The 72,089-nt window shown below is 42.9% G+C and overlaps 3 protein-coding genes across 3 annotated transcripts; all 3 read right to left on the minus strand.

Annotated features, from left to right (window-relative positions):
• Positions 1-1,828: 1,828 nt before the first annotated feature.
• HSD17B3 (hydroxysteroid 17-beta dehydrogenase 3) lies at positions 1,829-24,908 on the minus strand (the record flags this gene model as incomplete). The annotated part of the gene is made up of 11 exons (XM_084278933.1): positions 1,829-1,939; positions 2,610-2,759; positions 3,059-3,124; positions 4,688-4,769; positions 5,833-5,867; positions 7,782-7,817; positions 8,978-9,045; positions 9,771-9,878; positions 15,912-15,987; positions 22,612-22,658; positions 24,755-24,908. The coding sequence occupies 11 exons, from the start codon at positions 24,906-24,908 to the stop codon at positions 1,829-1,831; spliced, it is 933 nt and encodes a 310-aa protein (XP_084135059.1).
• An 8,213-nt stretch (positions 24,909-33,121) lies between these two features.
• On the minus strand, positions 33,122-56,508 carry SLC35D2 (solute carrier family 35 member D2; the record flags this gene model as incomplete). The annotated part of the gene is made up of 12 exons (XM_084278608.1): positions 33,122-33,259; positions 33,853-33,935; positions 36,173-36,251; positions 36,992-37,059; positions 39,932-40,024; positions 41,413-41,515; positions 42,406-42,474; positions 44,401-44,472; positions 46,326-46,393; positions 52,519-52,605; positions 53,995-54,028; positions 56,366-56,508. The coding sequence occupies 12 exons, from the start codon at positions 56,506-56,508 to the stop codon at positions 33,157-33,159; spliced, it is 1,002 nt and encodes a 333-aa protein (XP_084134734.1). The 3' UTR covers positions 33,122-33,156.
• A 3,187-nt stretch (positions 56,509-59,695) lies between these two features.
• ZNF367 (zinc finger protein 367) lies at positions 59,696-63,889 on the minus strand (the record flags this gene model as incomplete). The annotated part of the gene is made up of 5 exons (XM_084278275.1): positions 59,696-59,939; positions 60,539-60,677; positions 61,058-61,177; positions 62,901-63,051; positions 63,545-63,889. 5 exons carry the CDS (start codon positions 63,887-63,889, stop codon positions 59,696-59,698), a joined length of 999 nt encoding a protein of 332 aa, XP_084134401.1.
• Positions 63,890-72,089: the final 8,200 nt, after the last annotated feature.

Raw genomic sequence — 72,089 nt, forward strand, 5'->3', positions numbered from 1 at the left:
TGAGTCACCATCCCTGGATGTGTTCAAAAAAAGGGTAGATGAAGTACTTAGGGATATGGTTTAGCATAGGATGGGAATGGTTGGACTCTATGATCTTCAAAGGTCTCTTCCAACCTTGTTATTCTGTGATTCTGTGATTCTGTGATCAGCAAACTTGCCAACAGTGTATTTAACTCCTGCAACCAGGTTGAATGTAAACATGGTGTCCTGGTTTCGGTCAGGATGGAGTTAACTTCTTTTGTAGCAGCGGATGGAATGCTGTGTTTGAGAGTTAAAATGGGAGCAGTGCTGATAACACCCTGATATTTCTAGTTGTATCAAGCAGTCAAGGACTTTCTCAGCTCTTCATATTTCCCTATTCATGAGAAAGGAGGGGACGAAGCCAGGACAGGTGACCCAAACTGGCCAAAGGGGGTATTCCATGCCAATTATGTCCTGCTCAGTATAAAGGTGGGCTGATGGGAGGAGGAGCGGGCGGCTCCAGGACACACAGATTTTGGGGGACAGTCGGGCTCTGGGACGGCTCTGGGTGGCACAGCCTGAGTTGTGGGTTCGGTGAGAAACAGTTTCATAGATTTTTTTCTCTAAAGTCCTGTTAGCATTGTTATATTTTAGTAAACTATCCTTATCTCAACCCACGGGCTTTTGGTTTCTTGGTTTTGGGTTGTTATTTGCCCCTTCCTTTTCCCTTCCCTTGCCTCACCCCTCCCCACCTTCTTCCCCTGCTCTTTTCCTTTAAGGAGCAGGCAGCTGCCTGGATCTCGGCTCTCAGCAGGGGTAAAACCACGACACATGTTGAACAGAACTGGCCTTAGAACTGAGTCCTGATGAACACCACTGGTGACTGGCCAACAGACAGATGTAGCCCATTCAATGACAGCTCCTGGAGCACTGATCTTCAGACAGTTCTTCACCCAGCACACCGTGTACCTGCTCATCTCACAGTTGGACAACTTGTAGGGAAGGATGTTGTGAGGGAAAGTATCAAAAGTCTTACTAAAATCCCAGGAAAACTACATCCACCACCTTCCCTTCATCCACTATGAAAATGACTTTATCATAGAAGCATATCAGATTAGTTAGGCAGTACTTTCCCTTTGTGAAACCATGCTGACTGTGCTTGATGATTGCATGGTCCTTGAAGCACCTTGCAATAGTACACAGTATGGTCTTCATAGGTATCTACAATCAAAAGATTTACCTTCTGGGTTCATCCAGGAATGTAGAATTGCTGCTTAGTATTTTCCTACCCTCCTGTCTCCTCCAGCCCATATCAGATATTGCAGAGAAGGAAGTCATTCACAGGCTCTGGACAGAAGTGCATTTTTAATTGTTGCAGTCTTACAAAGGTCTAGTGTGTACTTTGCACCCTGAAAGATTTTCGGGGTGGTTTTTTGTTGTTATTGTTTTAAATTTCCTTGAATTTTCAGAAGAAACCAAAGACAAAAAACACTCATTGAAAGCATCACAATAGACTGTGAACAAGTTTGGAAATAAAACAAGCTATTGTTTTATTCATGAACATTAAAGAAGCGTATGTATTTGTGGCATCCAAGCTTATGTTAAAATAGCAACATAAATTTCTTTAAAACCTACTGAAGTCCTACAGAAGTCACTGGAACAGCTCTAGCAAATTTTGTGGTGTTTGGAAAGGGACAGGAAGAAATTTGCTTAGTAGATCAAAGCACTTATCACTCCATAGGTGATTTGGTTGAAGCTGTGGCTCAGTCCGATTTGACTCTTTCCACATTCACACACAGAGAGACGTAGCATAATGCATCCTGCTGGGGTTTCCCACTGTACATCTTCCAAAACATGAATTACTCCGTCAGGGGTTCCTCCACCTCTTCTTCAGATAACCAGTAAATTCCCCAAGGACTGCTTCTTGCACTCTGTCACTGTGGAATACCCACAAGGGGACGAACTGCAGGACACATGCCTTCAGAACAAGGAAGCAAAAACAGTGTAAAGACAAAGGGTTACAGGACCCTCTTGAAAGGAATTGACTGAGTGCTCAGAAAGGTCGTAGGGAACAGTAAATGCAAAACCTTTTACTTTGTACTTTCTGAGGGTGTCCTCTTAGGGGGAAATGTTCATTCCTCTCACTTCTCAACAAATTTCTTCTTGTCCCTATTCTATCATTAAATATGCATCATTAACAGCTGCTATGCATAAATATTTATTCTATTTTGTTAGCTTGGTATCCTAAGGAAATTAGGATTGTTTATGTGATAGCACAGTCTGGTTTTATTTCCCTTCCCCACTAACAACTTCTGAATCTGCTGACCAATTTATGTAACGGAGTAGGCGTCTCAGAAATACTCCTAATAGGGTCTAGAAACAGGAAGCTGGAGAAAAGATAAAGACTAACCAGATATCAAACTGAGTTCAGTTCGAGACACAAAAGTGGAGAAAGCCACACTGTGCTTTATTAGTGTCTCCATCCTTTCATCATTTACTGGTCCTGTGTTAGCCTTAATAACCTATTCACTATTTCTCACTTGATGTCCTATATTAAGGTTCCCGAAACCAGTCAAAAGAATCTGCCGAGCCCAGAGACACTTGGCTCAGCCGTTGTGACCCATTTACACATTATCAAATCCAATTACCAGCATTTCGTGGGCTAAACATCCAAAAATCTCATCTCCAAAGGTGACATAATCCAGTGATTCACTAACAAAATCTTCTGCCGTCTTCATAATCATGTTGGGTTTCTGGAACTTTGTCATGGGAGTAGAAACACCATAAGGAGTAAGGACCTGAAATAAGAAATCACAACAGTGTAATGTCATCTAACATTTACTTAAGGCTAATCTTATCTCTGCAGAGTCCTTCAACATCTGAAAAATTTTATTTGCAATGGATTAAGGCATGATGTGGAGTAAGTAGTAGTACTATGGTCAAAAAAGGAAAAAAGCCTATAGCTGTGTACAGCGAAGCTTTGACAGGGTCACCCGGCACTCCACCAAGGGCAGCTACAGTCTATGCACTTAGGCATCTCAGACAGCCTTGAAGAGCTTGTTAAACAGAAGGCAAACACGGCAAGACATAGCATCACCTGTATGATAATTCCCTTTGCCTTATATTCTGCTTGTAGTGCTTTGGAGAAAGTAGTTATAAAAGCCTAGAATAAAATAGAATAACGTTAGCATAGGAAACAAAGTGCTTTGACATAGAGTCACAAATACGTGTGAACAGATCCTTAACAAAACGGCCAAACATCCTACAACCCCAGGCACAGTCCACTTCTGTGGAAAAACACAGAAACAAACCTCTCAAGACAAGTTTTCTGCTGGTGCACATGAGCAACAGCAACACTGACTGTTTGCACACACCAGAAAAGATGGGGCCTGGCATTGTACGGCTGCAGAAGGGGCTGAAAGCTTTGTCCCCTTTATGGAAGCGCAGAGGTGTAAATGCCCGAGTCTCATCTCTCCTAGCTGTTGTTTCAACTGGCTCCCATCTCTGGCTGCCACCTGCTCTCCCAGTTCAAGGTTTATGTTGCTGTTTCTCTAGCAACAAGAAAGGCAGTGAAACACAACTCATGTCTTCAGTGTACCCCTTTCGGCGGAGCCTACGAATATGATTTTCAAAGTTCTGCATTTGAGAATTTGGGGGATGTAGCTTCAGCCTTTAGGGTTTATCTCTCTCAGTTTTTCTCCATGCCACGAAGAGTACACATATACTAACTTCGCTGTGTAAAAAATGAATTTAAGACTGAGTTTAGGAGTTAGCTATTTGAGAAATATGCAGAAACTTGACAGCATTGGGTCACTCCCCTGTAATTTGAAATATAAAGGTCCTAGTAAGGACAAAAGTGAGTGTTTCAAAGCCATAATTTGTCAGGTCTTACAATTTAAACACCAATAGTATCATGATTTGACATGAAACATTGATATGCTGATGAGTAAAATAGTTTCCCTCTAGAGCATTAAAAAAAAAAAGTCCATTTAACAAGAACCAAAGGTAAAGAATAGCCAAGAATTTAAAAAAAAAAAAAAATCAAAAGAGTACAACCAATCTACCGTATCACTTTGAAATAATGCCTGATGAAAATTTTTAAGGCATTAAAATAGTCTAGTTTGAATGCATTTCAGGTTTTGAGTCACGAGAAACTTTTGTCAAAAAGAGAAAAAGGAAGTGGGAAACTAGAATTTCTGACCAAGGATAACTAGCTTTTTCTTACTGAACTGGACTTTAGCTGTGTTCAAGCCAATACGGTTAGAATTTTTTAATTTGGAGCAGATCTGAGCTGAGCAAGTTGCTTCGGGAGTTTCAATAAAATTCATTCACTCTTCATTTTTATGAGCTCTGGAATTTAATTCAGAACAAAATTTCAGAGTGAAATCTATGAAGTCAGGCACCTCTCTATCCACTTATGATGAATTTTAGTCTTGGTTCCATAAGCAAAATCTGCAGTTTTGAGTAACCTAGCTAAGCCAGCCTGGTAAGAATCATCACTCCCCAGAAGTACATAACAGATTATGATCACTGTCAAATCAAAGGCAAAAATGTTCCGATGATCAGACATACTTTCAGCTCACCGATCCCTCTTGGCTATCGCTTCATTATTTCAGTGGATCAACACTGATTTATGTCCGGAAAGCCTGGCCCCTATATTGCTGATACAAACGCTTTGGTAAACACTTGCTGGGGATTTCCTTATAAAGCAATGCGAATGACTTACCTTGGAAGCTGAGTACATCGTGTATAATGGACAAGGAAAGGTACCCAGACCAGAAGACAGATTCAGAATAAGACCTTTCTGTCTGAAATTTAATTTAAACAGTTACATTCAGTTTACATTTGACAGTATTATAGTAAAAGCCTTCACAAGTTGAAAACAACTTTTTTTTTTCCCCTCAGAAGGCATAGCTCTCCTATTATGCTGCAGAATACGCTTACAAAAGACCCGATTTTTATGGTTTAGTTAGGTGCAATTAAGTCTAAAGCAGCTAGGAATAGTGTCATAAGTGAAGTTTAAATGCCTGGTGAAATCAGAACCATGGGAACATTGTACACGCTATTGTACATCTAACAGAGCAAAATCTGCCATCAGAGGAAAGATTTTATGTTCCTAAGTAATTGGTAGGTTCCCTTTGCTCATTAGCCAGCACATTCTTTTTCCTGCTTCAAGCATCTGTTGTTTTAGCTTCCCTATTCACAACTTCCAGTACAAATCACTAAAAACAATTCATTCAGCAACCAGGAAAAAAACCCCAACAAATCAAAACAATTAAACAGCAAGAGCTTTATTTTGTTGTTGTTGCCAAAGTAAAAGGCACGCACTGTCCTCTAAAATGCAGCAGTTAACAATGTTTTCAGATGGGGTTCATCTGGAGACCTTAACTTCTTATTTAAGTAACCCCATGTCCAAAATGCGCATTCTATTAGAAGGAGAGAAGGGAACCTTAATTGCGTAGCTGGATGAATCTCTCTCTGATGTGGTACAGGTATTCCTGGAGCTTGAGCACTGTTATTCCTAGTAGTACAGCTAGTACTCTTAGAAGAATATGACAATATATTTAAATGCTCTTTCTTGCCTAATTGTACCTACCAAAAGCCATTTTATTTCTCCAACACCTGCATGTTTTTGCTGGACACAGACCTATATTTTATATTTTCTGTCTTGTTCTACAGTTGGCTGATAATTTGTGGCAGAGTAGGAGTTCCTGTTATCCATCCACACAGCACTAACAGCAATGGAAGAAAACCTTACTGACTGACATATTGTAAAGTGCAGAAGTTAGTCATGCCAAAGCATAGCTACCACTGAATAAACCGGATGTGGCAGCTAATACTTACTGAAAGTTCTAGAAAAAATAGTTTTACCTTGACTCCATTTGTCTCAAAATTATTTTCGTCATCTGTAAGACAAACACGTTAAAAATTATTTCCATTCTCCCACTTCCTCATTGCATTTTTCAGCTGATCTTATTTTATTCACAAGATTTGCACTCGCTCAAACCCCAGCCATATATATACAGTTCAAACGTCTAAAGGTGGCACATTCAAAGTTTTGGAGAACATTTTGAAATGCTAATGGCCTGTAAGTCATCTGGATTGTTAAAAAATTCCAAAGGTTAGTCTTCTGAGTAGTGAAAGTCTTGTGTATATCCAAAGCTTTTTAACAGTATCTGGATGTCATTGTTCTTCGATGCCGAATTATAACTGTAAAGAGAAAGTAAACTTTATAGTGGGTTTGGATTATTGCTTCTAGCTCTACCTGAATCAGAAATAGCAGAAAATCAAGAAAACTTTTTTCCTGCTAGTGAGAATGCTTTGGGATAATTTCTGATACTAATTATTTAATCACCTTTTCTTGTTTTTACAGTAGAATTAATCAAACTTGTGGCTTTTCAAGTGCAATTAAATAATTTTTTAGGTAAGAAATCTCATTCTCTATGTTGTATTTGAAGAGTATTATTATTAGTAAGCCTAAGTCCCTGGGGAAGTTATACTCGTACTACTGATCCTTTGGAAACACACCCATAATGTATAAATCTTCTCAGGATAGTAGAGTGATTCAAACTGTAAAGGGTGGTAGTGAAAGGCAGTGCAAAATAATGATGTGGCTCAATTCAGTCCCTGTCAATCCCCCCTCCCTCCTTCCTTTATTTTCACTAGTGTCATTGAGTACAACCAGACAGTAGGAGCAGGATGGGGTTCAGAAGCTTTGGTTTTCAGAAAGGATGACAACGCAGGTGGGTCACATCAGCTCGGGTGGAGGGGAATTTCCAAGTAAAGTGGAAAACGTGGGGAAAGGTCCTGCTCTTGCAGTGCTGAAAAGCCCACTGACATCTGCGGGAGTCAGGAATACTTGGAGCTCAGGCATCCCACTGCAAGAACTGGTGAGCAGGATCCTAGCAGCAATCGGGGACAGTGGGGGCGGTGGCGGGGAAGAAGCCCCAGGCAGATTTAAGGATTATTTGGATCTAACCCTGATGGAGCATGATTTCTTCGTCATTTTTTGGAGAAAGGTGGATGTTCATGAAAGACTGAAAAGGACGAGGTTGCAGCTGTGGGGAGAAGGAATCTCCAGGCCCTTTTGAAGCAGAAGATGATTCTGAGGTATGTGTAAGGTAATAAATGGTAAAGGGAGAAGCCTTTTTTATCCAGACTAAGAGAGTACAAAGTGTTTGCCTGGGGGCTTGGGGTTTGTTTTTTCTGTGAGACATTTATATGTAGCATTCAGATATGACAGATATTTCTCTTCTTTAGATGTATAGAGTAAAACCTAGGAGGAGAATGTTCAGCAAGGTACTTCACAGAAGAGTTTGTTTTAATTGACTGATATTGTATGATTTGTTATTTGAAGTCATTGAGCAGCAGTACAAATTTGGGATTTAAAGTTTTCTAGCCAAAGAAAGATGAGTATCTGTTGATAATTTTCATGTCTTATTTAGAAAGATATTAGCTAAGTTTGAGATGAACTACAAACATCTTGTTCTGCTTTAGCTAATGTTAGCATGCTGCTTGCAAACTGCAGAGTAATACACACCTTAATCAGAGGTGGAAAGCATGAAATGCTAACTGTTCTTGTTAGAGAAGTAGCCAGCCAAAATTATCACCAAGAGGTAATGATACAGAACTGGGAGTCAACTCCTTAAGTTTCTGTCCTGCATCAACACAAAAATACTTTTTTCACAGAATTGGTCCAAAAATGCACATACAGAACAAAAACTCAAACTGCAGATCTTCTTGTCCTAAAGATTTTGATTCTACATTTTTTCCCAATGGCCCAGTTACAGATTTAACATAGATGCAAGTGTGTCACATACCTTTGTAACAGACATAATGTTGCAGTTGATGAGGTTCTGAAGGAAGCAAAAAAACCCAGTAAATTTATACTTCTGAGAGTTTGTAGGCTGTCTAGGTAACAGAGCTAGCAATACAACTGAAAAGATTTCCAGCCCGCAGTTGCTTTTAGAGCAGCTTTGCTCCCCTCCAATTGTTCCTGACTGTGCCTGCAATGTGGGAGACTCAAAAGCAGGTGAGACCTGATTGATTTTTACTTTAAACATGGTGTTCAAATCTGCTTTGCAGCCCTTTGACTCTGTGCCCTCTGTTTTGCCCAGCCATGTCTTTTACGTGGCGAGACGCGGAAAGCTTCTGTCCAGGCAGTGATGGCACCAGCAAACCAAGCTGGATGCAAACAGACAACAAATGACAGAGTGGCTCTCAGTCATGGAGTTAAGACTGCACAGCAAAAGCACTGCCATGTAGAGATATCCTCCCAAGACCCACAAGCCCAAGTCGTAGCAGCAGTGGAGGTGGCAGAGTAGGGCTGCAGCTCGGCGGGAAGCAGCCTGCTTGGGGATCTCTGGTTTGTGGTGGATGATGATTGATAGACTGAATGAGTCCTCAGACAGGTGCTAGCAACAAATATGCTTAGAAACTCTGAGTCTTTGTTTTATCTTTTTCATGGCTAATACTATAAAGGTTAATAACAATAAGGCAATTAAAAACTTGATCACATCCTTTATCCTGTCAGACTATTCTACATGTGTAAATTAAAGTCTCCCACCTCGCCCCAAAGGAAGCTATTGTTTAAACATTAATTCATTTACCTATTTATTTATTGTTTAATTGTTTGTTTATTTTCCCACTTACTTAGGCAATTGTGTTCCAAAGAAAGTTAGTTTTAAAACCCTAACAAGAGCCCAGCACTTCAGCTGTGACTATGGCCAGAGGGGCTGCTGATGTCAGCCACAACCAGGCCAGCTGTGCTTGCCCCTCTGCTGCTGAGGGCTTGCTGCAATCTAACTGAAATCCACCATTCTTTTTCTCTTGCAAACTCTTCTTAGCATTAAAAACAAATTAAAAAAAAATGCTCCTTCAAGGCCGGTTCTTTTCCCACTCAATTGAACAGTTAAATACGTGCTGATTGTAGCAGGGACAGAATCTGTCCCTTGTTAAGTGGAATTACAGTTCCTCATTGTTATATTGGAAGCAGAAACCCACAGAGTAATCCTACCTCATCTATGTCTGGTCCATTAAGGAAACGGCACGGAAGAGGATTATGAAGCATTCCAACATTGTTAACTAATGAAAGGAAACATAAAGATAAGAACCAAATCTAGACAAAATGCATAGTTCAGCTAGTTAAACAAATGGCTTCTTCTCAAGACTCAGAAGCTTTTGAGCTATAGTTAAAGAGTAAAGCTGTTCAGCATCCTGTTCTCACTGAAGCCATCGGTACTGATCAGTACTGACTTCAGGGAACCAAAAAAGAGTCTGTTGCTACAGTTTGGGGGCCTGTTTGTTTGTTTGTGTTCTGTTGTTGTTTCATTTGTTTCGCTATTAAAAGGATTTTTTTTTTTTTACAAAAGAAAAGAAACAAAAGTTCCACAAAAAACATGTTTTCATTGTTGCTGTGCGGATCATACCAATTAATGTTAGCCACAGGCTCACTTCAGAATGAATATAAGAATTGCACACGGCTGTCAAAGAACCAAGAGCAAAAACATATTTCCTGAGGCCAGAGAAGAAGTCACCCTGCAAGAAGAAGTCAGCTGCAAGATCCTTATAGAGCAGCAGAAGAGGTTTTGCAGCAAAGAAGCCACTGTACAGAGAAACAGGAAGCTTTAAGAGAATCTTAATTCACTTTTAAAACCTCTTCCTGATAACTAATGCATTAGGCAGCTGTACACTGGGTTTGAAGTGTTGGCTAAGCTAACAAGTTCTTGTAACACATCATTTATACATTTATCTGTTTAATACACTGCAGTCATTAAGTACTCTTTAATTAACAGACCTTAGTGACTCACCCAGAACACCAATATCCAAGCCTTTCAGACTATTTTCAATGTTCTCGTATACTGAATTTTTGGTGAAATCAGCCTGTATAACCTTCACCTTTCGACCAGTAGTCTGCTCTGTAATTAAGAGAAAAAGAAAAAAAGAAGAAAAAAAGCAAAGAATAGAACCCACACACACTTTGCATCTACTTGGAGTGAGGGAGACCTGTAATTAAGTAATGAGAGAAACAATCCAATGTCTCATTTAGTAATGTCTGCTGTATGCTAAGCAATTTCTTCAAGTTACTTGCTTTAAGAAAGGTCAAAACGCAAGCAAAACTCTCTCACTATACCAAGTTGTTTTCAAGGAAATGACCTGGCAAATACAGGATAAATTTATGCCCTGAAATCAGTGGAAGTTCCCTCAGAAAATCTAAACACCATTTGGTCCTTCAGTAAGAAAAATACCCCAGAAATAAACAGTATAGGACTTCTTCCCCTGGTTATCATAATATTTATAAATGAACACTGTCAGCCTATATTAGACAACTGAATGTGGGTGCCAGATCCTCTGCATAAGCAGAACTGTTTTTAAGTGTTTTCATGCATATTAACATTTCAACAAGCAGAGCTTGTCCTTTCACGTAGGAGGGGAAAACAGGGGTGGATGTAATACAGTATTTTCTGCATTATTTTTCAGACAATTCCTCTCTTATTTTGACATTTGCACTCCCCTAGACTGAACTTTCCCCAGGATTTTGCAGGACTAAAAGGCATTGAAGGGAGGGTATAGCTTAAATTTTACAAGGTTAATTTACACAGAAAGGAAAAGGAAATATGTATGATTTTTCCAGTGTCACTGCTATGCAGGAGTGGAGTCCAGCTGTACATTACCATTTTTCTCAGCAGTTGATTTATTGCTGCTCATATTTTCAATGAAGTTTCATGAGGAAAAGAGGTAGAAGCTCTTATTTACTCATTTTAAAGGCAAGGTTCTCCTTTAAAGGGGCCCAGTAAGGTTTCTTCTAACTAGATGTTCACATTGTAAATTCTTGCTACTAAACCCGCTTTCAAGTTTTATGGGCAACCTGAAATCCAGATGAAGTTTGCTGAAAATGTGACAAGTGAAGCTTGGAAATGTCAGTAGATGATCGGATTGCAGGCTCGCTGCAAGTGGCAGGAATTCAGGTGCACATGGATGGCAGAAAGTCTGCTTTTCGGCCCTGTTTGGGAAACCTCCTCTGCGTGCTTGGAGCCTGAGCTTTGCTTTTTAAGCTCTGCTTTGACCAGGAATCAGACTCGCTACATTCAACCCAGAAATCTTGCCTTATCCCATGTCTACATTTGCAATTTAGGAAGAGGCCTTGCACCAGTTCCTGTGGGACAGCAAAGCTAGCAGAAAGCTTGCTTTGGGTCCAGTAGGCCTGTCTGCAGCAGAACAGGGCCCACATGTGAGGTTGGGAGGATGTTGTTGTTCCCTCTCAGTTGTTCCCTCTCAGTTATTCCCTCCTTGCCTCCCCACTGCACTGAAAGGAGCCTCGACCACTTTACGCTGCCCAAGTAACACAAGTGGTCTGAGGAACCGCAGACACGCTGACTCCAGACCTGAAATGCAGGCTGCATCTTGTGTGTAATTTTAGAGGACATCTGTCTCTGTGACAGAAGAAAGGAGGAAGGAGTGCCCTTTTTCTTGCCCTTTTTCCAGGCTGCAGTGGCATGTGTGAAAGGGACGAAACACCCTTTCAACCTTCAACCTATAAAAGCAAGTCTAGTGGCAAATGACCCCCTGGTGCTCCCTGGCTGGGGGAATGGTACAGCTATAAAGGAAAGGACATTGCAAGTGTAAATGCAGCAAAAGGAAAGAACAGAGCAACAGCTGGAGCAGACACCTACAGTGACCTTCTGATTGAAGAGCTCTATAAACAAAACGAGATGGTCTTAAAAAGCGTACTGATCTTGTGGCCATCTTTCTTGCGGGCAATGAGAAGGGCAGCCAAAACTAGAGCAACATAAAAATGAGGATCAAACAAACCAGTTGGACTTTCTCTGCATCCCCTTGTCTGTACAGAACTGTACTGTTGCAACCGGCACCGCCAGCCAACAAACTAGTACACCAGATGGCTTTCCTCTGTCTCATTTAAGAATAAAACAATATATTAAAAAACAATAAAACTATCATGCTGATAAATGAATTATCCAGGGATATCTCTTCAGAAAATGATAACAATTCAGCAAAAGAGAGAGCCAAAAAATAATTTCCAGTGTTTTTTATGTTGCTCCCTCTGTGTGACAAAGATTTATGACAGTCTTTGAAGACACAAGCCACTCCAACTCTAAAAAAGTCTTAAGTATGCCAGAAGCAAAAAGCCTAGGTTTACAAATATCAGGACAGGTTATTGTCTTTTTCTGTCTTTTTTTTTTTTTTGCTTTTTCTTTTTTTTTAATGAAGAGAAAAATAATTTAGGGAAAATATAAAAACTTGAGCTGGGTTCTTTAATCTGACGTATTATAGGAAATGCATCATTAAGCAGGATACATCTAACTCCTTCTGACCTCAGATCCCTTGGGAAGCCCACTTGTCAGACAGGATCATGTGTTGCCTTTTGAATTTTACTGGGAGGACAACAGATCACGATGAAGCATGAAGTTGGCTAGGACATGCAATCTGCCAAACACTGTCCTTTTCTGTTTAGAGAGTTGTGAAGATCTTCTGAAAACCTGAGGTAGCAAAATGAATGCCTGAGTGACACGAGAACTGATCTTTCTACAAAGAGGAAACCCTTAGGAAGTACTACAGCAAAATTTGAAGGGAACAGCACTCAGGCTAAGATGACATTTATATTCAATGGAAATTTACAAAGAGGAGAGCCAAATAAAAAGTTAATTTAGCAACCGAAATAGGTTTAAAAAACATTTTAGGCTAAGGAGAAATATAAAAATTTCTGCTAGATTATAAGGCAACATTTCTGGCTACATTTCAAAAGTCCTTTGGAGAAATATATCTTCTCCTCAGAAACAGAAGATAGCCCAGATTCAAAAAATCACATGAAAACAGAGAAGAAACAAAAGGAATAGGTGCAAAATCAGAACTGCAGGAGATGATATAAAACACCAGAGAACACAAACCCAGTGAACAAAAATCCCATGGGAATTGCTACCCAGTACCTCAGCCAAGCCCCTGAAGAGCTCTGTTACGTAGTACTGCCTATTTAGGGGAAAAAAAAGGCCCCAGCAATAATGCTTTACCTCAAGTGATCAGCAAGACACAACAGGCATTTTTAACAGCCTTCAAGGATGAAGGAAGGACGGGTGTGCCAAGCGAGCTGGTCTGTGCAAGTCAGTGGTACAAGCTTGTTACTTGTCTAGGTCTCAGAGCTAGCTCTGGAAGGACAAGGGGTAGTAGACAGGACTGGAAACTAAGCCTGCAGCAGGGAGGACAGCTAAATGAGAAAGCACCTTTACAGCTTCCAGCGGGAGCAAGACACATCTGGTTCCTGACAATTATGTGGGGTGATTTTTATGGTCACTGCTTTATTCTTTACTAACAGGCAGGATTTCATCAAACCCAAATTCACAAACAGCATGCTCAGCTGTTCTAAACTAGTGTAGCTGCATTTTCTACTGTTTTCTGAGGATCACACACCTTATATTTTCTTAAATACAGATTTGTTTCTTTCTATTAAAAAAAAGCAACTAAAAAACCCACACCCAAACCAGAACAACTAAACCCCCCAAAGGCCACGCTTGTGAATAATTGGGATGTCTTACTTTCATTTACACTATTCAATATCAAAACCAAATGTGACCATCTGATTAGGCAGATAATATTGTCAGGTTGAAAAGGGAGGCAAGTTTCTTTGCTAATTAAGTTGTCCAAATGTTTGGAAAAAGATATATGTTGTATCTGTTAAGAAAAAGGAAACGCGAGTAATGCGTCCAGTCCTACAACAAATTTACACAGCCTACAATAAGCTTTTTCTGTCTCTGTGTCTCTGTGCCTTAATCCTCTTGCATATTAGTTCAGGGTAACCACAGGGATAACTGCTTGGAGCAAGCCACTTCTTGTTTAAGCAGCAAAGAAAGAAAAAGTCGATGAGAATTAGAAAAATTAGAAATCAGGGTAAAACCATTCTGGCTAAGTTTCTGCTTAATTTTTAGTTTCTGTTGTTTATTTACTCACATAATATCACAGTAAGTTTAACTTCCCTTCCTTCCCAGTGATTGCTTAGCTCAATTACAGTAAAGCCTGAGTGCAAACTGGAGTCAGCGGAACATTTCCAAAGCTTTAAGGTTAAGCCCACACACAGAGCTCGCTGCTGATTTTAGTGGCCTCTAGATCACATACCCTGTGCTTTTCCTTGCTGCATTTTCCTCTCCTCCCTTTTGTTTGTGCCATCTCCTTGTTGTTATGTACTCATTTCCAACCTGACACAGTAACATAGGAGTCATTTTGGGCTTCAGCCAAAACCCACTGCAAGCAGTGGGAAGATGTCACCGGCATTTCCCAACAATTTCTGCAAGCTTTGGGAAACCTCTTTCATACCCACAACTGAACATGGTGCGGAAACCTGGTGGGTGTTGACTGAGCTCCTGGGCTCAGGCCATCCACCTGCCCACACCCTGGGTTGCAGGGACAGCGATGCTGCAGTCAGGGAAGCTTCCTCGCGTGCGCAAAGTCACGCGCCGCACTTGCCGCGGCCACAGGAGCCATTTGCAGGCTCTCTCAGCTGGGCCTTTCAGGACAGGGCAAGTCCTCCTTTACATGTTGCTGCACAACTCGGCACAGTACAGCCTCAGTCAGGAAGGGAGACTGTGGGTGGCCTGATAATAAATCATAGTGCAAAGGAATTTACAGTATGTTATCTTTCTGGGCTCCACCACTTTTTTATTTTACTTAGATATGTTAGTCTTGGGAATATTACTACTTTCATTCTCTCCTTCCGACTATAATTTACAATGTAAAGAAACTATAGAAGTTCCTTAGCCTCCCCCAGCTTTCTATTTTAATTCTTTAACATTTAGCTGCAAAGAAATGCAACAATGACACCAGAGGTGGCCTAATTCCCACAGAAGTTAGTTTTTTATGGCTGTTTATGTAAGAGGCCGTAGTCACATTAGTCTCAGGGCTGCTTGTAGAGACTATTCAGGGAATTGGTACTTTCCCCCTCCAATACCCTTTGCTTCCCAAGGGAAAGCAAGTATATCCTTGGGCAGGGAAGCAGGGGGGAAGGGAGGAGAGGAATTGGACAGAACATTTCAGAGTCCAATCCTTTATTTCAGTGGGTGCAGGTTCAGAAATTATAGGCTTTCTCAACCACTCCAAGTCTGCCACATAGCCCTGAGGGATGCACTGCTCTCTCTGCAGATCTGGATCCTAGGCCTGACACTGTTGGTGCCAGCTGCCAAGCCTGCTTCGCAGGAAGTGTTTCTGACAGAGGTGTGCTCTTTGAGAGGCACATGCTCAACACGGGAACCGGAGAGTCAAGGAATCTGCTGGATAGAAGCCATGAACAGAAGGAGAGACAGAGGGAAGAATAACACTGACTACAGCAAGCTTTAAAGTTAACAGAGGACATAAACTTGTTTGGCTCCTGAAGACATCCCAACTGTCAATGTATTTAAATAAGCCATTCCCTGCAGTAAATTGATGATTTCCTTTGAAGAAAAGAAATGGATCATTAATTCTAGAAACACTGTATTTAACTGATTTATCAAAAGCCAAATATAAATTGAAAACCTTAAAAAATGCACACTGGTTTTGTTTTTAATCTTCTTCTGTGTCACAAGAACTAGCCTAAAGGCAGCTTTTATATCCCAAGTATAGCACTTTCACAGTCTCCTCCAACAACTCCAGTATTACATCTCCTTTGCCTGCCTTTACAGCCTTTAAGGGCAGCTGAAGCCAGTAAAGAGCCTACATCCACATTTTTAGCCAACTTCTTGCACTGTTTGATTTATAGCAGGTATTTTTAAAGTGATCCATGACCAGGAGGATTTAAGCAGCACAGAAATACCAGAAATTATTTTAGTATTAGAATGATACCTGGGGCTATATCTGTAGCAATATCTTGGGCCCTACTGTACTAGATACTGTGCCAAGGAAATAGTCCTCCAGGATCCCTGTAGAACCAACCTGCTAAACTGGAAGATAAATTCAAGACAAACACTTACCAACTTCAAAGGCTACTTTCTGCAGTTTTTCAAGAGTTCTGCTTATCATAACTATATTCAACCCACGTTTTGCCAGCTACAAAAGAGGAAAACAAGTTGTTAGAAAACAGTAAGGTGACAAGAATATTTACATCTTTTTCCAGTTTTGTGATAAAAATAGTTATGGATTTAATTTTTTTTAATTGCTTTAATTCACCTGTCACCTGCCTAATGGGAAAACAACAGATATTAAAACCAGGCAAAACAATATTCTGGCTTCTAAACATCTCCTTCGCTGTATAATCTTAGGCCCTTACAAGAAAAGTATTCTGGACAAGACTCAAATCGCAATAATACGAACAACGAAAAAAAAATAATCTGAGCCAATTTCAAATGAATGAAAGCCTGCAGAAAATGAAAGCAATGTGACGTTTCCCAGAAACACATTTTTATTTTGACTTGGATTTGGGAGGGCAAATATGTTGACGACTTCCTAGTCATTTTACAGCATCGCCTTCCACTCTCACGATTTTTTTTTTATCCTGAGGAAGTAGATTAAGCATATTGAATTGAAGGCTCAAGGGTTTGAAGGGATTTGGACTCTAGTCTTTTTTTCTTTATTAGTAGAAATAAAATCTGATGCGGGTCAGATGGAAAAATTGTAACTGTTTTTTTCATTAGATGAGAACTGAAAAAAAAAAAAAAAGAAGAAGAAGAAGAAAGAAACCAAGGAAAAAATTCAAAATGCAGTCATACAAATGCACTTCCACAAAGATGTCGGCAATAGTTGAAGTTTATAGCTGCGAACACGGTTTATCCCAGCAAGTCCGTTTATAGTCGGTTTGGTATTACCACATGCAGACCAAATGCAGAACAAATAGAGAACAGTTTTCTCCTCTATTCCCAAGGTCTTCCACTCCCATCAGTTAAGGAGCTTTAGGCAAAGCTTGAGAAAGAAGCATGGCCCCAGCCTGTGAAACTGAGGCATTTAACAAGCAGAAGCTGAGCGGGGTTGTGCGCATAAAGAGAAAGATAAAGCTGAAACTAGAAAAATGCCCATGAGAGCAAGGAGAAAGAGAGCTAAATTAATCAGCACAAAAGATAAAGCCAATGTCATCCAAAAGTAGCAGGTTTGCTTAGGAGAAGAAACTAACTAGCGAAGCCCACACACTGAAGACCCTTTCATTTCCAAAGCTGGCTCCCTACAATGCTTTCTCCTTAAACCGATTTGAGGGAAACAGTTTGTCCTGTTGGGCTCTTCGGAAACAATGCCGAGAATGTTAGGGAATAAGGACCTTTGTTGAAGAATTCGCTACATGGAGACCAGGAAGGGCAGACTGTCTATTAAACATATCAGTGGCAAACACTTGCACTTTCAGCACAAAGACCACGCTCACAGTTCTGCTTTCGGGGACACTCTCACATAATTGACGGGTGCTCCAAAGAGACCTGCACAGACTTAGACACTCTGGAGTTTCGAAAGCTCTGTTTTAGAGTTCTCAGGAAGAGAGCTCTAATTGCCTCCATACTGGCAGATTTCCCTTTGCCCACAATGAGCTCGACACAAGCCATTTCCAGTGGGAGATACCGTTTCCGTGGTGTCACTTGCTCCTTTCTGCCATTTCGGGGAGTTCATATGGGGTTTATTTTAAGTTTTGTGCCTTCAGCCCCAAGCCTGAACATCAGCCTTGTCACACACAGAGCAAACCCAAAGTTCTGCTTCACTGGGCTTCTCATTATCATCTCAGCTATGTCTCTCTGTGTCTTTTGGTAGAAAAATCCCACCTAAAAAAAAAAATTATTCCCATTGTTGCAATTGCATTGCATTTCAGCCAAAAGCACATGCATGTGATGATCTTATAAAATTTACAGCTGTCAGATGAGAGGACTCTCCCTTGCTGCTGTATACCAGAATAACCAGAAGAAAAAGAGTGTAGCAGCTATTTCTCAAGGCAGGGGAGGCTACACACCTGACTACTCCTTTTGCCTCCTCACCCACACAGAAAACCTACATCCCTTTCAGAAAAAGGTTCTGTAGGACACTGTTCAAATGCACCCTTAAGCAACTGTGCTTAGGAAATAATTTCCCAGCCTTCCACAGCAAAGGATAAATCAGTTTTAACACAACGGCGTTTCAGATAAAGGCAACTTTTAGCTAAAGCACAGACATCTTTGGCGCGAAGCGTTTTCCTGAAGTACAAAGGCTTTGACGCTCGTGGATGGTATTTCCCCTCGCAGTTCAAAGTCAGGGCTGTCTGCCCGCAGTTTAGTATGAAGCTGCTTGTCTTAGGAAATCCTGACTCCCAGTGGCACAGGACTGAAACGTTCCCCAACCTCTCGGACTGCTAAAATATTAAGGTCGTTAGTACCGACCCCGGCCACCAAGAAGTGTGACAACTTCACGTTTAAAAAACGGGGCTTCTAATGAAGCACGATCAAGCAGGACCTGCACCGCAGAATCTCACAAATGCAGTGTTTAAAAGTTTAAACCAACATTAAATTAGTAGGAAGTCACTCTGCATGTTCCAGCAAGTATTTACAGCTGAGGTGAATTTTTGAACAGTAAAGCTCCATGACGAACCAGACACTGCTGTTAGGCTCAAACTGTGCGTGTCAGTTGCTCTGACAAATTGTTTATAATCAACACAGGTCATTACATATAATAATTTAAAATGCCTAATGATACTTTATGGACTCTGTTGATGCCTACTGTAAATTTCTACCTGTTACAGAAGAGATTCTTCTCCAATATTGTGTTGCTATGAGCTCAATGCCTCAGTCTTTCTTTGTTTCCTAGCCTGGGGTTCAGGTCTGTAAGGTGTCTTGTGATTCAGACCTTTCAGCCCTTTTTGATCCAGCAGACCAGGACTGAGACCACAGGGCAGAGGGGTTTCTGCAGACCTTCTGCTGGCTCTGCCCCTGTGCAACGCAAGTAGGACAGCAGTATTTCCAGGAATAAATCCAAGACCAAGTGAAGAAATTAGACTACATATGCAACCGAGGCAGATCATATTTAGCTTGTATTATATTGCTGGTAATACTATGCACAGTTTCAGGAAATGAAACAAAGGTTTAAGATTTGAGAAACTGTTATATTAATAAATGAATACAGTGCCTGTCTCAAAATGGTCTGCTAAAACATTGATTCAGACACAAGCACTGGCCTGACCTCTGAGATAGTTATGAACACTTAACAATAACAAAAAAGGTGACCATGTGAGCCACCAACACCCTGGTAGTACCCTGACAGCAGAAGATAAATGTGCAGTGGCTAAAGTATAAGGATCAGAGCAAGGCAATTTGGGTGCTAAGCCAGCAACAGATGCTGAAGTCCATCTGTAGTTACCATATCACAAAAACAGAGTAAGTGCACCAGTACCTGGAAGGCATTAACAGACAGGTAGAGATGTGACAGCCTAGCAGCACACTGACGGTGGACTTAATTTTGTTCCTGGTGGGTCCAAAACCCAAAACTCAAGAACCAATGGATCACATTTAACTGAAACATGGCTTTTGAACTAAGTACAGAAAAATAGAGCCAAAACCCCAGAGCTCGGGCATCACAGCAGTCAGTTATGAGGTCAGGGTCTTTGCAGGCCAGTTGTTCAAAATCACTGATGTGCTAAAAATACAGACTTCATGGAAACCTGGATGCTGGACTTCCATGCAGAAGAGGGTAAGCTCAAGTTGTGTGTCTATTTGCCTCTCAAGACAAGCTCAGAAAATGGAAAGGACAATGATTTGCTCTGACAAATCTGTGTACTGGCATCAACAAAGTAATATTCTGAGACCTCACAGCTGCCTGGCTCTTCACACAGCTCCAGTCAACTCTTGAGCTTAAGACACTTTATATAGAGACCTGTATTTAGCTGTAAACCTTGGAAATTAGGGTACTGAACCAGTAAATGTCATAATCTTTCCTTGAACCTCAGTCTGCTGGGTTTTACCCAAGGAACCACCTACTGGGATTTCCACATAAAACACCGAACAGTGAAAGCCTCAGCACTTTCACCTTCCAAAAACACAAGCACTGTTCTCCCTAGTATCCTATACCACATATTACTAAGAAGTGTGAAGCACTTTCTTAGTTTGTGATTCTTTATGAGCCCATATCTGTGCTCAGGATGTCAGAAAGGGATTCATCACCTGGTGTCAAAGCTTGAACTCTAGAAGAATAGACACTGTGGACATCAAACAGGACTTGCTTTCACATCAGCCCCTGACCCCAGAGGGCCCTATACCAGACGAACATCAAAGAATTTTGTACCCTGACCAGCAAGACAGTAGTGCTGAGCCAAAAACTCCAAAGGTACACAGACATTAAAACAGCAGGGTCAGATTTATTCATCCACAAGCCACACACAACTGTGTGCTTTGACCTCAGCCAGCAAGATGATGTGCCAAGCTATGAGCTCATGTGGTGTGGGCTTGGGATCTGCCCCACAGAGCAGTAGCTGAGCACAGTTTCCATCAAAGGGACCACCTGGGGAGGAAGGTAAGTCTCAGCATGGGTAAAGATGGCTCTCAGTCATCCCACAAAAGCCAAAAATAATGAACAAATGTTCCACAGAATCTAGCCAGTTCCAAAAAAACCAAAACACAGTAGTTGTGGCTTTTTTTCTTTTCTCATGGTGTAATGCAGCCATTTGCATGGCCTGATAAATGGGATTTACTCTTGCATAGCCCACGTAGCACAAAGGAAGCACAACAATGACATAGGCTCTGACCTAGAGACTCACAGGTGCCTGCAGCCTTCACATGGGTAAAATATCACCAAGTGCTCACATACATAGTTCGGCAGGATGCGTGTGCACATGGCTACACCCAGAGGCACAGTGTGGAAGACGCATTTAAGAATTCTGGTGTTTCTTCTCCTTGTCTTTATCCCATCCCATTCATCCCTGACCTCAGCATTCATCAGATACTCTCCATTTGCTCCATAAAACAGCAACTCAATGAATGGACGAAAGGCAACACCTTCCCTTCTTTGTCACAGGAGAGATTGTGTCTTTTATCAATATATATTAAACTTTAATAGCCAGCATTTGTCTTTGAGCTTTCTACATTCACTGCACTTCCCAAAGTAGTTATTGTTTTGCCATTCCCAAGATGTTTAAAACCCACATACTCTTAAAATTGCTGGCTTAAAAATCATAGAGTCATAGAATGTGTTATGTTGAAAGGGACCTTTAAAGGTCATCTAGTCCAACCCCCCTGCAGTAAGAAGGGACATCCCACTAGATCAGGTTGCTCAGAGCCCCTTTAAGCCTGACCTTGAATGTCTCCAGGGATGGGGCCTCCACAACCTCTCTGAGCAACCTGTTCCAGTGATCTACCACCTTCATATTGAAGAATATGTTCCTAATACCCAACGTAAATCTCCCCTTTTGTAGTTTAAAACCACTATCCCTCATCCTAGTGCTACATGCCCTCATGAACAGTTCTTCCCAGCTTTCTCATAGGTACCTTTCAGGGTACTCCAGCACTGGACACAGTACTTCAGGTGAGGTCCCACCAAAGCAGAGCAGAGGGGCAGAATCACCTCTCTGGACCTGCTGGCCACACTTCTCTTGATGCAGTTGGCCTTCTGGGCTGCAGATGCACATTGGTGGCTCATATCCAGCTTCTCATCCACATTCATCACTGCTTTCAAGCACATCATCCCCTAACCTGTATGGATAATGGGGGTTTTCCTGACCCAGGTGCAGGTCCCTGTACTTGGCTTTGTTGAACCTCATGAGGTTCACCTGGGCCCACTTCTCCAGCCTGTCAAAGTCCCTCTGACTGGCACACTAACCTCACTGCTCAGCTTGGTGTCATCAGCAAAAATCCTGCAAATGAATTCAAAGGCAAACTCTTTTTCTTCTCCTGTGAGCTGTGTTTTATGAGTGGAAGGCACCATGGCTAAACTCTTGTACACTACAGGCTGCCAGTTTTCATCTGGTCACCGCAGCTCTGAGGGAGACAACTCTCATGTTTTGTTGCTGCTTAGCTTATAGGCAGGACGCCAGTTTTGAATGGAAACATCAAAGAGAAAATCTACCATTCAGTCACTATCACTAACAGGAAGGCTGATGTAAGGCGGTAACAAGGCCACCCCCGCTTCTGTGCTGATTAGAGGCACTGCTGCAGTCACTCCACACAGCAGCAGCTGCAGGTTCAGCACAGAGCCTCCCCCCCTTCTCCTCCTCCTGGAGCTGCCAACTGTTAATTCAAACATTAGGCTTCCTTAAAATTTCCATAGCTTGTACTTTGTATTCATTCATGCAGATTTCTCCTGTATTTGTTTTTAAAGATAGTTCTCAAACAACATGTCTGCAAGCGTACAGGCTAGAAAATAACATGATGTGAGTTAATGTTGGACCACACCAAGAGTCAAAAAGCAGATTATCTGTGAAACTGGGTAAAAAAGACAATGTAGGCAGCTTCCTAACCCGGACAGACAATATGAAGTCTTTTGTTTTAGTCAGTGTTTCCATTTTATTTCCTCGGTTTGCTGAGACCACTGAAGCGTGAATGGCTTTCCTCTGACACGCAGCACCACTTCTCTCTCAGAACTTGATTAATGTTACTCTGCACACACAGAGGAGAAGGATTTAGCACCCTGTTTGTCCCAGTGGCTTTGAACCCCAGAATAAATTTACTAATTCGCAGAGACTGAGGAAGGGGTAGCAACTGCCATTTTGTTAAAATAAAGGTAAAGGAATGTAATATATCTTACCTCAAAGGAATACGCTCTTCCAAGGCCATCTCCTGCTCCTGTGACCACTGGAGAAAGTAAAAAGAACAATCAGGATCACATTTGTAGCTCTGCTTTAGCTTGCTCTTTCTTGAATTATTTAGTGTCTTCATCATCCATGTTTCCTGAACATTGCAGCCCAAATGCTTCTACTGAAGCACAGAATTGATCTTCTTAAAAATTCATTTCCTTCTGACTATTTAATCTTTCTGCTGCTTTGTTTAGCATATTTTGCCTTCAAAGCAAATCCCTCCCCACTGTAACCCATCTGAAGCAGTAGGTTAATTATTAGTCTCATTTTGGATGCAGAGATGGTCAGCAACAAGTCCATTGGCTGGGAGGCAGCATATATTCTTCCATATATGCATTTTTTAAAGTTCTGCTTTACAAGTCTTTCACTTACATGCTGGTGGCAGAACGGTAGTTGGTAAGGACTAACTGGTGACTGAAGCTGATATTACACTTTCTCACACAAGAAATCAGTCTGCAAGGAAACATCACAGCAAATTTAGCCTCTTAAAAATGTTTTTCCTTCAGAGCTGTCCTATTTGCTTTGTCTTTATGTTCAATGTTGCTGGGAAAGTAAATGATCTCCAGCATTTATAAACCACCCTGAACTTTAAATGTTATGCAAAGAAATACTAAAGACAAACTGTAGAATGTAAATCCTTATCACCTTAGAAATTAAGAACAAGTAAGTAAAGTAGGAAAGCATTAAAGCAATTCCAAAGTAAATCTGGTAAGTTTTCAGATCAAAACTGAAAATTAGCCAATATCTAAAAAATGTGGATTAAGGACTTCTAAATCACAAGAGATACTGTAGAAGCAAGGTTATTTTGATTGGTTAGGTTTGTTGCCAACAGAAGAGCAATTACTCCCTTGCTTCCAGAGAAGAGACCCCTCAGTGAGGCAGCAGTGGATCTTCAGCTGTCTAGCAGACCTGTAGATGAAAAGCAAGGGTCTGCTGGAAAACAAGCGTCCACCTCCCAGCTTTAACTTCTCATGGTTCCCAGATTCTCATGTGTCATGTGATACCACAGGTCACCTGAGCCTTACAAATTTTACCAGTTCCAGAAGACTTTATGTTTATGGAAGGACAGAGCATGAAAGGTCCACTGAAGGGAACAAGTCTCTCAGCCTTCAATGGAAACAAGAATTTTTACACAGAAAGATCCATGTGTTGCTCCTCACCTTGCTCACAGAAGAGAGAGGTCCTTGCCTCTCTTACTTAAATCAGAATGAGACCTACATGTTGCTTCAGAAGCAGCTGGTATTCAGGCAGGTCTTCTGCAAAGAGGAGGATTTTATTTCTTATTAATCCACTGTGAGCTGGATCTATTAAATATGTACTCAATCCAGACACATCAAGTCTCTTAATGCAGGAAAAGGACACAAGAGTAATGTCTGTGTGACTCCTTAACAAGATCCCACCATCTGTGGCCCAGAAACTTAGACTCTATTGTACCTGTTCATTCTTCCTTGGTACTGATAGATAATCTAGAGAGTTTAAGAAGAGTATCAATGATCAGCAGGAACAAGAAGGTGTTTAAACATCTCTGTTATTTTATGAGAATGTTTAATATCTTTAAAATGTACTGCCTAGTTGCAGCCTTTGAAGTTTTTAGGCTAGAGTGGATTTGGCTCGTTAATGATACCGTTAAGGACAGGTCACCCATTCAGAAAAAACAAACTGAGGCAAAGTCACCAGGAACAAAGAAAAGTTGCTTTGAAGAGTGGAGACCATATGCTAGACATAAACTAGTTCCTTCATATATCAGGAAACTGAGGATATATGCAATGCTATTAAAACTAAAGCATTTGCAGCAGAGAATAAAGCATCAGAAGTAGGAATGGGGAGAGAATTCACATCTACACACCAGGTGTGTGAGCTGTTACCAGCTCGACTATTTTTTCTATTCTCCCCAAGTAAGCATAACCTTGAGAGTCATGAAACCAAAGCTACTAGGAGAAAACAAAAAGACCTTAAGCAAACCGCACCTAGTAGAAACTGTGTTTTGTTCTGAAGTGACAGGGCAAGGAAATGCAAAGCAAACCTCCCCTGATTAGCAATGTAACAATCCATCACTCAGTTACAGAAAGAAAAAGGTGCTGAAGTTTCCTTTACCTGCCCATTCTCCCAGCGATGGAAAGAAATTCTCAGGCAAAGCCCTCCAGAAACGCAGGAAAACGTATTTCATAAATCTGAAGAATTTTACCAGAGTACAGAAAAAGATCAGACCCCCCATAAGAGTGAGTAGCTGGTGCTGGATTTCTTCCATGGCGAGCGGAGGCAGTAAGCTGGTATCAGTCAGTCGCTCTCTCGCTGGGAAATACTTCTCCACAGCACCCTGCTTAATCTCTGGCCACTTGCACAGAAGTGAGAAGCCGAATCAAATCATGTGATTTTCTTTTTCCAGTGAATGTCCAGGGTGTAGATTAGAGCTACCCCTCCACATTATACCCAGATTTGTAAACTACTGAGATTATTCCACAGAAACGGTGATTTCTGGTGTTTCGGAGACAATGCTTCACTCCTTTTCTGGAAACTACCCAAGAACAAAAAGAAAAGGAAGAAAGAAAATATTGTTATTGCTTAGCACTCACAGAAGATAAAGATGGGTCTAAAACAAAACCCTGGATAAGAAGGCTGCAAACCTTGGAGCCAACACTCATCAGCACTACTTAATGCAGCGCTGAAGAATTAAACTCTAGGTTCAGACACCTCCAGGGCAAGTTCACAGCAAACTTGCGTGTAGGCCAGAAAACAGATCTATCTACAAATTTGAAAACAAGATAATGAGAGGTTATTAAAGGCATCAAATTATTTTTTTTATACTGAGAAAAAAATATAACTTTTCAAGAGCTTTTTGAAAAGAGGTTAATATAATAATGCCTGGTTTACAAATGGTGTAATTATGGCATGAACAAGTGCAGTAATCTGACAACACAGGAATAGGACTCCCAGCTTTTCTGAAGAAAGTGTGTTTGAACTAGTATTAAAGCTGAGGACATACATCAAAACCTTAAGGGGGAAAAAAAGATTACAGGAGCAGTATGCCACCGAAAGATAAAGATTAAATCAATGAAATTCAACTTCAAGTGATTAAAAAAAAAAAAAAAAGAAGAAGAAAAAGAAAAAGAAACAAGTTAATGTATGTGATTTCCCAGGGAAGGCACAGGAACAAGCTTTACTCTTCTTAGTGGCAATCTGAAATGTTACCCATTCTTTAAACAAGCAGATCACTGATGCTTAAACATGCACTTAGGATAAAGTAAAATGAAATGTCCCTGTATATTTTAATGATATTCTTCCACATTTAACACAAACAATCTTTAAAGTTTAACCAGAACCTGACATGCAGAAATCTCCAGCTGAAGAGCAGCAATACAGGTTCAGCGTCACATTGCTAACACCTTCAGCCAGAAAACCACAACATGCAGACACATTAGAGGGAAATGATGTCTGAATCAAAAGGAATGTCACATTGACTCCTGCAAAATGATGCAAAAAGCATTATCTCAGCTTAACAACCCACAAATATGCTCTCTTAAAAGTTCGGTATAATTACTGTTCTCTACACTGCAACACCTCTGTTTTCTCCATAACTAAACCCAGTCAGATTAAAAAAAAAAAAAAAAAAAAAAAAAACAGAACAAAACAAACCTGAATATTTCATTTAAAAAAGAAATTTATGTACAATCACAAATTCCCCAAAGAATCACTCACTATTCAAGGAATACTTTAAATCTGAACAAGCTGCACTGTGTTCTTCATAGACAACAGTGATGCTGGATTCCTCCTTTTAATGCATAAGAAACAAAGCCGGTACTACCTGACAATGGAGTCAAGCTGCCAGTCTTGTCTTCTCCACTTCCAGTTCTGCCCATGTTCTCTTGACATTTTCCTTTCCCAAGGCTGCGAACAAGCCTGAGATATGCTTACAGAGCCTCATGGGCCTAGTGTCTGTAAATAACACCAAGATGAGATACTGAGAGGAAAAACAATAAATTCTTATCAGTGTTCTTCCAGTCCAGCCTAAGTTTCTTTTCCTGGTCTATTGCTTCTCTGACTTTCAAGGGAAACTATGCTGTGACTATGTGTCACAGCAAGCACTTTGCACTTTGCACAGATAGAAAGTTTCTTTGGGTGACCACTGTACTTTTTCACTCTTAATATCCTTCCGTTACAGCTGTCCTCCTGCTGAGCAGTCCATAGAAAAACCCCAATATTTCTTTCCAGCTACCATTTTTAAGCTTCTTCGTATGCTCCCTTGTAAATACACCTTTCCACCTGTAGAACTTGAAAAGCTTTGAAAATATTGGACTTCCAAAAATCAAGCTCTGTAGCTAGCAGCATGTAGACACCTCTGTGATGGAATGTGACTTCCAGAACTCAATCCAGTATTTTTTAAAACCAGTCTACGTAACAGTTCTTTTTACGTATTTAGTCTGAAGACTTACGTTTTCTCTAAAAATTTCTACTATTTTTACAAACAAAAGAAAATGAAGCTTCACATAGCAAATAAGTCATTATAGTTTTACAACTGTTTCAATATTTCACTAAGCAAATATGAATTGTGTAGGAAAGGAAGGACTGTCTAAATATGTATCCTAAGCTAAAGCAGTTTTAAATTATGTCCTAGTTCCAGCCAGGACAGAGTTAACTTCCCCAAGCAGCCAGCACAAGTGAGCTGAGTTGGCCCACTTTTCCACACCACATGACATCATGCACCCCTAAAAGGGCCTGATCAGGAACTGTCCCTGTGGCTCCGGAACAGTTCAAGCGTGGTTGGACATCACATTGCATCAGTACAGTGGCCTATGTTACTACCTTGTTGGATCAGTAAAGTGCTCAGTATTATCACCATGTGTGTGTATTCTGTCCCAGGTTTTGTTTTTTATGGTGGTGTCAGCAAACTGTCCTTATCCCAGCCCATGGAGGCTCAAAGGCTTGTTACAACAACCTTTGAGAACTTTGACTGTCCCTGCGATGCTCAAACCAGGATGTGCCTGTTGCTCACTCCCCTGAACGTGTTTCAAGTCCTATGTGTTACAAAAAATTGTTTCAAGAATATTGCCAGAAAATCATCTCTGGGGCTGAATGGTCAGGGGTGGCATGGCGTATGGGAGGGTATGAGCAAATATCTAGGCAAGAAAAACAGATCCATAGGCACTGCAGCTACTCTAACCCCCGCAACAAGCACTGTAGCTGAGCCAGAAGAACCCTTACAACAGGCACTGTAGCTACTCAGACCTCAGAGGCTCCAGCTCCTCCAATCCCCACAGCAAGCACTATGGATACTCAAACCTCAGAGGCCAACCCTGTAGCTGAGCCAGAAAGCCAACTGGTACCAATATCAGTCACCCCTATACAGAAGAAGGAATCAGTCTGCATCATGAAAGACAATGATGAACCAGGACCATCGTGAGAACCTGAGGAAGAGGCAGTACTGGAGGTCATCACCCAATCCCTGTCCTTAAGAGAGCTGAGAGACTTCTCAGCTGCCTTCCAGGGGAGCACATAGTCACCTGGCTACTCCCATGCTGGGAAAATGGGGCCAGCAGGCAGGAATTAGAAGACAGGGAGGCCAAGCAGCTGGGATCCCTGTCCAGAGAAAGAGGCTTCGACAAGGTGATCTGAAGAAAGTCCCAAGCCCTCAGCTTCTGGAGGCAATTTCTATCAAGTGTAAGAGAAGGGTACCCGTTCAGTGAAGCTGTTGTGTGTCGGCCAGGCAAGTGCACAACCATGGAGCAAGGTATCCAGTACCTGAGGGAGTTAGCTGTGCCAGAGATGTCTTACTGTGATCCTGGTGATCTGCAGCTACCCACTGGTCCTGATGAAGTCCAGTGTTCCCAACCCATGTAGTGTAAGTTTGTGTGGAGTGCACCAGTGTCCTATGCCAACTCACCAGCCATAATAGACTGGGGAAAGGCAAAAGCACCAACAGTGGATGAGGTGGCTGACTGACTGTCTATTCAAAGAAAGTCTTTCTTCCTCCCTTGTCTCAGCTGTGGAGAAACTGTCCAGGAAGGTCCAGTGACTTGAAGAAAATTTGCCCTGCTGCTCACCAGTGCAGACCACAATTTCACCTATTCCTCTGTTCCAGAAAGAGCTTATAAAAAGTATACACTATGAGGCATCCTGTGGTTCTAGTTGCACAACCATGAAGACATGAGGAAGTGGGATGGGAAACCCACCTCAGCCCTCCAAGCCTGAATGAATGAGCTGCAAGGTAAAACACTTATAAAAAGAGATTCCTCCAGAAGAATGCTGTGCCAGTTTCCAGTAGACAGCCCTCCAGACTGTGTGACTGTAATTGTACCTCTGATGCTCTTGAGGGGACCTCTAAGACTTTTTTACAAGAAGTAAACAGCAAATACAATAAGCAAGATTAGAGGGGCCCTGCCTTCAGACAGGACTGTGTGGATCTAATGGCCTGGCACATCAGATCCACAGAAGTACCAAGCTTTAGTAGACACCAGTGCCCAGTGTACTCTAATACCATTGAATGGTCAGAACCCATCTATATTTCCAGAGTGACAGGGGGATCCCAGCAGTTGACTCTACTAGAAGCTGAAGTGAGTCTAACTGGGAATGACTGGGAAAAACATCCCGTTGTGACTGTCCCAGAGGGTCCATGCATCCTGGGCATAGACTTCCTCTGGAGAGGGTACTTCAAAGTCCCCAAAGGATACCGGTGGGTTTTTTGAATACCTGCCTTATATACAGAGGAAATTGAACACTTGTCTGTTTTGCCTGGACCATAAGAAGACCCTTCTGTTGTGGGGTTACTAAAGGACAAAGAACAGCATGTGCCAGTTGCTGCCATGATGGTGCACAGATGACAATACTGCATCACAGAGACTCCCTGATTCCCATTCAGAAACTGATTCATCAACTGGAGAGTCAGGGAGGGATTGTTAGAACCCTCTCACCCTTCCACAGCACAATATGGCCAATGTCCAGCGGAGAGTGAAGGCTGGCAGTGGACTGTCGTGGCCTGAATGAAGTGCTGCAGTGCCAGACATGCTAGAACTCCAGTATGAACTGGAGTCAGAGGCAGCCAAGTGGTATGCCACAATCGACATTGCAAATGCTTTTCTCCTGATCCCTTTGGCAGCAGAGTGCAGGCCACAGTCTGCTTTCACTTGGAAGGGAATCCAGTACATCTGGAATTGGCTGCCCCAGGGGTGGAAACACAGCCCCACCATCTGCCATGGACTGATCCAGACAGCATTAGAACAGGGTGAAGCCCCAGAGCATCTACAGTACCTTGATGACATCATTGTATGGGGCAACACAGGAGAGGAAGCTTTTGAGAAAAGGAAAAAAGTAAGCCAAATTTTGCTAAAAACTGGTTTTGCCATTAAAGTAAGGTCCTCCTCAAGAAATCCAGATTTTAGGAATAGAATGGCAGGACAGATATTGTCAGATCCCAATGGATGTTATCAATAAAATAGCAGTTATGTCTCCACCAACCAACAAAAAGGAGGCCCGAGCTTTCCTCGGCATCATGGGTTTCAGGGGAATGTATGTTCCAAACTACAGTCTCATTGTGAGCCCTCACTACCATGTAGCCCAGAAGAATAACTATTTCCAGCGGAGCTCTGAGCAGCAACAAGTCTTCAAGAAGATCAAACAGGAGACAGTCCATGCTGTAGCCCTTGGACCCATCTGGACAGGGCCAGATGTAAAGAACGTGCTCTACACCACAGCCAGGGAGAATGGCCCTTCCTGGGATCTCTGGCAGAAAGCACCAGGGGAGACTCGAGGCCGACCTCTGGGGTTTTGGAGTTGGGGCTACAGAGGGTCTGAGGCCCGGTACACACCAACAGAAGAGGGAACACTGGCAGCATATGAAGAGTTTTGAGCTGCTTCAGAAGTGATTGGAACCAAAGCCCAGCTCCTCCTGGCACCCCAACTGCCGGTGCTGGGCTGGATGTTCAAAGGGAAGGCCCCTTCCTCACACCATGCCACCAATGGTATGTGGAACAAGTGGGTTGCACTTATCAAGCAGTGGGCTTGCATAGGAAACACCAATTGCCCAGGAACCCTGGGAACAATCACAGACTGTCCAGCAGGCAAAGATTCAGGAGTGTTACCAGAGGAGGAAGTGGTGTGCTGAAGAAGCCCCTCTGTATAGCGAATTGCCAGAAAATGAGAAAAAATATGCCCTGTTCACTGATGGGTCCTGTCACATTGTTGGAAAACATCAGAGGTGGAAGGCTGCCGTATGGAGTCCTACACAACAAGCTGCAGAAGCTGCCAAAGGAGAAGGCGAATCCAGCCTTACAATACTTGTAAATGATCTGAGTAATCCTGTCATAAACGCTCTGGGAATCAGGCCTGTATTTTAGGTGGTAAGTCTAAGACTGAAGAACTTCAAAAATATGCAGTGGTCAAGAATTAAATAAAACCACTTCCAATACAGTATAGAATGAACTAATAAAAGCGACTTCAAGTACAGTATAGCAGCTGCTCATACAGGAAGCAAACATTAGTACTATCCATGTGTGTTTAAAAGCATTTTACATGTCCATCCAAAAAAACCTGTGAAACTTGTTAGAACTATAATCTGTATCTCTTTTATTTACAAAAGGTACAGCAAAATATGAATTATTTAAATGCAAACAGTGGCTGTTCCTTTGTGGGAACTACATCTTATTTAGCAGGTACCATTATGTGTCCGTTTGTACTGCGATTAAATGGCTCTCATAATCTTTTTGCAATTAATGAAAACCTTACAATGACTTGTCCTGTGGCAGAGATATGAGATATAATAATTAGGATTCTGGAGGTAGAGATGATCTGGAAAATAAGGAGTCCTATAAGAAGATTACACTCGAAAATACTGAAGGTTTTTTAATCAAAAAGGACATTTTTAAAAATAGAAGATCTCTCTAAAATATCTGCAGCAACTCCTTCCCAGCTCTCCAATAGGTAGAAAATGAAAGTCACATCTCTTACAACAGGTATGAGAAACTGGATAGCCCAGACTTCTGTTTTTACTTTGATTGTGCCCTGAACTTACACTTCTAATATCTGCAGTCTCTCCTCCTCTTGCCATCCAAATCCACGTAGGCAGTGTGCAGCCCAGTCATTCCTTCAAGCTTCTGGTGTGAGCTACTCACAAGTTTAAGACGCAATCCAGCCTGGTCATTTACACGTGACACACAGAATTAGCTGTATTTTATTTCAAGCAGGGAGAGAACAAGGGATCACATCACCCTGATTCCATGTCATGGTCTCCCAAAATCTTCTTTTGATTTCATTATTTAAAAAAATCTTGGCTCATGCTTGCAGTGAGTTGAAAATTTCAGCAAGGTTAATTATTCAGCTGTCCTCCAGTGCTGCAACACTTCTGTGGTGTTTTCAAAGATTAACGCTGTATCCTCAGAGACACAGGTAAACAGTATCAACTACATTTTCAGACAAGGAAATAAAGGTACGGAGCAGTGTCATTACTGACCCAGATGATAATCTAATCAATCAGATTCCAGACCTTTATTTTATTTAAACACTCGACTAGCTACCCCTGCAGCTACCCCTTGGGCTTGTTCAATTCCTTATTCTGAATCTGAATTAGTCTTCAGCCTTCACTACATATATAAAACATGAGACGCTTAACGTGGCTCCTCATTGAAATACAAGTTAGTCTTCTGAACATCAATCAGCTTTCCCTCTTGAAGCATCACTTCTCTGCAGCATTAAAAAGTAATTGCAGGAAAATCAGATGAGACAACTGGGATATAAAAAGGCAAATGTGCCTAAAAAAAATAGATTTACCTTTTTACTCTCTCCTAATTATCCATTTGTTACTGGATCACACAAAAATAAATCTTTCCAAATATATATTAAAAATCCCCTTCTATCAGTTTCCTTCTCTCCTTGATCTGCAGCAAAGTTCTGAGGGTTGTATGACAACAGTGACAACAGCCGCAGAACATTATGTTGTTGCTGAAGAGGAAAAGATTTAGAGACAATGTCCACACAATGCAGACTGGACAGATTAAGACATAACCTGAATTATTCAGTAAACACACAGGGAACAATCTTGGGGGAACATCTCCTCTTTGCCCTGTTCATTCTACAGTCACTTGCAGAAGAGCAAACGCTTCATTCATGTCTCCGCTGGCATCAAAGACCGCATATGGCATAAGGCAGTGGTGAATCAAGCCTCACGATCTCTACAGGCTGTTTTGCCTGAGAGGGTACTGGCAGATACTGAAGCAGAACAAAGAGCACCAGAATACAGGTAAAAAGACATTTACAGCTTGACATTTGCTCATGGCATTCCTTCCTATAAATTAGTTTGTGGTATACAAAAAAAAAAAAAAAAAAAACTAACATTAAACTTGTCCACAGGTAAAAAATACAGTGTGCAAGAATATTTCTGAACCAGTAATTGAGGTAGATTTTTTTTTCTCATTTCAAATATGTTCCAGCATATACTTATTTAAGTTTTCAGCAATGCTAAATAAATGTGCATCTCCAGTTTTCAGTCTTTTTCACGGCAGGCACTTTGGCTAACTCCTTGATTCAGGATGTGTGTTCTCTTCATCCCCAGGTTGTGTAGGCTTGCTGTTTCCTCTTAAGGTTAAAAATGAGTATCTCAGTCCTCCTGCCATACTAAAGAAAAGAGAATGAACAGAGGTGTCAGAGATACTTGACATTATATATAAAATCCCTTTATACATATGTACCTTTCCCTCCAAAGGACTGAAGAATGCCAACTAGCATAAATTAGGAGTGCTTGAGAGCTATGTAAGACATCTGAGGAACAAGCCCAAAGACCATTTATCAGTTGCTCCCAACAGCTTCATACGAACAGATGTAACAGTTCATCCAAACACAAGTTGTAACTCACATTCAGCAGGCACAACTCATTCAGGCAGCGTTCTCACTTCCCACACCACTTGGCTTTTACTTGGAAGCAGCTCTGAACTGCTGCTCATAAAAAGAATGAACTCAACCCCGCGCAGTAAAACTGTGGGCATGGTTCCCTACGTAAGACCTTACCACAGTAGAATTCAATACCTGGAAACAGGCATGAAAAGACAAAACTAACTGTAGTGAGCTTTACATCCCGAGGCAGTGTGTCCTCAGAGCAGTAGTTTCAAAAATGCATCACCTCAGTGGGCCAAATCAAACAAAACATAAAACTGTATCTCACTGAGAAACTGTTAGCTTTAATAAATAAAAGATATTCAAGTACCACTTACCAAATATTTAGACCTATAAAGTTCAACATGGAGAATATGTAGTCTCCACCAACAAACATTCCGATGTAAGCAATGGATATATTCTGAAAGGAACAAAAGCCATGCATTTATTGAAGTCAGTTTTCATCTCCAACAATATAAATTATATAGATTAATTCCCTTTTCTGAGAATATAGCTATACTTGAACTGGCCACTTTAAAATCGGAGTTTAAAATAAGTTTCATAGGATGTCAGCCTTATGGGTAATGTAGCAGCAAAATAGAATAATAAAATCTGTACGTTTTCTAAATGCATGCAATGTACTGAGGGTGGCTGTTGAAGGGGAAAATAAAAGGAAATAATAACAATAATTAAGAAAAATGGAGAAAAGGGAAAAAAGAAATAAAGAAACAATAAAAGAAAGCAAAAGATAAAAGCAAATTAGCTATTTGATGTTAGGTGAAACGGAGCTATAGCCACTTTCTGAAAGCCTACTTTTTAATCTTTGAAAGGCTCATTTAAAATCGTATTTCTTAAAAGAAGGTTTGGAGTTCTCAAGCACAAAAAATATACTTTAAAGTTACAATAAAAGTTATTTACTATTGCTTTAAAAGGGGTTACCTCCTTACTTTGCCAACTAAATGTGCATTGAAAGCACCTGGCTCAAGTTCAAGGCAGGCAGAGTTTAAATATTCTACCCCTTTCCCCGCTCTTACCAAGTTTTGGGAAAAATGCTCTATATAGACAAAAGGAAGTCTACAGAACGGTGTGATCATTTTGCCAACACTTTGTTAGTTTCAAATGCTTTAGAAGTTAGCCTGGACAATGACATAGTTTCTACCAATTTTTGCTGGGGTCCTCTAAATCATAAAGTGCTCCTCAGCTTCGAAGCTGTTCAAAATGTCTCATTACTCAAAAGTCAGAAGTAGCGCTGCTCTAGCTTAATGGCTCAGTGCAGACATCTACAATTTAAAAGAAAGCTTTCAGGACTACAGAATGAAAACTAGTAGCTTCACCTTGCCAGCTTTCAAAAAAAAAACCCAGCTGTAGAAAGAGAAGTAAAAAGAGTCTTCTTTTTGTGGATATAGCTATCCTGGGGGTACTGTCTTCCTTAGTCACCCTGGAATAGGAGCACCCTGAGGGCTGCTACTCCTGTGCCTAAGCCAGCTGGGATTCTGAGAGTTGTCTGGCCAACAACTGTTCAAGTTCTATCTTCTGCTAAAACTCTTCCACCTTGGAGCTCTCCATGCTCTACAAACTGGCCTACAACAAGGTGCTTGTGCGGTCGATGATCTTCCCCGTTCAGGGCGTGCTTTACCAACACAAAGGAACTTGCCCTGGTTTTAAATTAAACTGGGCTAGAGAAAACAGACTGTAAAGACACCAGGATCAGTTTCTAAGACAAGCAGGTTTTGGTGTTGATCAAAGTGACTAGAATTTATACAAACCAAAATTAAGCAGTACATTCAGCCAGAATACAAGTTCTCACATAGAGACAGAAGCAGTTAACCATAAAGCAATAAACTCCTTACTACAGCTGAACCATTATTCTGTAGCTATGAATGCCCTATTTGTTAGCAGCAACGGAAACTAGTTGAGCCCAAAGTGAAAGGGGGTTAGTTTGTATCAGTTTGGAAAGGATCCACACCAGGCTACTTGACTAACTCAGAGTAACTTGATAAGGAACAGAAGCAGATGACAGTGCCTGATGAAACGTGGTTAAATGTACGTCTTTTAATTAAAGCAGTTCAAGTGTCTCATGCAGGAAAAATAAAACATCTATGCTCACATTGCTTTCCAGAGCATACCCGAACCTCAGTGGATGAAGAGAAGGCTGAGGGGAGACCTTATCATCACCTACAATTACTTGAAAAGAGGTTGTAGAGAGGTGGGCGATGGTCTCTTCAGCCAGGAGACAGGTCACAGGACAAGGGGAAATGGCATAAAGCTGTGCCAGGGCAGGTTCAGATTAGATGTTAGGAAAAAAATTTTCACTGGAAGGGTTGTCAGGACCTGGAACAGGCTGCCCAGGGATGTGGTTGAGTCACCATCCCTGGAGGTGTTTAAAAAAAGGGCAGATGAGTTATTAAGGATATGGTTTAGCTCAGGATGGGAATGGTTGGACTTGATCTTAAAGGTCTTTTCCAACCTTGCGACTCTGTGATTCTGTGAAAACAAGGCCACGTGTTTGTGCAGATCTCCAGAATGTTTGGCGTAAGCAGTGTTCCAGTATTATCCCTCACTCTGATTTCCAGCTCAAAGCATAAGCAGGATCACTGATGAGTCAGTGCTCTTCCCTGTCTATCTGAGTATTCCCATAACCTCTTCTCCATAACTCACCTTGATGGCACCAACTACTGTTGTTGTAAGCGCAGAATTGTAATGACTGCATAGGACTGTAGAATACATCAAGAGAAACCTAAATAAAGCAAGTAAGAAAATTTTACAAATTCCTTTCAAGGATCTCAGTAATTTAGCAACACTTTGTAATGTTCAACACCTTCTGGATCAGTATTTCTCTGAGATCTTCAATCCTACCTGCTATGAACATTAAGAAAAGGTTCTGTGGATCTGTATTTTAAGTTAATGATGTGGATATACAGAATACTCAAAATATGGGTTAAAATGTGCTGTCTGAGTTCTAATAGCGTCATCCCCATTTTCTGTGCTTCTAATATGTCAATATTTGAGGTTAGTTAGAGCCCTTGGTTGGTGACATGTCAAAGAGCAGAACAGGATCCAACTCACAGTTTTTATCTTGCTTTGACTCTGCAGTTCCAACAGGAACAAACATGGTTTCATTACTTATTTTCCAAGGCAAATAAAGAATAAACAGTTCCTATGCTAAAGAGCTGACATTCTCCTTACTGCAAAGGAGTTTGATAGACACTCAGAAAAGGAAACCAGCAGAGAAATACTGATTACAAAAAGTAAAAAGCTAAGTTGACCACTGTACTTGTGAAGCCAACAAAATAGATAGCACAGCAACAATTATTTACACAATTAGAAATAATTACAAAACAAGACTGGAGCCTGGAGAAAAAAAATTTTCTTTGAATTTTAACACAATTTATTAGTAAGTCTTACATGTACATGTGAGATTTATAATACAAAACACTGTCATTAAAACATCTTTACTCAATTGCCCTGTGTTCTTACCCCAAGAGGCAGGAAAGAAGAAACTGAAAAACAAATAAAAAATTTGTCCAGTGCTGGAAATGTGTTGCCTATTAAAAAAAAAAGAGAGAGACAACAACAATTACATGCTACATAATCAACTGTAAACACCTACATAATATTGCTAGTATGAAAATAACAGGACAACAGCACCTATGATACCTAGATACATTCTTGTAACATCTATAGCAGTTCAGATATAAGACTGCACAGAACAAGCAACAAATATAAAAACAAAACAGAGAATCTGTTTTGGGGTTTTTTTTGGATACAGATACCAACACTGTGGTTAATATTACATAATAAATACTGTTGTTATAAGACAGAGAGAAAAGCAAATAATCTCCTTGAAACCTATTTCATATCACAGATTCATTCACTAACATCTTCCAAGGTCCAAGCCTTTGTTTTTGAGCTCACAAGAGGATTAAATAAGCATTACCAAGGTCTTTCATCAATGGAGGTCAATGAAAAAGCTAAATCATCACCTTGAAGTCTGCTCCTTTGTGTCATGCAGCTAACAAACACACACAGTGCCACCCAACAGTAACCAAGAAACATGTCATAGATTCTTTTCCATCTCTAGAAGCTTCAGGATATGCCTTATTTTAACCGTGTTAAGTCACCTGTATCAGCACAAAACTCCGGAAAGGCTGAACACAACCCTGGGAAACAGGGTAGAGGCTGTCGGTCCATGCTGAGCTGTGGCTAGCTGAGCATCCAGAGGTAACAGATTACAGAGATCTTGGGCAGCTCTACCCCCTGCTAGAATTGTGCTGGTGTCCAGAAACAAACTGACAAGTATTACAGTCAGAGGGGCTTCAATTCTCTTCCACTGCATCATGCTTTCCTACTCAGCCAGCTGGTAAAAGAGAAGTAAATAACTAGGACACTCACACCCTGCAGTTTCTATGAGATGTGGCCATGAGCCAGCAGTGCCCTCTTGGCCTAGAGGGCCAATGGGATCCTGAGGCGCATTACAAAGGGTGTTGACAGCAGGTCAAGGGAGGTTCTCCTCCCACCCTCTACTCTGTCCTGGTGAGGCCACATCTGGAGTGCTGTGTCCAGTTATGGGCTCCCTGGTTCAAGAAAGACAGGGAACTACTGGAGAGAGTCCTGCAAAAGGCCACAGCATCTCTCATATGAGGAAAGGCCAAGAGAGATGGGTATGTTTAGCCTGGAGAAGACTGAGAGGGGATGCCTAGGGACAGGACACAAACCACAGTACAGCAAGTTCTGTATCAATATAAAGAAAGTCTTCTTCACTCTGAGGGTAACAGACCACTGGGACAGGTTGCCCAGAGAGGTCATGGAGTCTTCTTCTCTGGAGATATTCAAGACCCATCTGGATGCTGTCATGTGCAACCTGCTCTACATGATCCTGTTTTAGCAGGAGGGCTGGGCTAGATGATCTACAGAGGCCCCTAGTCAGCCAGCTAACCCCTACTTCTACCCTAGCTGTGATTCTGTGGTAGCTACTGCTCCAGGGAGAGATAGAAGAGCAGAAGCTGTTTCCCCACCACACAGAAGAATACTGGTATTTTGACAGGCAAAAGGAAGGTGCTGTGCATGGCCTCAAATGGATCAGGGGGAAAATCTCTGCTAGGGTAAAAGCCAGCCAAATTCTATGGCCCAAAAATCTGCAAAATACAGGTGTTCGTTACAGCAATGTGTTGAGCTTTCATCTCTATTTTTCCATACTTTACCTTTTCTCTGTTATTTAATGTCTGTGCATCATTCTGACACTAGTTATCCACATTATTTAAAGGGCCTTTTAATATTAAGTGACCAAGTCAATGCATATACAGAATAGGCACTATGCATTTCTCTAATTAATTTTTTTCAGGTAATTGAACATTATGTTGTTTGTGCAGAAACATGTGGGCACAATGCATTTTTTATTTTCCCCATGGAATAAACCTAGCAACAAGGTAAATTTCCCTGTCCACTTCTTCCAAAATGCCTCCAGCCACAACTGCTGGGAAAGCAAATGAAACCTCACAGTCATGCAAACTTGGCCCCCACTAAGTCTGCCAAGAGCATGAGCCACATTTTCATAAACTGGCACTAGTCATGATGGACTTATGTCACAAGAAGAGATTTCACACTCAGAGCAGATCTAAAGACATCATTTTTCAGTGAATGACAATGTTTTGCACTTAAAGTAGACTCATAAGAACACAATGACAAAATCATGAGAGCCAAACAACATACAACAAAGGACAATGAAATGATTAATGACACCCACAAGCTCTGTAACAATTTTCAGTGGCAAATCTCAAATATTTCCCAAAGAGATTATGAGACTCTAAACTCATTTTACTGGTAAGAAAAAGGCAACTCAGCAAGTCTGTGAGGGAGCCAGAAAAACAACACAAACCTCCTGGTCTGATACTGCACGTGCCAGCACACACTGCCTATAGTGTTATTCTGTATTACGATTAGCCATGGAGGGGTCATGCTGTCGTTCTATAGGAATGTAAAATGTAGGTTACTAAACTAGACTGAGACTAAACAGGAATCTGTTCTGTGCATCAAAATGAGAGAAGGGATGGAAATTGTCTGGTTTTGGTATTTGCAATCTCATTTTAGAGCATGTGGCAAATCACACGGTGCAGCTGGATTCCCTGCCAATCGCTCTAGCTGAGAATCCCCAGTCATGCATTAGTTTCTAAACAAAGACTCATGTAAGGGCTGTCACACGGCTTTGGCTTCCCATCAGAGTGAATAATTACAGTTCTCACCTGTGAAGGGAAGTCCAAGTCACATATTTCAAATACTAGTCAATGAAATGGAGGTAGGATTATCTCTTTAAAATAAATTTTAATAGAAATGCAAACTAAAAAGCTCCACCCGCCTCCCCAGCTGAAAAAACGGAGCAAAATAAAATTATCAGTCTGAGACATGGAATATTGCTCCTACCTGCTGAAAGTCTCCAGTAGAAAAGCTAATAATAACTGTTGGAAGCACCATGAAGCAAGCATTATAGAAAAGGACTCCATATTTTCCCAACTCCTGTGAAAAAATGAAACATAGTGTTTGGAATCACAAACCATTTGGGAGCAAAATACTAAATATTACTCTGGCAATCCTTCAGACATCATTGTCAATGAGCAGACAAAAGATAATACACTTCAATTTATAATACAAGGTTGCAACTGTTGAATTAGTGCTGCGCTGAGTTTCCATTTCAGTCACTCTGTATGTTGAGCAGAACCTTTTTGCTCTGCTACACCTTGTCTATACACCACCAACTAGTCAGACACTTCCTAAGGCACCAGTCCAGAGCTGCTTTCTGTTAGACTGCAGATAAGTCCCTGCCTGGCCAAGGGATTACCCTGGGGCCAGCACAGCAGGAAAATTAATGAAGACTGTTTCCTAGATGGAGCATCTGTTCAAAACTGGTAACTGATGTAACTTTTAGCAACTTGAGGGATGTCGTATATCATGTTGGTTAACCTGCTTGACATGAAGGCAGAAGATGAGGGGAATGAAACATTAGTCTTCCCTTCCTCTTCCCTTCAAACTCAGCCACGCTATGTAGCAAATCCCTCCAGCTTCTCTCTTCCTCTGAAATTAACGCCATATTTTGCAGCTACTTGTGAAGCTTTGAAGTGCTGCTCATAAAGAACAATACAGAGTCTGGATTCAATGTAATTCCTGAGATTATTAAAAGAAACACATTTCCACCGTGCAGGTGGACTCACAACACTTAGTGACAAACCCTCTATCCAGCATCTCCACAACTGCTCTCTGCTACAGCTTGGCATGTTTTTATGGCAGTGCTTGCTCAACGTTTACATAAAGAACAACAGCACAGCGCACGGCCTCATTCTTTGGCATACCTGGGTTTGGTGGAGACCCACCCAAAAAAGACAGCCAAAAAAAGATACCAGCTGTTACCATTACTGGTCAGGTCTCTCTTCCTACCCATAAATTTATTTTACAGAAACCATAAAGTGTGCTTCTAGTCAAAAAGCCATCTTCCTTAGACACATATATACATATATACATACATATATACATACATATATATATATGTTTACTTGCTTGATGAGTGGATTGGGGTTTTTTTGTGTATTTATTTTACTTTGCTTTTCTTGTGGATTTATTTTTTTAGCCAAAACCAACATTTTAAAACCACTACAAATTCTGCCTAGAAGACCTGGAAAAAATAAAATAATGCTGTTTAACTAAGTCTGTCCTGAGATAATAATAACAAGTTTTTCTTGGGGTGCTCTATGTTAAAGGTGAATGTATTAACCACAGTATGTATTTATCAACTGAACTATGATAGCGAATAAAACTATTTCTTAGTTTCTAACTGTATGTTCATGAAGTCATACAATAAGTAACCCAGTGGTGTCATAACATTACATTCAACCTAATCACCCCACAGTTACCTTTGGATCAATTTTCTGCTTGGTATAAACTCCATTTGCTGCTGTGAAGATATCATTTAGCAACACGAATGTGTAGCCCTCCAGATTAAAAGACAGATCAGACCTGGGAAAATATTATGCTGTAAATAAGGAAACCATACACAATGCCTTGCACTACCTTGTTTACCTAGAGAAGTATCATAAATGCAAATACTGAGAACTCCAGCAAGTCACAAGTTTTGCCTTCAGCCTTCTCTGTAAGTCAAGGTGCTCTACATCCAGTCCCAGGGCCCTCACAAGTAAGTCATCAGAAGGTTGTGAGAACTCAGTGTGGAAGTGGCAGGAAACGTTCAGCTCTCATTCTTTGAACAGTCCCATCTGTCTCAATCCTGACAACCTGTCCAATTATTGCTGACTATACTTGTCTATGTCTTTTATCTCAAAAAGTAGTTAAGGAATGGAGTGGAACTACTTATAACATTACATTTCCAGTTGAATAAAGGAATATCCAAACAGGGAAAATAAAAACCACCTAAAAAAACAACAACAGAGGAGACTAACATACAAGCACTTTGTGAACTTAATCTCACAGTTCAACTTGTTAAAAATTATTTATAAATGTTGCCTAACTCATAACAGTATCTGACCACCAAAGGATCAGTCTTTCTATCCCGAACAAGGACATTTTTTTCTAACATTATTAAAATACACTGATAATATGAAATAAAAGCAGTATTCCTCACACAGTTACAACTTGCTTCATTTATGATCCTGCAAACATGGAAAACCTAGTGGGGAAAAAAAGAGGCAACTCAAATACTTCCACCTGGAGCTAAGTTTTTCCTTTTGTATTCCTGCAGCTCCAAACAATGTCAGTAGACAGATTTTTCCAAATCAACTTAATTCGGAGTAACTGATGTCAATTTAGGTTTACTTTGCACTTAATATGGAAGAAAATCCTCCCGTTGTCCCTCCTCTTATAACATGACTTCATATAACAAATGAAAAACTTACCCAGCTGCTATGAAAGCCCCAAGAATGATGGCAAATACACTGACTATAATACTCAGTGAGTATCGTTTCCTGTAGACAAAAATTACACAGTTCACATTTTCATTATTTGAAGATAAGATTAAATGGCTGTCTGCCTGAAAAGCAATTAGTAATCACAGGACATTTAACAGCAGGGCAGTCTTGGTAACCTCACAGAAGCAATGCAATTGCCTATGTGCCACAGTGTTTGACTTTGTCCCTCAGAACAAATACTGAAAAAACATGGTGAGCGTTCTGCTACTAGATAATTTTAAGAGTAAGGTTCAAAGGTTCAAAATAACAGTGCTGGAATAAACTGTAATTTACTATGCACTGGTACTCATTATGGCCATAGTTCAGAGTCTTCCAGTAAGTCAATAAAGGAAAATCACTACACATCTTGCATGTAGGTTTTAATCTCACTTTTCTCGGGGAAGATGCTGTACAGCCCACTACCTTGGATATTTTTCAAATAGATACTTATTTTTAATTCAAACTGAAACCTTGTACTTGGAGGGGAAAGAACAGACACTTATATTCTTCAGTACATCTACATCAGCACTGTCACAGAGTAGGGAAGATCACACCATAAAACCAACCTGCTTCTTATACCTGTACTTCTTTAATGTGAAATGGTTTAAGTATTTTTGCACCGCACTGTAATTGTGCCTTACTGACATTCCCATAGTCATTCTCTCAGGCCAGGCTCCAGCTCTGAGCTGGCCCATGAGAAAAGATCCATCAAAACAAAATATATAATGCTCTTGGAGAAATCCTGTTCATCAAAGCAGCACAGATGTGTACTGCTGTCCCAGCAACAAAGCCGTATGCAGTCTGTAGATATATTAGGCTTTGATCATAATAAATCTCAACAGTGACAATGCAAAACTTGACCACTTTTCAAATCCTGATGTAAACCAGCACAGACTCTATGAAGTCCTTTTATTTTCAGACCTGGAGAAATACACTGTGGCAGTTCTGTACGTATACAGTGTTCTGCACTTAAGTTTCCCTTAGGTTAGGATGTTGCTTGCGCTCATACATCACACTACTGTAGTCCAGCTGAGAACTGATGACAACCTCACTGACTCATATTTCACTTGCTTTAGAAGGCCTCACACCAACAGGAAAAGACAGCAAATTCTGCTTTCCCTGTGAGAACTTATAACTGGAGCATCCCCAAATATGATTCAAATTGATCGGCTGCTGCTTCAGCCAAAAGGAGATACAAATCTACTTGGGAGGCTTTCTGAAAAGCTTTTCCCCTGACTGTCACTCTTGTGTTGCCTGGGCTCAGCTTCAGCAAGCTGCTTCTGCCCCTGTGACCTTGCCTTAGCCCAAGAACAAGCCATACAGCAGTATGATGGTGACAATGTATGACATATTTATATTCCTGTTCTTCCAAATTGGTACAACTGAAACTAATGATCCTAAGCTGCAATAGCATACACTTGCTAATATCTCATTAAAAAATCCCTAATGTATCTATAATTAGGGAATTTTCTGATCTAACAGCAGACTGCTAGACACTGTTTTGATTCATTAAACTGGTATGTTTTTAGACTTGACCCACAAAGCTACATAAGGAAACTCCCGTACTATCATCACTGTTCTGAGGTTTAAGGATCTGTCTCTTTGAAACAGTTTGCTGCTCAGGGGCTTCCGAGACAAGGCACAAACCATAATCACTAAAATAAGTGTCTGAGTCATGCTCTGCTTACCTGATTCCTGTGAAACAGCCAAAAAGAATGAGCTGGGTAAATGAGAGCAAGCCGATTTTAACCTGTACTCATTCTAGTGCATGTACCTGTCTTCAAAGAAAAGCCACACAAACCCACTTTCCTCAGTTTTCTTTACTTCTCAGTAGAAAACACTAATTCAATATTCTAATGAGATGTCAGAAGTAATCCATTCAATAGGATCTAAAATAAAGTTATCTTAAATAAATTTTAAAAAATAAATAAAAGAAAGGATCACCCAAGTATGATGATTTCCAGCAGTAAAGTAAGTGGAATGGTAAACTTCCTGAGCACTGTAAACATCGGCAAACTGAAAAAAAAAATAACAAAAAGAAAGCATCTTTATGCCCCGATTCCCATCTAATTTTACTAAACAGAGGATGAAACCACAAATCAATAAGCAAAAAAAAACAAACTCCCAGCCACTAAGTATACATTAAAAAATGTCAGCCTGACACTACAGCCAGATTAGACAACCAAATCATTGAAGAATCACAAGATTTTCCATTTTCTAAAACAATGCAACTGACTACCTTCTAAAAGATCCCTCTGCACCAGTGAAATGGAATATAAAAGCTATTTTCCACACAGCATAGTCCCTATGAAATAACTATTTCTGTAAAAATCATGGGCAGGATAAGTAAAAATTATTTCTATTGAAAACTTAAAGGACACACAATAAACCTGTCCCTGAAAACATAAAGATAAATAAAATACAAAGCAAGTATGCTTAGTAAATAAGCTGTGCTTTCAAGAAGTAAAATAAATCCACAAGACAAAAAATACCAGCTACAACTATCCAACAAACAGATAGTCTTGAACAACATAGTGTTGGTCTATATTTAGTGATGCATTTGGAAACCTTTTTTGATTAATTCGAGAAAATACTTTAATCGGACACTCTGGAAATCTGGCAGCATGGCCATACAGACCAGCTACTCATCTGTTTAAGATAATTATTAACAACTGCACGAATGAATAATGCGAATCCTAACACAGTTTAATCACTTTGCAACTAAAATTTTGAAGTTATGCATAGGATCATCTACAGGTTACAGACAAATCAGGCAAGGTGGAAAATTCCGTATTGTAAACATATGTCACATAACGTAAGAAAACACAATGCAGGACATTAATGGCAGAAACAATGCAGCCATTCTTACTTTTCTGTTAGAAAAATGAGTTAAGAATGGTAAATCTAAAAGAAGTGTGTCAGTTGAGGACATGGTGCACTAACATCTAAAATAACGTAATAAAACACTTTAACGTTCCAGGTAGGGAAGAAGAACCCACGAATCAAACTTTTACAGGATTGAGGCTACATCCTCATTCACACTGGCTGCAGTGCCACTAGGGATGGTCCTGCCCAAGTCCTCGTGTCTGCCTGAACAGTCACCTCAGTGGAAAATCTTCCAAACGTGTACAATGAGGAGCTGCAGAATCAGGTGCCTGACGTTTTAGTGCTGAAACCCTGTGTTTTGGTTTCACTATCAAGTCCTCGGGAGCCTGTAATAACATACAAGAAACCACTGCAATGGTAGTGATGTATCCATCACGCTTCTGCACTCCTCTCCCACAGAAGAACGGATTCAATCCATTAAAGCCAGTACTCCACAGACCTTACAGCTTTAGCACTAGCATGGAAGCATCTCTCATGGATCTGTGCTTATTGGAGTCAGCAAGACCTTTAGCCATCTTCCCACAACCTGCTCCTGGTGATGAGCAGGGCTATGCTGCTGCCACCACTCCGTTACACAGCAGTTTTTCCATCTCTTGGTGTGCCATAAATAACCCACACCAACACCACGGTACAAAAAAATTCCCACGTTCTTCTGCCTTCAAAAAAGTCTGTTTTAACAGCTTCCCAACCCTCTGTTTAAGAAATGAAGGAAAAGCTGGACACTTAGGTATGAGCGAACACTTTCATTACCACGAGGAGTATTGTGGTTTTCTGTCACTGCAGGCTTAGCTATGCACCCCTCCTCAGCAGACACAAACAACGTGTACACAGATCAAACGGCTGGGTAAGAGTTTCACAGTAATATCAGCAGTTCAGACAGGCAGAAATCATATAAAGTCCTTAGGCAATCCTAAGGGTCTTCTAGTGTTTATTTTTTACCTACACACACACACAAACCAGTCTGTAACTTCCATTTACTGTACCTGAGTTTGCTGGTACTTGATAATCCACTGATGTGGTTTCCAACATAAATCAGAGGCAGAGGAAACAACTGTGATAAAATTAAAAGCACAACTCAGATTATTATGTTTTGAAGTACTGTTGAGAAATTATTTGATATAACTTGGTAACTGCAATATCAGATGTACTTTTAGCAATAAAGAGGATTTTTTTAAGGAAAAAAATGTAACTGCTGCAAACTGATCTGCACCTCTCATTCATGTGATCATTCACAACCGCAGCTTCACTAATTTCATTAGAAGAGTCAAAATCTACCTCTAATGAGACTCAATTTAGTGTGAATGTTAATCAATTCTAATTACTGTAATTCTCAGACCAATATTAATTTAAATTTTTTAATTGCAAGTATAAAACTAACTTTGGAGCCTTAGGAAAACGTGTGAGTAGTCAGGAATCCCAACACAATAATAAGCTGTAGTTCAAAGCTGTTATTCTCCCATTACAGAGGAGTCGCAGAAGATTAAAGGCAGCCAAAGTAATCACTGGGGACAAAACTGGTGTGTGCATCTACTCCCAGTCCCTAGCAGCCAAGCAGAACTGAAACAGCAGAAAGATAAAACAGATCCTCTATCTTAAAAAGTGGAATAGCTGGTTTTGTTGTGCCTACACATGCTTCAGGAGACACAATATTTGTTATTGTGCGCTGGAAAATTATACAGAGAAGTGGGTTGCATTTTATCAGAGTTAAAAACTCTTCCTTTCTTTCACAGCAATGAGTAGAGAGGAGAAAAGTACACTAAGAGTTCACTCTAACTTTTAAGGGAAAGTAAAAGTAAACTGGCTTACAAAGTAAGAGGCGTGTAAATTAACAATATTCAGCCTGTCAACATAAGCTTGCGAAATAATGTGAATACACTATGTCTTCTACAGATATTTACTTAGAAAACTATCTTCACTCATAGCATGAAAACAGAGCTAACATTACTTTCTTTCCTCTCAACTTCACCTATTGAAATGGCAAAATCACAGCATCCAGCCCAGAGACCAATGAAACATTTACTCTAAAAGGGTCAAGAATTCCAAAGCTTCCTCCCTTTAATAAGCACTTTGCTACTTTAAAGCTCTCACCTGAAAGCACCGAGGACAGAAACCATTCCCTGAGTGAAAAGCAACAACAATCTTGTGTCAATGAAAACAAAAATTGTCAAAAGAATAGAGTCAGTCAAGGGGCACTTTAAAAATAGTAAAGAAATGAGCAATGAGCAAACCAGCTGATTCACTGTGACTATTCATATTCAGCACTAAAAGCAATATGAATGTCCTGAATGCTGCAGTGCTGACTGCTCCCAGCATATCCAGGGAACTCTTCCAAAGGATAGAGAGTACTAGGACAAAGAACATGGGTGCTGTGTTTTTTAAGGCCCTATGTACTGATTTTAAAGTGAAGACCACAGGAAGAAGGGACAGTAGTGGGACTGGTGGGGTGCAGAGGGAGGAAACCTCTTGAGGCATCAAAAAGTTGATTATGAGCTGAACTTGAAACTACCCACTGGGAATCCTTCCTTCATGATTTTGGAAAAAACATTTTATAATTGATGCTACAGGATTTCTACATGCAGAAATGCAAAGAGATTACTGCATTCGCCAATGGGTGTGAGACATTCAAAGTAAACTGACAGCATGGCAAGATTCTGCAGTGAAGATGCTGGCCTGAAACGCACTGATAGCTAGGCTTTGCAACAGAGCTGGGACCTAACTGCATCTCTGAGCAAACACTTACCAGGGCCTTGCAAAGCATAAGTACACAAGTTTATGTATCAATGTAAAGCCCCAGCCGCACTGCATATGGATACAAAAGTCTTCAAGGATCATTGCTAGTCATTTCAGATTGTAGTTTCCCATCTGAGATAAGAAACAATCCTCCCATATTGTCTCTCCTGCCTCTTTACACCATACACACACGGTGCAGCTAGCCCCCATTAACAGTACCTTCGGTGGGCAATAATTTAGCCCCTCCTATGGAACTGAAGCTAAGAACATGATAAATATTACTTAATCTTGTTAATTAAAACTCAGCAACAAATTATGTAAAGGAAGGGCAAAGTTCTGCCTAAAGGACTACAATGCTAGTACATTGTGTGCACTGCGATACCTCAGGAGAAACAACTTCTCTCTGAGAAGTTCTAATGAAAAGGAGTAAATAAAGTAAATGGCCATCAAATGTATTTAAAGCCCACCAGGAGACTAGGATGCTTGTGCAGGTGTGGGTGATAATGGGTTCTCATAATGGAAAATCTAACCATTTCTTGGAAATCCTGTGAATATGCATATATGTCTTGCATAAATGCTGTTTAACTGACCCTTTATTGCACACGTTTGGAGCAGAGACCCCCTGTGCTGCCCAGCACTGCAATAAAGAGTTACCTGCTTCACAGTCACCAAGGCTATGGAATTTTGATTTTGGATTTTCAGGGCATCAGTTCTGGTGACCCAGATGGGACCCTCTCTGCTTGGCTGCAGTACCTGCTGAGAACAGGACTCCCTAGGGTACTCCCAGGACTTCCTAGAGGGACACCTCACCTCACTGCAGGGAACAGACAAGAACCATCTAAAGGCATAAGGTATTATTTAAAACTTTCTGGGTTTCTCTTTGGAAGTCTGGGATCAGTCACTCAGGGCTTCACGTAAGTCGTAGGAGACATCCTACATGCCCCGTGTATACCAGGTTACTAGTGCCTGAGGGTATACAACGGGTACAGTGCTTAAGTCTACTTCTGGTTGGTGCACACCCACTGAAGTGGAGTCTCTGGCATGTGGTGCGTTGGGTAGGGGCATGGGTTGAGCTGCTCCTCGGGTAGTACTGAGTTACTGATACTGACCGTGGAGATTGTTGTAAGGAACTGAGCACTGGAACGTGATTTAGATTTGACCCACTGTTTGTGTGAGGGCTGGTGTGAGTGGTGAGTGACTGCGATGAAACAACTCTGATGGAGGGAGAAGTGGTGTAAGTGCCCCACCTAGGGGAAATCACCCCCTCCTGAAATGAGCAGGAAAATAATGAATGCTTTAGGGTTGGCAGAAGAATAACCCTAACACAGGTAACCAGGTGCAATTAGGGAATAAGTACAGATACTTATTGGTACTGATGCTGTGAAAACCCAAATTCAAAACTCAATAGTCTTGTTGACTATTAAGCAGACATTCTTTATTGCAGCGCTGGGCAGCCCAGGGGATCCTCCACTACTTGGGCACAAAAATGAGTACCTCTGTCTGACAGGATGACCACAGGTACCCCAAATCAACAAGGAAATGCTTCTGGCCATCCGAAAAAGGTGTCTGCAAGTACCCCCCTTTTCTTGGGAGCTCAGAGAAATCAAATTGCCAGCAGTCCCCTGGTATGTTTCCTTTTCCAATATTCCCTAATTGCACCCGGTTACATGTGTTGGGGTTATTTTTCTATCAACCCTGAAGGATTCAGTATTTTCCTGCTCATTCAAACTCCTATTTCTGTTACTGGGAATTCATGTTAGAACCTCTCCCGTTCTGCTGCCTGTTAGCCTTGTAATCGGCTAATCTGTTACCCTTTTCCTGGTCAGAGTTACCCTAGAGATGTCCTCAACAATGCATTATGGCAACTCTGGTTGTTAACTGCACTGCTTCCAGGAAAAAGCTGCTTCCATCAGTAAACTAGAATCTTGTGTATCTTCCAGGGGTTTTTCCTTCAGATGTGGTCTGCTGTAATGCAGTCTCCATAGTTTCTACAGAGTCATGTGTCAGTGGTTCAGTTGTTGGTCCACTGAGGAAATAAGCTGAGTTTACAAGGTTCCTTATCTCAATCTTAAAGTCATCTAGTTAAACCAGGATGGCCTGGTATTTCAAGAATCTGGATGGGGAAAGCCAGTGATTTCCTTTCCACTCTAGTACAGCTGATACCATGTGGGAAACTAATAGTGTAATCTTTTGGCCCAAGGTAAACTTTCAGGCTTCTTGGATATTCAGTATTACCACTGCTACTGCCTGTAGGTTCCTGTCTATCCTTTATTTACTTCATTTAATTGTTTAGAAAAATAGGGCACAGCTGTTTTGTAGGGTCCTAGCCACTGAACCAGGACTTCCAGAGCTATACCTTGTTTTTCATGGAAAACAAGCCAGAAAGGTTTAGTAACATCACATAGGCCCAAAGCTGGGGTGCCTTCATTAGCTACCAACTTCATTGAATCTGTAATTATAAATCCACAGTTAACAACAACCTGTCATTCCAAAAAAGGTTCCAGGTTAGTTTAGAGGCTGAGGGAAGGGGGTTCTGCAGCTGGCTTCTTCCTGTTCAAAATTCTCATTGTCCTCTGGACAGCTGGTATTTAAGGTAGGTTACCTCATGTTGCACCATCTGAGCTTTCTGCTAAGAAACTTGATCCTCACTTAGTCCCAAAAATTCAACAAACAAATAGTCCATTGAATACAGCTAGGTTTTCTTTCAGCTGCTCTTTATAGGTCATCAACATACTGCAGAAGGATTCCATCTCCAGATGGAGGGTCCCATGTTTCAAGTTACGTGTGAATTGATTCCCACAGATTGCTGACTATTTTTAAAACCTTGGGGTAACACTGTTGAGGTAAGCTGGGTTTTCCTACCAGTGGAAGGACTTACAAATGCAAATAACTTTTGGCTTTCTTTGGCTAAAGGCAGTCAGAAGAATGCATATTTCAAATCCAGTACTGTGAACCATTCTTGGTTATTTCTCAGTTTAGTCAGGAAGGTATAGTGATTAGCTGCCACAGGGTGCAAATCTTTCACAACCTTGTTTACTCCCCTTACATCCTGTACCACGTGGTAAGTCCTGTCTGGCTTCTTTATCGGTAGGATGGGGTCTTATACTCCAATTCACATTCCACTAACAGTCCATGCTGTAAAAAGATGCTTTTTGGGCCCTCTACTCCTTTACAATATTTTACTAAAATGCCACAGGTCTTTTTCACCAAGGTTTCTGCTAGGGGAGGTTCCCCTGGCTCCCGTTGGTTGTTTTTTACATTACCATCACTGGCTTATCCAACTTTGGGCAGTCTCATTCCCAATGCCCCACTTGCTTGCAATAAGCACCCTTATCTTTCAGGACCAGGTGAATCTGCTTCAGTTCTTGCAGATACCCTTTGCAGATGGCCAAAGGCATTTCTGGGTCAATTTGGGGGACCTGTGGTCATCTTGTCAGACAGAGGTACTCATTTTTGTGCCCAAGTAGTGCAAATTATTAGGACTGGCAATTAAATGTGCCCTATAGGCTGCAACCAGTGGACAGGTGGGAAAAAAATGGTGTATTATAAAATTTGCAATAGAATTTGCAGTATCAAAGAAAGGAGGAATTGAAGAGAACATGATAAATATTAGTTGGTCGGAAACAAACTGTGCAAAGGATGTGCAAAGTTCTGCCTAAAGGACTACAATGCTAGTACATTGTGTGCACTGTGACACCTCAGGAGAAACAACTGCTCTCTGAGAAGGGAGCGATAAAGAGGAAGAGGGAGAAAGAACAGGTGGGCACCTTAAGTCTGCAGAGCCAGCCCTGTGGCTTTGTTAGCAAGACAACATCTAAGCTCACCAACAGGACACATAATGAAGAGGAGTAAATAAAGTAAATGGCCATCAAATGTCTTTGAAGCCCACCAGGAGCCTACAATGCTCGTGCGGGCGTGGGTGATAATGGGTTCTCATAATGGAAAAATTAACAGTCCCCAAGACTACAAAGTTTTGATTTCGGCTTTTCAGGACATCAGAATGTAAATCTTACTTTTGGAACCAACTGTCATATATTCTTTTCCTATTGTTTTACGACACGTCCCATTCAAATTTCTCAACAGCCTTTCACGCTACAGTCACAACTAATTCTTAAACACAGATCTCCCACTGAGATTACAGGGAGCTGTATACATCCAGAAAAATACTTCAGAAATCTAGAAGAGTTCATCCAACTGTACGATGGTACAGCGGGCTTCCCTACGTACCGTATCACTAAAGGCCCCAGATTTCCCTGCAAACAAAAGGCAAGAATACTGCAGTGAATTTAAAATTACCAAATCCCACAGCAAGTGAAACAAAGATTGAAATAAACACACTTGACAAACAAATGCAATCCTATTTTCTGTCCTTCTATTATACCCTGTCTACACAGGAAAGCAAGCCATTAGAAGGAGTAAGAGTTTCTTATTAACATCGATCCTTACCTTCACAGGTATGCTTTTGTCAAAATCGGGGAAGTGAACAATCTTATTTAATTTTGACACATACAAGATAAGTATAGTGGTTGCCATCTAAACCAAAAGAGAAAACAAGAAGTCATTTAGGAGCAAAGATTGTAAAGTATGAATGAAAAAGCTGCTTCAAAGGCAAGATCTTTATCTGCATTTGACAAGTACTAGTCATTACAGATTTATTTGTTTTCAAAGAACAACACAGCACGCAATGAAGAAACTGGAATAACTTTATTCTTACTGATTTTGACTGCTATTTATTTGAAAGTACAATATAGATGTGTGTTTTACTATCTTAAGAGAATCAGTGAAACCATGCATGCTGAGGAGAAGCTAAGAAAATAATACAGGCTATGAATAATCATGCTATTTTCACTCTGAGCATTGTTCGGTCTGCAGAATAACTCCTACAGTTTTGTTAATGTGAGGTGGGGATTGTGCATTGATCAGTCTGTTGGCAACATGTGGAATGAATAATAGAGATATGGACAGAATGAAGGAAAGTATCTGAGCAATCACACACAGGAGTTCATGTTGGCCGCAGGAAGAAAAGAAAATGTTAAATTTTTCCTTATACAAAAATCCATTAATTGCCTATCTAGAAAATGGGGTGGAGTCACATACTACAGACTAAAGCATTATGTCATATTATATGCACTTTAGGAACCAGTCAGGGAAACCTTGGATCAGTCAACAAAAAAATGCAAAGGCCACCAAGTCTCAGGTTCTGCAAAGAACAAGGTCACATTGCTGCCTTTAACATCAAGTCTTGTCACATTCTCTAGTCTTTGGTTTCCGCTGAAACATGGCATGTGGCTCCTTGAGCAGTCTGGAGGTGTGATCTCTCTGCAGTCACATGTTGTTCTTCATGGACTATGTACAAAAACATCTGAACTTTGGTTTTACTATGATGCCTACTAACAGCAAAACTAAAAAATATTTCCACTGCAGTACTGTCAATTGTCCACAGGCAAATGTGGGAACAAAGAACCAAAACTGTGGCAGTCCTGCTGGAAAACTGCTGGGAAAAGGGGGCAGAGTTTTATGAGGAAATACAGGGTTTGCCTACAAATAGAGGCAATGTCTCTGCATATAATCTACAAATGCTCAGGGACTCTCATGAGATCTACGCACTTGGCAGAACAAATCTTGTCAGTTCTGAAGGACAGAGCTCTTAATTACTGAACGCTACCCGAGGAAGTAAATGGCTTTTCCAGTCCTTGACGTGATTCTTCCCAGGCAATAGTTTTGACTAGGGTTGAAATTCCTTGATATCTCTAAACCAAACCACTCTTCCTTATGGTGTATCTAATCCCAAAGTGCAGTGCTATATAAGAGTTCCCTCTTCCCCCCCCAACCCCTGCCACCCTTAGAAGATATACCTATCCTAACACTAGTTTAATTTACAGAATAATGAGTACACTTAGCGTGCTTTACTGCTGAACATACCTGTCCAATTCCAAGAAACATTGGTGATGGGAAGCTGAAAAGCATAAACAGATATTTAATACTGAACAATAGGGGAGGGGGAAGAGGGAAGAAAACCAACCAAACAAGCAAAATAAAACAACAAAAATAAAAGGAGTTTAAATTAAGCACCAAGGTGAACAAGTGGACACATGGATTGTGTCTTTCACAAGAGTTCAGGAACTCTTGTGAAAATATTGCAGTCTTAATATTTTATTTCTGCAGCAAAACATAAGATGCATCCAAATTAAAACTTTTTGAGTGGCCTCACAGTAACACTATACATCCTGAGATGGTATAGTAAGTTACATTTCTTGCACCTGCTCTAACTTGGAAGCTTATCTCTACAGCCCAAACACACTAGCAATATGTTTTCTGAAAAGAAAGTACTCGGGTAAATGTAGAAACATCTATCACCTGCTAGAATGGTTACATTCCTACCACAGCCCTTCAGTTAGCTTTAGCTGAAAGAAGATGCTTGAATGTTTGGAAAGGAGAAACTTTAGCAGGACAGCTGAAGAGCCCGAGCCCCTCCACTCTTTCCCCTAAATCTTTATCAAAGCCAATACAGTTGTGGCAGTAATTGTTAATTCTCTGCATGCCTCCTGAAATACAAGCAAGTTATTTACAATGGATGGCTGCTTTATGCCATCACAATCAGTATGTGGAACCTCTGCCCAAAAGCCTTAGATGTCAAGGAGCTCCTGCTGCCCGCTCCCCCCCCCCAGGTGTCATGCAGCATTTTGCTGGTCTGCACTGTCAGGGACAGCCACATACAAACCTGCACCCAAGGAATCTAAATAACCCCCACTTAATTCTCTGTGCTCACCTGCACTAACAACTACCTAAGAAGGCTCCGTGATTTCAACAAGCTGTGTAACTTTCCATTATCAAGGCTCCTTGAAGTTGTGGCTATTTGTGATAGAAGGCACCAAGAACTCCTTGTACTATTACTCAGTGTGCTCAGAAGTACTTCTCAGCACACTGAGTACTTCTCAGCACACACCTCAAACGCGCACCACTGGGGTGGGAACGCAGAAAGAAAGAAATGCTCAGAACTGCAGGAGGAAGGAGCATAATGGCAGTGGAGTTGTAACACAGATAAAAGGTTAACAGTGGCCAGTAGTCAAAAAACTGGTTCTGGGAAACAGAGGTATGGGAGGGTGGGGTGGGAGGGCAGGTGGGAGCAGGGGGATGAAAGGGGAAAAAAAAGAGCAGAAGAAACAGGATTCCATTTAGTCATGTGATACACCTAAGCGGCGATGTACTTACAGTTACACAATACAAATATCGAAACTTCACTCATCTGTACTACACAGATTTCTCTGGATGTTTTTGATTTGCAGAGCCCTAAACATTCCCAGCAATGCTGTAAGCTTTTTATACAAAATCTAGCCTAACTGGTGGGCGTGCTGTCCCTGTCTTTCACTGGTGTGCTAGATGTGTACCAGGGACTTACAGGGAGCTGAATATTGGAAGATGAAAACCACTCTAAAATAAAATCACACCACCTCATAACATACCATACACCGACCTCGTGCACTCAAAAAGCACCCAATGTTAGAAAATATCAGCAAATTTTCCTCTCGTTTTCCTTTCATTTTGTTGTTGGGGTTTTTTTCCCTTTTCTGTTGTTAGTGTAAAATGTCCTAAAACATCGGAAAAACAGAGCAAAACTTTTAGGTCACGATCATCAACGGTGGGAAGACCACAGCTACATTACAACAGCACCATATGGGACTCCCCATTAAATAAAATACACGTAGCTCTGTGATCTGTTTACATCAAGAGGTTCTTCCGAGGTCCCGTTTTCGCTCTTTGCCGCCTCGGAAGAGCAAGGTGCTTGCGGGAAGGTAAGGAAACAACACTGCCTGGCAGAACGCACCTGCTGCCTCGCCTGAAGGGCCTGAGCTGGCAGGGCCCGCGCTTAACGCCAGCCTCAGCGCTGGGAAGAACAACAGGCTTTCGAGAAAAAGACCGGTGAGTTTCAAAACTGCGCCTAAGCAGGGCCCTGCCATCGCGTGGTGCTGGACGTAAGCCGGGTCCGAAGTGGTAGGGAGCGACCCCTGCCTCAGCACGGCGCCCATCGTCTGCGGGGCCAAAGCGGCTGTGACCGTGTGCCGGCTGACGGCCCCCGAACCGCCGCCGCGCCCCTGGGCTGCGCTGATGGTAATGGAAACGCTCCCCCGACGGCCAATGCGGTGCCGCTCCGCTGGGGAAGCGAGGCACAGCCGGCCCCCACCGGGGTCAGAACGGCACCGCCGGCGGCCCGCAGCACGGCCGGGCCGGGACAGGCCGCACGGCTGCCCCGCGGCTGCTGAGCCGCGGCCCGGCCCGCGGCGCCGGCCCTCACCTGTAGGTGCTGAGCAGGGCCTTGTTGACCAGCACGATGAGGAAGGAGCACGTTCCGTAGAAGAGGGCTGAGAGCACCCTGGGCAGCGCTGAGGGCGCCACGGCACCCGCCGCCGACTCCCCCGCGGCCTGCTCCGCGCTCATGGCGGCAGCGGAGGGCAGGGCCTCACCCCGGGCGGCACGGATGCGGCCGGCCGGGCCACCGCCCCTCCTCCGGGCCCGGCTCGGTCGGGCCCGGCTCGGCCCCAAGCAGCGGCGGCGGTGGCAGGGTGACCCCTGGCGGGGCTGGCCTCTAAGCGGAGCCCGGCCGTAGGGACCTTGTCGGCGGGGTCCCGCAGCCGCACCTCCCCGGCCCAGGGTGCTGCCCCCCGGCCCGGCCCCCGCAGGTCTCCGGCAGCGCCAGCCCACCGCCACTACGGCTGTCCGGGCCTCGACCGAAAGGGAAAGCACTCGGAGTAGGACCTGCTGCCGCCTACGGGGGGCAGCCACGCCGGCAGGGGAGTTCCCGAGGGCCAGCGGTGCCTTCCGCCAGCAGGTTTTGTTTCTAAACCGTCCTCACAGTGAAGGAGTTCAGCGCCTCTGAGCCCTGCTCCCAAGGGAAGAGAAGCTCGAAGCCCGCCCGCCCCAAGGCGGACGGCAGCCCACCTCAGCCTGGGGCGGTTGCCACAGGCCCACACCGCACCCCGGCGCACGGGCCGCTGCGGCGAGCCAGGCCTGGGCTTGACTTCAAAGGAATGCTCAAGGGTTTGTCAAACTCCGAAAAAAAAGCTCGGAACAATTGGCTTTGTGCGGTTAACATCTGTCAAATTGCAACCGGAAGGGAAAGGAAACACCTTGGTTGCAAGTCAGGCTGTGAGGATCGCAGAAAGAAGAACCCAGGTATTCAACAATATCCAAACAGCACTCACAGAATGTGAAAATTCAACCAAGTTTTTATTCAAAGCTTCTATTACAACGACAGCACATCTGCTCCTTTGCTGTTAACTCACGCCAAACTACAACTCAAACTTAAGAAGCATTGAACACTTCAAGATTTTCTGCATGTAATTACTTAATAAAACTAAAAGCAGTCTTTGACACCTCAATTTTTTATTTTAACTTGGTATTTTACTCAAAACTTGTCACATCACAAAACATAATTTTGTCCCCAGACAAGTATAATTCTGTGTACTTGTCATACTTGAAGGAATACTCATTCTGCAAGCTGCCCAAAGCATTACAGCTGGATAGGGGAAAAAAAATAAATAAAAAAATTTTTAAATTCCTAGTGAAAGTTATGACTCCAGTCTGCATTTGGCTAGTAGTTACAGTCTTGTACCCTGTGAAATACTACTCAGGAGCAATTCTGAGTTACAACTCATTAAATACAGCAGATTTACACTCAGGGCTCATTCTGGGATCAGACTATCAGCCTGCGACCAATAGTGAAAAGCACGAAACTTACTTGAGAAACTCCAAACAATAACACACCCGAATTCCCGGTTTTACATAGGCTAAGGAGCATTGAATGACTACAGTGTTTCTTATTTTTAACGCCCAAAGACTTAAACTAGAAACAAAAAACCTGATGTCAGCTAAGTTCAAGAGCTGAAACAAGAAGTTAAACCGTATCACTGGTGCAAAATTATTCACATTCAATGAAAGTGTTTTTGTTTGGTTGGGTTTTGTTTTAATTATTCAATTAGTCTTAAGTGCATCAATATATGATTTAAACTGAGTTAATGAGATTTTCAACCATAACAGGTTATCAGAGAACATAACCCAATAGTTACTGTTTCTGGTGTAAAATCACGATACTTTTCAGGAACAGCTGTATACATCTGGTCAGTCTATATCAAGTATTTGATAAAATGATTTCCTCTTATTTTAGTGAGAAGGGGAAGTGGCTTCCCTTCCCACCTGAATTTCCTGACCTTCAATGCAAGGAAAGAGTTAAATCAAGCAGGTCGGTAATACGAATCATTAATAACCCCAAAATCAGTAGCTTAATGAAAATGAAAAAAACCAAACCAAAAACCCCACTACACAACAAAAAGACCAATCTGAAAACAGTTTTGTTGGTATGCTGGGAGTCTCTGGTTGCCTTCAAAGCAAAATACGGAAAAATATCACCATGAGACAATGCTATTTGACAGACTACAACATTCACAAAGTGACAAGATACCCTGCTAAATATTTCACATCAGCATCAGAGTCCTAGGCAGCGTTCTGTAACTTCCTTTATTTGGGAAATACATTAAATCACACTGTTAACACACTTGTAACTATCTTTGGAAGCCTATTTTCTAGTTGTATAGTGAATAGTTTTCTGCAGTGTTTAATTGATAGCTGTGCTTGTTAGTGAATGCAAAATTGGCATGTTATCCTGCAGTAAAGCAATAAGGTGGCTTTATGCACAGACAATATGGAGGCTTCTATTCCCTAGTAACCATATAAAAGCAATACTTCAAAACTTAGTGTTTGCTAATCTAAAGTTGTTTACTACAAATCTATACCACCCTGTAAATCCCCCCTTTATGAGCAAAATCAAGTGCCAAATCACTACAGGGTCTAAAAATAACTGGAAAAAAATAATTACCAATTGTTTACCTTTGCCTAGACTTTGCAAGACTAATCATTTTCAGATAAACTCAACAATGTGCAAAAGTTCCTAACTTCACACGTTAGGAATAACAAGTGCTACCAAGAGATTCTGCTGAGATCAAATCAGAAAACATAAAACAGCAAAGTCAAGCCTCATACCTTGAGCAGTCCCAGTGAAGATCCTGAACGATCTTACATTTTTTTCCTGCATGAAGCAGTTTCTTCCCCCTCTGCAAGTTGAGATAACTAAGCTTTGCCTTCCTCCTCAGTGATACTAGGTAAAGATACACTGACATTAGAAAAAACACGGTTTCCTTGCCGCTTAATATCCTACCACTTAACATACATTTGCTTAAATAAATACTTTCCTTTTTGCCAGCCTTCTTTGGCCAAGTGTACCATTCTGCTAATCGCGAACACTTTGTTCAGAAAGTGCTTCTTGTGAAACCTGCTTCAAATAAATGAGTTAACCTTGCAAAATCTAGCTCCCCACAACACGTAAATTTGTCAACCCTGCATTATGCAGTCTCGTATTTACAAAATACTCAAGAAACTTTACATCTGTCTTTTACCTTAGAAAAAGTGCAATTCTCTCACCCCACGTTATGGGGCAACAACATTCTTCATAAATTCTACAGAATAGCAGCCTATAATAAGCAAATAAGGTGCTTAGCTTATGCCCATGATCTAACTGGTTAAGTACCACCAGGAAGTACATGTCGTATAGGCACTCTCCCCCTATCTACTGTCACAGGGGTGCCACAGCTAGGTTTGCAAGCTCGATGAGAGCCAGCGCGCCGTGCATGCGTTCCCGCTGTTCCTGGAGGCGGCGGTGGCAAGCAGCTGAATGCGCATTGTTTTTATCATCATCATCATCCTCCTCCTCCTCATCCGACTGAAGATACTCCATTGGGTCCTGCTGCTCCTGGTCTGTTTTCTGGATTGGCTTAGGTTTCAAAGCAGGAGCCCGCTGTTCTCTAGTCTCCCAGTATCTACAAAAACAAAACGTGGGCAATGCTTTTAAAATGCGTACAGCTGACTCACACACCAACTCAAAACTGGCAGAAACCTCCCTCGCACTGGCTGGATCGGACTCAGCACTGCATCTGGCTTCATCTTTCAGCCTTTACATGGCAGTATGGAAGCTGTCAGAAACCTCCTTTATTCAGTATGTTAAGCATAAAGTGTCCAAGTGAACATCTGTGACAGATTTCTCCTCTACATGGTGTTCCCAGCAGGCCTTCTCCCCTCAACAGGTGCAAATTCAGCAAGACTGTGGCACTAATTAACAAGGTATTAGCAGGTGTTGACCATGAAGAAAAGCATTTAAGCAGAAAACACAACAAAAAAAACCTCACCAAAAAAGGGGGGGGTGTGGAAGAAAAAAACCCCCAAAGCTAAGACAGTCTCAGGAGGAACTTTTGTCTTGATCAGGAGTTCCTACTTCTTTAAGAAAGGGAAGGCAGGGCTGACTTGTACTGGAGGAACTCCTGGTTTTGGTCTATTGGGGGGTTTTGCCCCTAACAGTGAAATGCTTCCTCAGACCAACTGTGTATTATTTTGTGAAAGATGACACCACGAGGGAACTTACTTTGCTAGCCACTCAGCCACAGCTTTATTGTCAGCTGTTTGCTTCTTGCTCAGCCTGTCTGTGAGCTCTTCCCTCTTCAGCCGGGCATAGGGATGTTTGGGGCAATGACGGTTTGCATGCGTGAATCTGCTTATACAGCCTTAGAAAACACAAAGTGACAATAAAGAGCATGTTACTGGAAGTGGCCAACGAGTAACTGTAACATCTGTGGTATGAAGATGCAACCTTCCTCACTCGCAAAACCCTAGGTTTTGTTGGAAACCGCAAGCTCCAGTTGCAAGGTTCATAACATGCCTCATGATTTCAAACATCATTATCAACTGACAGAATTACTGATGCCCTACTTCCATAACAACATATGCAATCCTTAGGTACCACATGGCTCATCCCTTCCCTTGAGGCTCCTCCAGAATTAAAATCCAAAGCTTTTATGGATCTTTACCATGTGAAGGTGCATACATCCACGGTACTAGATGGACCCTAGCTTTGAGAGCTGCAAACTGTCCCCTGATGGCTCACCATTCTCGGAGCAGACAAAAGGTTTCTCCCCTGTGTGGAGGCGCTGGTGAGTTTTGAGCTGTCCACTCTGAACAAAGGCTTTTCCACAATCTGGGTAGTCACACAAGTAAGGCCTTTCACCTTAAAAATAGCAACAAAATAGATTTATGGAAGCTGAATATAAAAGAAGAGACACAGTATCCAGTGGTGGTCCCTGGCTTGAGACTTAACACAAGCAAACTCTCCTTCTATGCACTCAGATACTTGCACCTGCTTGATACATCCTGGTGCACCCAAGAGCAGAGATTCACTGTTACCTCCAACAGATCTTTACACTGATGTACCTGTTCAATGCTAATGGATAATACAATTAATTCCAGGGGATGGAAACACCAGTCAACCAAAATTTTTCTTGTCACATTTTCTGATTTAAGACTCTTGCACACCCAAAGGACAAGAAACATGAACTCAAAGGAGTAAATGGATGAGTAGTGTAATTTAATTCAAGTTGTAACTAGATAAATTTTATCCTTAACATAGTTGTTTCGCCCTAGTTCAGACTGAGGTCAACACTACAGTAACATAAAAAGTTGGTAGAAACATCTCATTAGGAATATGACTGTTTGATAAAAATTCTAATGGATACATGGAAGTCACAAGAGAAACTTATCCTGGACTTAAGCCAAGAAAGTTTTCTTCAGCCAGGCATCAATAAGACCTCCCATGCAAAATGCAACGGGAAGAACATAGGTAGCAGGCGTTTCCTCCATCAAGAGGATATGACAGCATACTAGTATGCAAAGGCATGCCGAGCCACCACTCCTCAGGAAGGATGACAAAATGAGGGTAATGCAGCCTTACTAAGAGGAATGACACCTGAGAAAACTCTGCTGGGTTAAGAAGTTTATACAAGTTCAACACCTAGTACAACCAAGTGAAATAAAACCTCTTTTAACCAAAGAGCATGAGGGCACCACTGTTTAATGTTATTACCTAGATTAATCTCAGTGACATGAGCCTGGAAATGAGACCATGGCTGCCAAGGTTTTTCTGGGGTTTTGCTTGGCTGGTTTGGGCATTTGGGGAGAGTGTTGGTGGTTATGTCCATATCATGAGCTACATTAGTTCACACTTTTTTGCAAATATGGAATTCTGCTGGAAAAAAAATATATTTGCTTGGTTTAAAAAAAAAAATAAGCATCTCCTCATGAGTATGAGCTTAGCTAGGAATTGAGTTGATGCTACATTTTAACAGTGAGTTGCCTTCCACAGGAGAAGGTGTAACCATCTCCATCACAGAAAACGAATTCCAGGTGGTAGGAGAGACAACTGGATGTTCATTTTAAGCATTCAAACTCTTTACATTTAAGTTATAGTCCTAGGCTGTCGGGCTAATTACGTTACCAGGTGCTTTTTAAGTTACTTTTGCAGTTAAGTTGCAGTTAGGCTAAACTTCAGCTGCTGCACAAGAAACATAACAGCTAGAAGGAATCAAGTAGCAGAGAAGAGGCTGCCAGAATAAGAAGTGCTATCATGCAGAGACTGCCAAGCTCAAGAGAAGCCTTCCCTTTTACAAAGCAAGCCTGAGAGGCAGCGACAGATAAAACGTTTACACAGTTTGCCTATACTATTATAGCCCACATTGCCTCTACGCTTCCCCGTGACAAACAGGGCTAGCAAAGGCTTTGATTACACTAACAAGCACTGGGAAAACAAGCATGATTAATTTCGCAGTTACAACAAAGTATGAACAGGTCGAGTGTCTTGGAGGACTGTTACTCTGCTGTTGTTGCTTGCACTAGGCTTTGTTTTCGTTCCTTTTAACTCCTTGCCAGCTGCTCACGCCACCCACACCCCCACTCACCGGTATGAGTCCGTTTGTGGGCCTGCAGGGACTTCTCCCGCGGGAAGACCCTGTTGCAGATATTGCAGCGTATTCTGCTGGAAGAGTGCTCTCCTTCATGGATCAGATCGCGGACGGTGTCTGCCCTCGGCCGGCCACGCCTTATCCCATCCTGCGTTACAACAGCCGCGGGGGTGAAGCGCCGCGCGTTCCCACCTCCGGCCGAGCCCCGGCAGCGTTAGCGGCCCAGCCCAAGGCGGGGCGCGCCCAGCCGGTACCGAGCGCGCTCCCGACGGCTGGGCTACGGCGCGCGGCGGGGAACGGAGGCGGCAGACGGCAGGAGCCTTCGGGAGGGCTGTTCCTTTGTAAAGGTGTGTTTTGCAAACGGCGGGAGGAGGGGTACATGCCCCGCTGGCTCCACTCCGCCTACCTCCATCCCGCCACCCCCTTCCCGCCACACCGTCCTCTCCCCATCCTTCCCCAACCCCCCCGTACTGCACCGGGGAGCGCGCGCCGCTGCCGGAAGTGACTTCACTTTAAATCTCCGAACGGAGGCGGGGGAGGGGTGCGCGGCGCGGAGTCACTCTTAACTCAGCCAGCCCTCCCGCCCGCCCTGCCGCAGCGTTGCCCGCAGCCGCCGCTGTCCGCCCTGGCTCCACACTCACCTTCAGGTGCGGGTGTCCGCCGCCGCTGCCCGGGCTCCCCGCTTCCTCCTCATCCCCGGCGGGGGCTCTGCCCGCTCCTCCGCGGGGCTGCGGGACGGTCGAGAGGGCGGCGGTGGCGCCGGGGCTGAGGGTCACGTTGTGGGCGTTCTCGCCCCAGCGCCACGGGTAGACCATGAAGTCGCTGAAGCCGGGGCTGGTGGGGACCGGAGGGGCGGGCGCCAGCCTCTCGCCGCCCCCCCGCAAGGCGGGTTTGATGGGGGTCGTTTTGATAACGGAAACCAGGACGCGCTTCGGGGAATCCTGGCAAAAAATCACCGGGGGACCCGGTGGCGGCAGCTCCGCCATCGCGGACCTCTCGCGGGCACCGGTGCGGGAAGGCGGCTGAAGGAGCGGGGCGCCCCGCAGTTCGTACCTGCGTGCCGGGATGCTGGGTGAGGAGCGACACAGAGGTCCCGCGGCTGCCGCCACCTGTCGCCGCCCCGGGCCAGCCTCAGCCGCGCATCGCCGGGGACGGCGGCTCCCGACGGGGTTCCGATCCCTCCCGCTCTGCGGCCACCCCCACCCCGCCCCGAGCCGAGCCGCAAAGTCAGCGGCGGGCCCCGAACATAGCAACTGCCAAGTGAAGCAGCCTCCGCCTCCCCGCACCTTTCCGAAGCGGCGCTGACCCCGCTGGCGGCTCCGGTCCCGGCGATGCCCGAGTAGGAGCCGCTGCGACCCCTCCGCGCCCACAGCCCAGGCCGAGCTCTAGATTTTCCCGCGTTACATTTCGCGCCTGGGCGTAACCAATCGCCCAACCAGCCTCCCACGTCACCGAACGGCGGTTCCCGCCGACCAACCGCTAGGCGGGGGAGCCCGCGGCCCCGCCCCTGGAGGTGGGGTCCGAGCGGGACGTGGCTTTGTTTCTGCCGCCCTATTGGGCAAGCTCCCGGCTCACCGGCGGGATTCGAACTGTGTGGGCTCGCGGGCCGCCGTGTCGCCCCGCCCCATGGCAGCTCCCTGGCTCGGAGGAGACGCTGATTCGCCCGCCGCCGCGGGGGGGGGTGGGGACGGGAGGGGCCTATGGGCCCGGGCGGGCTTGGCGCGCGCTGGCTGAGGCCGGGCTGCCCGGGCCAATCGCCGCGGTCGCGCTCGTCACGCGCCCGGTTTAAAGGGCCCGCCTGCTAGGGCAGCGCTGCCTGCCAAGTCGGGGCCGCGCCCTTTGCGGTTGGTCCGCCCGTGGCGGCAGCTTCGGCTTTCTGTGGCGAGGGAGAGCCCTTCCCCTTTCCCTTCCCCTGGCCCTGCCCTCAGCCCCGGGGAAAGCCGTGACCGCGCTTGCCGGCAGGGAGGCTTACCCCGTGCAGCAGGCGCGGCGCTCGTAGGGCGGGACAGTGCCTTGCAGGCGGCGGGACGGCCGTTACAGCGGTTGCCGGGGCGCGTGCGGAGGTGCAGCGCTCCCCCCCCTCCCCCTCCTCCTCCCGCGGTGGCGAGCGGCGCGGGGCCGGAGTTGTGCGCCCTCCCCAGCAGGCAGCGGCCGCCGGCGGCACGGGGCGGGGGCGGTCCGGCCAGGCGGACCCACCGGCACCGCCGCCGTGTTGGTGCTGTCGCAGGGGTGTAAAGATGTGTGTAGGCGGCGTGCTAAGCAGCTGCGGGGGGCGCCCCGGGCCGCAGCCGCCGTGCCGGCTCCTGCGGGCCGGGGCCGGGAGCTGTGGGAGGTGATACGGAGCTTGAGCAGGGGCACCGGTTGCGCTGTGGCGCCCTCCGCTCGCTTTGCGGGAGCGTCGCTCCTGACGGCCGTTCAGAACCGATGCTGCGGTCGCCCTGAAGCCCAGATTGCTGGCCCGCACCCTTGGACACCCAGACCCAGCCTCGTCCCCCAGCCCGCCAGTACAACCAACTCCCACTGCGGGTCTGCTTGGGTGCCAGCCTTCCACCGCCGAAGGCATTTGTGTTGGCTCTGTCTCGCCAACGTGAGTCAAGGGTACGCGGCTGATCTCCGGAAGATGTGGCGGTGGCGAGGAGCTGCTTGGGAAGTGACAGTGGCCGGCGTGCCTCTGGCGCTAGCTGGGGGAAACGCCAGGCGGGTGACGTGCTCGCGTTCGAACCGGCAAGTCGCCACTGTCCCTCATGTCACCGCGTCTCTTGGGCCTGTGATGATGTGGAACAGCAAAAGGCTTTGCCCTTGCCAGATACAGCCGTCTCTTTTATGCTGGTGTTACGCGTTTCGCTAATCAGGAAATCTCGCTGTTTGCAGGGCAGGGGCGCGTTTCCCCGCACGCGGTGCCGGCGCTGTGTGCTGAGGCGAACCTAGAGGAGCAGCACGGTGTCCACCTCCTGCCGGACCGCCACAGCGAGTGGTCCTGGCTAGTTATGGGCTGCGAAGTAAGTAACTCGCATTTCTTACCTTACTTAATTACATGCTCACAATTCTGTGAATCTGATTCGCGGGATTTTAAGGGTTGGAAGGGACCTCGAGAGATCACCGGGTCCAACCCCCCCCCCCCCCCACCCAAGCTGCTCCCTAGCACAGGTCACACCCGTACAGACAGGTCTTGAATATCTCCAGAGAAGGAGACAAATAGCTAAATTTTGAGGCAAATATTAAGAGTGTAGAGAAGCCATGAAGCTGTAGAAACAGTGAGTGTTTTTTCCCCTGTTCTGCTTTGTTTGCTGCAGTTTGCATGCTGTAGGTTGCTGCCTTCTAAGAGTGTTAGCAACCACCACTGCTGACAGGAACATAAAAGCCCAGGGAAGAGCCAAGTCTGCAGTGTATGATGATTAACCCACCCTCCTCTGGATAATGGCAAACTCCTACCAGTTCTTTCAATGTAGAAAGTATACTGTGGGACTGCTGCAGTATTAAGTATACATCCAGAGATAGGCAGCCCTTTCATTATGAGTTACAGTTCAGTTTGTCACAGCTGTCCTTTTAAACTAAAATTACACTTAATTTCTGCTTAGGTAATTTCCTGTTCACAGTAATGACATATCAGCCTCTCAAACTCAAGTGTTCTGTGTCAAGAGTCCTACAACTACTGTGCTAGGTCAGGCCATACTCAACAGGCCAGAAATAAAACACTACTGCCTCTTACCTTTTGTTTCCAAAATGATCAATCAGGTTTCCACATCTGACCCATTTAAAAGCTTTAGCCCTAAAAATAACCCCTTGAAGAAAGTTCCAGTAAGAGAAAAACATCATAGAGGAGTGGTAGTGCAGCCATAGATGTTAAAATCTATTGGGGGAAAGAATTACTCATGTTAGAATAATTGCAAGTCAAAACTAAACTGTGAATAAATAACTTCATAATTTTCCAAAGCTGCACAACTGAAGCTTCAAGTTGTACATGTAGCTGCTGAGCAGCTCCAGTGACTGGTGCAATCAATGTTAGGATGTGGTGCATAGAATTGTATGTGAATGGTGCAGTGCACTGCAAGTAACTGCCTTCGTGTTTATTCTACACCACCTCAGCATACATGCCACATTTTGTAATGATGCTCAAAGGCCTGGCAGCCAATTAACTTCTTTACATGGATCTTGTAAATTTTGCTAATGCAGACTAATGGATCTTTGTTAACGAAGGCAGCACAAGAGAAGGAAGAGGTGAGCTGATGCTGCCTGTGATACTTTCCGTGCTCTCAACAATAGTGTTTCATGTAGTAACAACAATAACTGAGAAGAGAGAAAAAGGGACCTCTCTCTCCAGATCCTGTGACTGGAAGAGGAAATGTGAGTGTGTGTAGCCTGAAGGGCTTAAAACACGCTGCTTCTTGGTACATGCAAGGTGGCCAAGAAGGCCAACGACATCCTGGGCTGCATCAGGAACAGTGTGTCCAGCAGGACTAGGGAAGTGATCCTTCCCCTGTACTCAGCATTGGTGAGGCTGCACTTGGAGTGCTGTGTTCAGCTTTGGGCCCCTCACTACAAGAAGGACATTGAAGTGCTTAAGCATGTCCGGAGAAGGGCTGCAAGGCTGGTGAAGGGTTTGGAAGACAAATCTTATGAGGAGGGGCTGAGGGAATGGGGGTTGTTTAGCTTGGATAAAAGAAGACTGAGGGGAGACCCCATCACTCTCTACAGCTACCTTAAAGGTGGTTGCAGTGAGGTGGGGGTTTGTCACTTCTCCCTGGTAGCTAGCGACAGGGAGAAGAGACAGGATAAAGGAAAATGGTCTTGAAGTTTCATTTCAAACACCCTGGAGGTGTTTAAAAGAAGAGCAGATGTTGTACTTGGTGACATGGTCTAGTGTGGACCTAGTAGGGCTGGATAGATGGTTGGACTTGATGATCTTGAAGGTCCTTTCCAACCAAAACAATTCTATGATTCTGTAAGTATTAAACTAATAGTTCACATAACATTATGTAAACAGAGCTGTAAAGAAATCATCTAAGCTGCAGCATCTTAACATTATTAAATGTTTACTCTTGATAGTGTTTTGATGCTATGCTACTAGCTTAATGTATAAAAGTATTAACATTATAGTGTTAGTGCAGAAACAAGAAAAAGTTCTCTCTGACAGGTAAAGGACCAATAAAATGAAATATTATGCAAACCACAATCAGATCAAGTCCTGCCTTTTATTGTAAGAAAGCACAACTTTTATTACAGACAACATAATACAGATGTAGTGAAAGGGTAGGGCGCACAAATTCAACAGAAAGCAAGGTAAAAGTACCTGTGTTCTATCCAGCTAGTTAGATTCAAGGACATAATGATTCAGGGGCTTGAGTATAATAAACTCTTTTAGAAAGAAAAAGCAGAACTAATTCTTTGAGGTGGGTAAATGCTGTATTTCTCAAACTGAAACATCACCAATACCTGATAAATGAAGAGGGAATAAGGTATTTTGTCTCTCTGAAGCAAGTTTCAACCATTTCTAGTGATACTCCAAAGTTCATACCAGAAAATTTTGAGACAGTGATGGCCTTTGGGTAGATAATAGCAAATACTTAACGGCACTGCAAAAAAACTTACTGTATGTTGTATTATGGATTCGTATAATAGCTGTAGTTATGCTCATATCTTTTATCTATATTATTACATTTTCCAAGTTTTGCTTTATATCAAATCAATACATCAAGACAATAGAATTGCTTACGTAAACAGCTCACTTGAGGCTAGCTACTGAATGTTCCAGAGGGGAGGGAACAGGATGAGGTAAGCGTGCCCGTAAGATAAATGCACCATAGTAAAGACAAATTCTCATATAGAATCATAGAATTGTCTTGGTCGGAAGGGACCCTCTAGATCACCAAGTCCAACCATCACCCTAATCTGCCAACCACCACTAAACCATCTCCCTCAGCAGCACACTCTCTTGTAAATACCTCCAGGGTTGGAGACTGCACCACTTCCCTGGGTAGCCCATTCCAATGCCTAACAACCCTCTCTGTGAAGAAGTTTTTTCTAATATCCAATCTACACCCCTGGTGTAACTTGAAGCGATTTCCTCCTGTCCTATCGCTTGTCACTAGGGAGAAAAGGTCACCCTTTGCCTCTCCACAACCCCCTTTCAGGGAGTCATAGAGAGCAATTAGATCTCCCCTCAACCTCCTCTTCTCCAGAGTAAACCACCCCACTTCCCACAGCTGCTCCTCATAACAGTTATTCTCCAAGTCCCCTCACCAGCCTTGTCACCCTTCCCTGGACACACTCCAGCACCTCAGTGTCTTTTCTGTAGTGAGGGGCCCAGAACTAAACACAGTACTCAGGGTGGGGCTTCACCAGTGTTGAGCACAGGGGGACAGGTCCTACTACCACACTATTATACAGACAAGGATGCTGTTGGCGTTCCTGGCCACCTGAGCACGCTGCTGGCTCATGTTTAGCCCGCTGCCAATCAACACACCCAGGTCCTCTGCCCGGCTGCTTTCTAGCCAATTTACCACAAGCTTTTAGCACTGCTTGGGGTTATGATGACCCAAATGCATGACCTGGCACTTGGCTTTGTGGAAACTCATCCCATTGTCCTTGGCCCATCGATCCAGCCTGTCCAGATCCTTCTGTACAGCCTTCGTACCGTCAAGTTATCAACACTCCTGCCTAATTGAGTGTCATCTGCAAACTTACTGAGACTGCACAAGATGTCTTCTTGTGAAGGTGATGAAAGAATAGCAGTTACCTTAAGCAGGTCTGTCCTCAGTGATTGAGCTCTCTACTGCTCACCTTAAAACTTCATGTAATCGATTTAAGTTCAGTATAATTGCACTGCTGGAAAACATATGTGATGGCTAGATCACTGAGGGACAGAGTGTTCCCCTCTCCTCCTGTTCGTGTGCCCAGACCCAGAATGGGACCTTGAGCCCTGTGGTGGGTTTGGGATGTTCCTACTCCAGGCAGGGGAGATTTAGGTGCTAGAGAATGAGATTCATGTGGAGGGTTAGAGAGTGGCTGTAGGAAAGGTGAAGGACAGGATGCCTCTTGCTGGTGATTAATTGCTTAGCTGTAAAGGTCAGAGAAACATCAGCCTCCATTCAGAATTCTGTTTTCTGTAATTACCCCCCTTAGCGCTTTAAAACAAAACAACCCCCAACCAAACAAACCCCAAAACCCCCAACCAAACCCAAGCCAGCAAGGGGTCTTTTGGTAGAGATGCCATATTCCCTATCTGTACCTGCTTGGGAAGCTTCTGCAGGGCTGCTGTTCTGCACATGTGAAAAATCCACTTGTGGATAGAACCTGGATGGAGGAGCAACTTTGGCAGGCAGGCAAATACGTAATCATACCGAATCCATCAGTGTTGCTTACTCAGCGTAAAAATTCTGGCAGAACGTCTGGTTTCATGTCTGCTGTGAAATTCAGGTTTTGTTTGTCCATCCCTTGTTGTTTGTATAGGATGGATGTTGTTGTAGATATAGACACAACACACCATTCAGTGATCAATGTGATTTAGAATGCTCCAGCCCCTTTATTGCAACTGCACAGACTCTTTATAGTGTTAACCAAACAACACATAAGAATGCCATAGGCTAAAGGGTGGTTTTACATTGGTCATCTTTTCCACCTTCTTCCTGGCTCTGACCAGTCTGCACCAGCTCTTCATCATCACCCTGTTCTTTGAACTTGTTACAAAGTGAGTGATTTCTCTTACCTCCAGGGAATGCAGGAATGTTGTCAAGGTCAATTCCTCCCACCATCAGGGCTGGGTTGCTAGCAGACCCGCTGCGTCCCCCGGATTTATGGAATCTGACAATCACATACTGATCACACATAGTGTAAAGCTGCAAATGAAGAGATTACAGGTTACTTAAATCTGCCATACAAGGCTTTAAATCAGACTGTGGTTTGAGAGTGACATTACAGAAATTTTGTTTTGATTGATAAGCATCAGAAATCTAAGAACTTTTTGCAAAGGTTTACATGAATTTTTGAAATCTAAATTATACAAAGATGATGTTATTTATAGCTGGCGCTATTTTTGGCAATCATGGCATCTCTCTGAGAAGTCATACTTCTTTTTTTTGGTCTTTTTTGCAACTTCATTAAAACAAAGCCAGACTCCACAAAACAGAAAATCTTTAATCACACTGCCAAAATATTTATGAATTGCTCATATTTGTCCCTCTCCAAAGACACTGTGACCTTCAAAAAGCCTATTAAAAGCTGCAAGTCCATTTTCTCTGCAGTCAGTAATGATACCCTTTTGTCTGCCATCCTTCATAAACAGCATAACCTCAGGAGGCTTTGAGTCAAGCTTATAGAAAGTTTTAAATTTTAAAAAAATGTTTCAGAAATTTCAAAAAAGCTTTCTGGATACCTTGGTTGTTGAGGCAATCTGGTGTGGGTGCTGCGATTGACACTCAAAAGACTCCACAAATGGCTGTGAAAGATTTGGCTTTTTTGTATTTTTTGTGGATGTGTTCGGGTAATGTGGTGGTGTTTAACATGTGTCTCTGGACTAGGACAGAACAAATTCGCTTTCCAAGTCCTTCTTTTCACTCAAAATACTTCTGGTTTTATCTTTCTACACGATAAAGGAACTATTCAGAGGCGAACATAGTTAATATAGATAAAGATTTCTTATACAGTGTTTTATTACTGGATCATATTAGTGGAAAACCTTCAGAATTTTAAATATTGTTGCTAATTATGACTAGGTATTTTTTTATACTTTAAGAACTGTGGAGAAATACTGATAACATATTTTCTTTGCTGTAATAGAATTCCCTGCTTCAGTTTGAAGCACGCTAGGGCCTAAGAGATCCAGCTTGGCTACCAGGATTTTACAAAGCTGTTTGTGAGCAGATCATAGCCATAACTTAGTCGCAGTCATTATTTCCACTGATGCAAAATTCTTTTTGAGGTCTCGAATAAGGGTGAAGCCAGAATGGGCACAGTCTAATGCAGTTAGTCTTGTTCTGTAGCAAGCACACCCCGTGTAAAAAGGTCTATGTGAAAGGAAGGGGAGATGCGGTGATTTTATTTAGGGATTGGATGTAGTGATTATATTTAGGAATTGGAGTAAAGGTGTAGAGGATGCTCCATGTTTTGTTTTATGGCCATGTGCCCAGGCCCATCTGCACCCTGAAACAGAGGGAGGAGACAGTTCTAACACTGGCAGCACTGTTGCAG

The sequence above is a fragment of the Gallinula chloropus genome (genome assembly GCF_964237585.1).
Source record: "Gallinula chloropus genome assembly, chromosome: Z".
Taxonomy (NCBI): Eukaryota; Metazoa; Chordata; class Aves; order Gruiformes; family Rallidae; genus Gallinula; species Gallinula chloropus.